The sequence below is a fragment of the Ranitomeya imitator genome, chromosome 5, assembly GCF_032444005.1.
Source record: "Ranitomeya imitator isolate aRanImi1 chromosome 5, aRanImi1.pri, whole genome shotgun sequence".
In the NCBI taxonomy this organism is placed as follows: Eukaryota; Metazoa; Chordata; class Amphibia; order Anura; family Dendrobatidae; genus Ranitomeya; species Ranitomeya imitator.
In genome coordinates, this window is record NC_091286.1 from 364,148,793 (window position 1) to 364,220,881 (window position 72,089).

A 72,089-nucleotide genomic window follows, 5' to 3' on the forward strand; every position below is an offset into this window, starting at 1 on the left:
GGCCAAACCGAACGAACTAATCAGACTTTGGAGACATATCTGAGATGCTTTGTGTCTGCTGATCAGGATAATTGGGTGTCCTTCTTGCCTTTGGCTGAGTTCGCCCTTAACCCCTTCATGACCCAGCCTATTTTGACCTTAATGACCTGGCCGTTTTTTGCAATTCTGACCAGTGTCCCTTTATGAGGTAATAACTCAGGAACGCTTCAACGGATCCTAGCGGTTCTGAGATTGTTTTTTCGTGACATATTGGGCTTCATGTTAGTGGTAAATTTAGGTCAATAAATTCTGCGTTTATTTGTGATAAAAACGGAAATTTGGCGAAAATTTTGAAAATTTCGCAATTTTCACATTTTGAATTTTTATTCTGTTAAACCAGAGAGTTATGTGACACAAAATAGTTAATAAATAACATTTCCCACATGTATACTTTACACCAGCACAATTTTGGAAACAACATTTTTTTTTGCTAGGAAGTTATAAGAGTTAAAATTTGACCAGCGATTTCTCATTTTTACAACGAAATTTACAAAACCATTTTTTTTAGGGACCACCTCACATTTGAAGTCAGTTTGAGGGGTCTATATGGATGAAAATACCCAAAAGTGACACCATTCTAAAAAATGCACCCCTCAAGGTACTCAAACCCACATTCCAGAAGTTTTTTAACCCTTCAGGTGCTTCACAGCAGCAGAAGCAACATGGAAGGAAAAAATGAACATTTAACTTTTTAGTCACAAAAATTATCTTTTAGCAACATTTTTTTTATTTTCCCAATGGTACAAGGAGAAACTGAACCACGAAAGTTGTTGTCCAATTTGTCCTGAGTACGCTGATACCTCATATGTGGGGGTAAACCAATGTTTGGGCGCACGGCAGGGCTTGGAAGGGAAGGAGCGCCATTTGACTTTTTGAATGAAAAATTGGCTCCACTCTTTAGCGGACACCATGTCACGTTTGGAGAGCCCCCGTGTGCCTAAAAATTGGAGCTCCCCCACACGTGACCCCATTTTGGAAACTAGACGCCCCAAGGAACTTATCTAGATGCATAGTGAGAACTTTGAACCCCCGGGGGCTTCACAAATTGATCCGTAAAAATGAAAAAGTACTTTTTTTTCACAAAAAAATTCTTTTAGCCTCAATTTTTTTCATTTTCACATGGGCAACAGGATAAAATGGATCCTAAAATTTGTTGGGCAATTTCTCATGAGTACACCGATACCTCACATGTGGAGGTAAACCACTGTTTGGGCACATGGTAAGGTTCGGAAGGGAAGGAGCGCCATTTGACTCTTTGAATGAAAAATTATCTCCATCGTTAGCGGACACCATGTCGTGTTTGGAGAGCCCCCGTGTGCCTAAACATTGGAGCTCCCCCACAAATGACCCCATTTTGGAAACTAGACCCCCCAAGGAACTTATCTAGATGCATATTGAGCACTTTAAACCCTCAGGTGCTTCACAAATTGATCTGTAAAAATGAAAAAGTACTTTTTTTTTTCACAAAAAAATTCTTTTCGCCTCAGTTTTTCATTTTCACATGGGCAATAGGATAAAATGAATCCTAAAATTTGTTGGGCAATTTCTCCAGAGTACGCCGATACCTCATATGTGGGGGTAAACCACTGTTTGGGCACACGGCAGGGCTCGGAAGGGAAGGCGCGCCATTTGACTTTTTGAATGGAAAATTAGCTCCAATTGTTAGCGGACACCATGTCGCGTTTAGAGAGCCCCTGTGTGCCTATGCATTGGAGCTCCCCCACAAGTGACCCCATTTTGGAAACTAGACCCCCCAAGGAACTTATCTAGATGCATATTGAGCACTTTAAACCCCCAGGTGCTTCACAGAAGTTTATAATGCAGAGCCATGAAAATAAAAAATAATTTTTCTTTCCTCAAAAATGATTTTTAGCCTGGAATTTCCTATTTTGCCAAGGGTAATAGGAGAAATTGGACCGCAAATGTTGTTGTCCAGTTTGTCCTGAGTACGCTGATACCCCATATGTGGGGGTAAACCACTGTTTGGGCGCACGGCAGGGCTCGGAAGGGAAGGCACGCCAATTGGCTTTTTAAATGGAAAATTAGCTCCAATCATTAGCGGACACCATGTCACGTTTGGAGAGCCCCTGTGTGCCTAAACATTGGAGATCCCCCACATATGACCCCATTTTGGAAACTAGACCCCCAAAGGAACTAATCTAGATGTGTGGTGAGGACTTTGAACTTCCAAGTGCTTCACAGAAGTTTATAACGCAGAGCCATGAAAATAAAATAAAAATTTTATTTTCTCTAAAATGATCTTTTAGCCTGCAATTTATTATTTTCCCAAGGGTAACAGGAGAAATTTGACCCCAAAAGTTGTTGTACAGTTTCTCCTGAGTACGCTGATACCCCATATGTGGGGGTAAACCACAGTTTGGGCACATGTCGGGGCTCGAAAGTCAAGTAGTGACATTTTGAAATGCAGACTTTGATGGAATGCTCTGCGGGCGTTACGTTGCGTTTGCAGAGCCCCTGATGTGGCTAAACAGTAGAAACCCCCCACAAGTGACCCCATTTTAGAAACTAGACCCCGAAAGGAACTTATCTAGATGTGAGGTGAGCACTTTGAACCCCCAAGTGCTTCACAGAAGTTTATAACACAGAGCAGTGAAAATAATAAATACGTTTTCTTTCCTCAAAAATAATTTTTTAGCCCAGAATTTTTTATTTTCCCAAGGGTTACAGGAGAAATTGGACCCCAAAAGTTGTTGTCCAGTTTCTCCTGAGTACGCTGATACCCCATATGTGGGGGTAAACCACTGTTTGGGCACACGTCGGGGCTCAGAAGGGAAGTAGTGACTTTTGAAATGCAGACTTTGATGGAATGGTCTGCGGGCGTCACGTTGCGTTTGCAGAGCCCCTGGTGTGCCTAAACAGTAGAAACCCCCCACAAGTGACCCCATTTTGGAAACTAGACCCCCCAAGGAACTTATCTAGATATGTGGTGAGCACTTTGAACCCCCAAGTGCTTCACAGACGTTTACAACGCAGAGCCGTGAAAATAAAAAATCATTTTACTTTCCTCAAAAATGATGTTTTAGCAAGCAATTTTTTATTTTCTCAAGGGTAACAGGAGAAATTGGACCCCAGTAATTGTTGCCCAGTTTGTCCTGAGTACACTGATACCCCATATGTGGGGGTAAACCACTGTTTGGGCACACGTCGGGGCTCGGAAGGGAAGGAGCACCATTTGACTTTTTGAATAAAAGATTGGCTGGAATCAATGGTGGCGCCATGTTGCGTTTGGAGACCCCCTGATGTGCCTAAACAGTGGAAACCCCTCAATTCTTACGCCAACACACCCCTAACCCTTATCCCAACTGTAGCCGTAACCCTAACCACAACCCTAACCGCAACACACCCCTAACCACAACCCTAACCCCAACACACCCCTAACCCTAACCACAACCCTAATTCCAACCCAACCCTAACCCTAAGGCTATGTACCCACGTTGCGGATTCGTGTGAGATTTTTCCGCACCATTTTTGAAAAATCCGCGGGTAAAAGGCACTGCGTTTTACCTGCGGATTTCACCTGCGGATTCCTATTGAGGAATAGGTGTAAAACGCTGCGGAATCCGCACAAAGAATTGACATGCTGCGGAAAATACAACGCAGCGTTTTCGTGCGGTATTTTCCGCACCATGGGCACAGCGGATTTGGTTTTCCATAGGTTTACATGGTACTGTAAACCTGATGGAACACTGCTGCGGATCCGCAGCGGCCAATCCGCTGCGGATCCGCAGCCAAATCCGCACCGTGTGCACATAGCCTAATTCTAAAGGTATGTGCACACGCTTTGGAAAACGCTGCGGATCCGCAGCAGTTTCCCATGAGTTTACATTTCAATGTAAACCTATGGGAAACAAAAATCGCTGTACACATGCTGCGGAAAAACTGCACGGAAACGCAGCGGTTTACATTCCGCAGCATGTCACTTCTTTCTGCGGATTCCACAGCGGTTTTACAACTGCTCCAATAGAAAATCGCAGTTGTAAAACCGCAGTGAAATGCGCAGAAAAACCGCGGTAAATCTGCCATAAATCCGCAGCGGTTTAGCACTGCGGATTTATCAAATCCGCTGCAGAAAAATCCGCAGAGGACCAGAATACGTGTGCACATACCGAAACCCTAACCCTAACCCTACCCCTAACCCTACCCCTACCCCTAACCCTACCCCTACCCCTAACCCTACCCCTACCCCTACCCCTAACCCTACCCCTACCCCTAACCCTAACCCTACCCCTAACCCTACCCCTACCCCTACCCCTAACCCTACCCCTAACCCTAACCCTAACCCTACCCCTAACCCTACCCCTAACCCTAACCCTAGTTCTAACTCCAACCTTAGTGAAAAAAAAAAAAATTCTTTATTTTATTATTGTCCCTATCTATGGGGGACAAATGGGGGGGTCATTTACTGTTTTTTTATTTTGACCACTGTGATAGATTATATCACAGTGATCAAAATTCACATTGGAACGAATCTGCCGGCCGGCAGATTCGGCGGGCGCACTGCGCATGCGCCCGCCATTTTGGAACATGGCGGCGCTCGGGGAAGAAGACTGACGGACCCCGCCAGGATCGGTAAGTATAAGGGGGGGAGATCAGGGCACAGGGGGGGGAGATCAGGGCACGGGGGGGCGTCGGAGCACGGGGGGGGAGGGATCGGAGCATGGGGGAGAGTGATCGGTGTGCGGGCGGGTGGATCGGTGTGCAGGGGGGGGGGATCGGTGTGCAGGGGGGGTGGTTCGGAGCACGGGGGGGGATCGGAGTGCGGGGGGGTTTGATTGGAGCACGGGGGGGTGTGATTGGAGCACGGGGGAGCGGACAGGAGGACGGGGGAGCGGAGCACAGGACGGAGGGGAGCGGGCCACAGATCGGGGGGCTGGGGGGGCGATCGGAGGGGTGGGGTGGGGGCACATTAGTATTTCCAGCCATGGCCGATGATATTGCAGCATCGGCCATGGCTGGATTGTAATATTTCACCATTTTTTTAGGTGAAATATTACAAATCGCTCTGATTGGCAGTTTCACTTTCAACAGCCAATCAGAGCGATCGTAGCCACGAGGGGGTGAAGCCACCCCCCCTGGGCTAAACTACCACTCCCCCTGTCCCTGCAGATCGGGTGAAATGGGAGTTAACCCTTTCACCCGATCTGCAGGGACGCGATCTTTCTGTGACACAGCATATGCGTCACAGGTCGGATTGGCACCGACTTTCATGACGCATACGCTGTGTCACAGGTCGGGAAGGGGTTAATAATCGGGCCAGCTCGGCTACTTTAGTTTCTCCTTTTTTCTGTAATTCTGGTTTCCATCCTCGTTTTTCTTCAGGGCAGGTTGAGCCTTCGGACTGTCCTGGTGTGGATGCGGTGGTGGACAGGTTGCAGCAGATTTGGACTCATGTGGTGAACAACGTTTCGCTAACCGCCGGCATTGTGTTGTTCCCCGACTTCGTGTTGGGGATTTGGTTTGGTTGTCATCTCGTCACGTTCCTATGAAGGTTTCCTCTCCTAAGTTTAAGCCTCGTTTCATTGGGCCATATAAGATTTCTGAAGTTCTTAATCCTGTGTCATTTCGTTTGGACCTTCCAGCTTCTTTTGCCATCCATAATGTGTTCCATAGGTCGTTGTTGGGGAGATACGTGGCGCCTATGGTTCCCTCAGTTGATCCTCCTGCCCCGGTGTTGGTCGAGGGGGAGTTGGAGTATGTGGTGAAGATTTTGGATTCTCGTGTTTCGAGACGGAAACTCCAGTACCTGGTCAAGTGGAAGGGTTATGGTCAGGAAGATAATTCCTGGGTTTTTGCCTCTGATGTTCATGCTGCCGATCTTGTTCGTGCCTTTCATTTGGCTCATCCTGATTGGCCTGGGGGCTCTGGTGAGGGTTCGGTGACCCCTCCTCAAGGGGGGGTACTGTTGTGAATTCTGTTGTCGAACTCCCTCCTGTGGTTGTGAATGGTACTTCGGCGAGTTCTGTCTATGGGCTCCCTCTGGTGGCTATGAGTGAAGCTGCTGCTTCTGAGGTTCCTTACACAGGTGACGTGGTTTATCCTTTGGTTGGCTGCTCTATTTAACTCCTCTCAGATCGTTACTCCATGCCAGCTGTCAATGTTTTTGCATTGGTTCAGTTCGCTCCTGGATCTCTCTGGTGACCTGCCTTCTCCTGCAGAAGCTAAGTTCCTGATAGTCATTATTTGTTCACTGTTTTCTTGTCCAGCTGGTTATCATGATTTTGTCTTGCTAGCTGGAAGCTCTGGGATGCAGAGTGGCCCCTCCGCACCGTGAGTTGGTGCGGAGGTCCTTCTTGCACACTCTGCGTGGTCTTTTGTAGGTTTTTGTGCTGATCGCAAAGTTACCTTTCCTATCCTCTGTCTATTTAGTAAGTCTGGCCTCCATTTGCTGAAACCTGTTTCATTTCTGCGTTTGTGACTTTCATCTTTACTCACAGTCAATATATGTGGGGGGCTTCCTTTACCTTTGGGGAATTTCTCTGAGGCAAGGTAGGCTTTATTTTCTATCTCTAGGGCTAGATAGTTCTTAGGCTGTGACGAGGCGCCTAGGTCTGGTCAGGAGCGCTCCAGGGCTATTTCTAGTGTGTGTGATAGGATTAGGGCTTGCGGTCAGCAGAGCTCCCACATCCCAGAGCTCGTCCTGTATGAGGTTTAACTATCAGGTCATTCCGGGTGCTCCTAACCACCAGGTCATAACAGGGGGGACCAATACATCCAACACCGCGGAAACACCATCACGTGTTTCTCAACGCAGTGATTTTAGAACACTGCCCCCATCCCTTATGGGAAATATGCAGATGCATGTAAAGAAGCTGCGGAGACACCATCACGTGTTTCTCGACGCAAGCAGTGAATAGCCAGGCCTTTCCCCGGGAAGGAACAACCACAGGAAGGGCAGCATCCTATAAAGGAAAGCCACCTATGCCAAGCATGGTATCCATCCACAGACAGCTGTTTCTTTTTTTTTCCCTCAGATGGGAAAATCCACGGTCCAGAAATCCAAGACCAAAGAAAAATCCCAAACAGCTGCGTCAAATCCAAAACACAAAAGCTGTTCCCATCATCATCGGAAAATTTCAGTTTAATACAACATCAGAAAAAGCAAGTCAAGACATATTTACAAGGTATCTCCACTTCTTCACCTTCCAAATCCCTTCGGCATCCACCTCCCCCCTTATTCTTTTATCCCATAGAAAACACACATACATCTTCCCCAAAATCACTTTTAGACTATTCTTTACTACAATTTCCTTTCTCTTAAAAACATACACATTCCTCACATCCCATAATACTTCTTTTATACATGCAACTATTAACCACAACACTCTCTCCTTCACTCCATCACACATTCCCAAGCCAAACATGAACAACTCGAATGATAACAAGCTCACACCACACAATTCTTTACACAACGGTCCCATTCTTCCAATCACCTCCCTAGCATAATGACAATTCCAAAACACATGTATTACACTTTCCCTTCCACCACACCCACCTCTCGGACACATATCATTTCTCCCCAACCCACGATTCTTCTGAAATTCTCTAACTGGTAACACTCCATGCAAAGACTGCCACACAATCTCACTCTGCCTATTCGTCATACCGTCTAACCGCACTTTCTTCCATACTTTTTCTATATCATTCCCTCTTACCATGTTTATTCCACACTCTGTCTCTCTACATTCAATCATCCTATATACAGCCTTCTTATTACTCAACAACCTAACATCCACATCACATAACTCATACTTCACCAAAAATTTATAAACCCACACATACCATCTAGGCACGTCAAAAGCAACCGGATACCTCAGATCCCTCTCTCGCCACTTCAAACTAAATAAATACGCCCCAAACAAAAACCTACACAGACAAGAAAACTTGCCATCCATCCTAATCACCCTCAACACAAAAACCACAATATTTACACCAAAAAACACCTCAAGGTTTGGAAAACCCAACCCACCTTTTTCTAAACGTTTCACCAAAACCTCCCTCCTAGCCCTCTCCATTCTAGAATTCCACAAAAACACAAACAGAATCCTATTTAACCCCCTCATACACATATACCCCGGCGGAAAGACCACTGCAATATATAAGAAAATAGGCAAAATCACACTTTTAATAACTAAGATTTTTCCAAACAACGAAAGACTTCTCATCTTCCAAAAACATAACTTCCGCTCAACCTTTCCTTTTGCATCATCCCAACTTTCTTTCCCATCCAAACTCTCTGAAAATTTCACCCCCAAAACCTTAATAGACCCAGTCACCTCATTCACTCCTACATCCTTACTTAAAACCCCTCCCCCAAAAACCTTACACTCACTCTTCTCCCAATTCACCTTAAATGCTGACGCACCACAAAAAATAGACGCTAATAACTTCACCCGCCTTACAGAATACTCTGAATCACACAACACACACACGTCATCCATATAAGCACTAACCTTCCATTCCCTCCCTCCACCTCCTGGCACTTGTACTCCTCTAATCACTTTATCTTTCCTCAACATACAAAGCAACGGTTCAATCGCACAAATAAAAACCACAGGAGACAAAGGACAACCTTGTCGCACACCTGAAAAAACATTCACTCTTCTACCCACAGAACCATTCATCAAAACACAACTATAAATGTCTTTATATAAGCTCCTCACCCTCCAAACAAAATCAGGCAGAAACCCCATTCTCAATAATACCCGGAACAAAAAACTATGTGATAACCGATCATACGCCTTTTCAAAGTCCAAACTCAAAACAAATACACTCTTCTTCCGACTCATACAGTCACACAAACAATCTCTCAACATACACACACACTCATGTATACGTCTCCCAGGCACCGCACAACACTGTTCATCCCCAATCACACTCTCTATCACATCACGCATCCTATTCGCCATTACTTTCGCATAGATCTTATAATCGCAATTCAACAACGTTATCGGTCTCCAATTTTTTAAACTCTTCAAATCTCCTTTTTTAGGTATTAACACAACCATCCCTGCACGCATACTCTCAGCCACCTCCATACTAGACCACATATACTTACACACATCCACAAAATCCTTACCAATCACATGCCACATCACCCTATAAAACTCTATAGGAAGACCATCCTCTCCTGGAGTCTTATTTAACGCCATGCTATTCATTACCTTCCATACCTCATCACCTGTCACCTCACCCATCACTCTCTCTCTCTCCATCTCACTCAATTTATTTTCTAATACACTTAGTACATCCTCCTCCAAAGCCTCATCCCTCCACTTCACTGCATACAGCTCCTCATAAAACTTAGCCACATGTTCACACATATCCTCCCCACTTACCTCTCTTCCATCCTCTGCATTCAAAACACCCATACTCTGCTTTTTCCCAAAAACCTTTTTAAAGAAAAACCTCGAACACCTTTCATCTTGCTCCATTCTATCAATTTTTGCCCTAAAAATAATACTCTTCCCTTTCTCTTCCAAAAACTCTTTAATTTCTTTTTTAACCTTTTTTATCCCCTCCTCCACCTCCATTCCTCCTTCCCTCAATTTATACAATAAACATAAACGGGCATTCAACTTAACAAACTTTTCCCTCTTAATTGCCGCAAATTCATACCCCACACTTTTAAAAAACTTTTTTGTCTGCCTCTTAACCCAATCCCACCACTCACAAACATTCCCAAAACTTTCCTTACTTTTACACCACTGTTCATACTTTCTCACATACTCCTTCCTCACAGCTTCATTTTCCAACAATTTCACATTTAATTTCCACAAACCCTTTCCAAACACACCACTAACATTAATATCTAACTCGCACAACACACAAACATGGTCCGAAAAAACGACCCTATCCTGCTTATATCCAACAGGAATAATATTTTTAGAAATAAAACAATAATCCAACCTGGACTGTGCTCTTCCACTATCAGAAAAAAAGGTATCTCACAAAGGGTTAAGCTTACACACACGCTGCATATCACTCAAATCAAAGTCAGTAACTAACTCCAGCAAAACTTTTCCAGACACATCCACATTCACTCCCCCCACATCACAATTCATATCACCCACAATCACCACAGGCACTCTTCCTGGAACAAAAAGCTTCACTTTTTCAAATAATAACTTACGCTCATTTTTTTCTACTGGCGCATAAATATTGATAACACAAAACTTAGCATTTTTATATTCAAAATTTGCTAAGATACACCTCCCCACCTCCACCACCAAATAATTATTCAAAACCACCTCCTGCCCCTTAACTAAAATACCCACACCATCATTTCTATTATTTGCACTACCAGACCACACAGACGCACCATAAGACCACTCATCCCCTTTCACACCATCCACAATCCCACATTCTTGCAAACAAAAAATAGATGCACTCTGCATAGCTAAAAAATCCAAAATTGCTGCTCTCCTCCTCGCTTTCTTAAAAACTCTCACATTTTGAGAAACTATAGAAAAACCCATACTATAAAAACAAAAAACAATGCAAAAATTACCACAAAACTACACACATTACACAAAAAGCCCTTGACAAAGGTCAAGACTCACAGAAAGGAGAGAAAAAAAAAAAACAACAGATCCACTGAGCTTTCATTTTACCCAGTATCACCATTGTCCTCCTCTGCCATTCGGACTGAACAGCAAGTCTCTGAACCACTAGCCCCTTCGTGCTCACTCCATTTTTTTTTAGCTGGCCCAATTTTCCTCTTAGGCATACTACTGCATGCCTCATCACTTTCCCCATCCTCCTCCCTCTGACACTTATTCGCACCCCTGTCCTGATCTGAAGAAAGCCCTCTAATATTTTGAGGATCTGAGGGGTGCACAGGGCTCTCAGCTTCAGAAATACGCACGTCTTCCTCCGTTGCATCCATTGCTTCCTCAAGAGAAAACATTTCAGGCACAGTAGAGTCATCATCTTCTTCCTCATCTTCTTCCTGATCTTCTTCCTTCTTCTTAAACCCCTTCTCTACTTTTTTTACCGCCAACCAAAACTCCTTATCTTCCTTCTGTGCATCACTCATAGTTCCACGGGGTGCTAGCACAATGTCATCTGGAGTCACAGAGCGTCTTTCCCTCTCCCTCTCCCTCCTTTCCTCTCTCTCCATTCTTTCAGTTTCCTTACTGATAGTCGCCAACCTCCTCCTTCTCTCCTCCTCCTCTCTCCATTCACTCTCTGAGCGTCTAGGCGCCCTCCACGGACAATCCTTATACATGTGGTCACTACTACCACACACGTCACAGGTCTTAGCCATCGGGCAATCACCAGCCATATGCCCCTCCTTCTTGCAGTTTCGGCAACACTGCCCCTTCTGGCAGTCTGCCTGGACATGTCCAAAAGAGAAACATCTCCTGCAAAACAGAGGCTGCCCAGGGTACGTGAGGAAACCCCTATGCCCTGCCACAGAGAAGTTCGCCGGAGGGTGTCTGAACCCACCCACACTGCCAGGATCTCTTCTGAACTTTACACGATATTTGTATCGACAATTGAAGATTCCTAAACAGTTCACTTGCTTCTCTCCCTTTGAAACAAAGTCACAATACTGTGAGATGAAGCTCTCCAACAATGCAGGTTCAGTAAAGGGGTTATAGACAGTGATAGTCACCTGCCTTTCCTGAAGACCAAACAGTGGTTCACATTTGACTCCCTTCAAACAGGGATCTCCGGCATGATTCCGAAACCACTCATAGACATTCAGGCAATAATGCTCCGACATAAAAGTAACATCGTAGTTACCTTGATTAGGGAACTCATTGATGCTATAGATGTTCTCCCGCTTTCCTCCAGCCTTTTCCTCAATAAGGTCACGTACAATAAAGACCACGCTGTTCCTTGCCCGGATAGATGGCTCCAACGTCACTCGGATGGTGTTCTTCACATAACTCATCTTCAAAGCTGTCGGTACAAACGACCACAGAAAAAAACAGAATTCTCTGCAAAAGGGTCTGGATTGCTCCAGAAAACCTCACTCCAGACAGCTGTTTTGGGGTGTTTGCCCCTCATCAGTGTGGAGTAGGAATCTGGCTATTAGGAGCAGTGCCTAGTAAAAAGGCTATAAAGGCACAGATGATTGGCCTCGGGGAGACCAAAACATCCAACACCGCGGAGACACCATCACATGTTTCTCAACGCAGTGATTCCAGAACACTGCCCCCATGCGGGGGCGGAAGTAGTGGGGGGCCAATTTGCGGCCGGACTGTGCCTGTATATGAGCACAAATAGTGTAAAATAAGAACACACATAATATATACATGCACACAAGTGTATGTAGATGGACATATGTACCCACACATGTACTGTGTAATTTACATATCTAAGACATATACGCAGTGAGATCTCTTTACAGTATATCATATATGTATACTAAACTATACTATGAAATAGATGAGAAAGGAAAAAAAGCTCAAAGCTTGATCACCATGGTTGTGCAGTTCTTGGTGCTGCTTTCAGCTTGTGACCAAGATGTGACCTCTCCTCATCAGCCTGAACAGAGAGGAGGGAGGGGTTTGGGTGTGTTTTGGAGTGGGTGTGCCAGGTGCAGAGTTACAGATGAGTGCAATGCATCATGGAACTTGTAGTATTAGACCACAATAACTCAGGAGAAAGGAAGTTGTAGACTAACCCCATGAGAGCTGGATCCAGCACTAAAGATGTGCTGCTACAGCATGATAACAGGTAATATTGCTAAAATAAACACAGTAGATGTTTTCAGTGGCACATAGCAAGATTTATGAAAAAAATAAAAAAAACTTTATAGTAGTGGACAACTTCTTTAAGGTCAGTTGATACACTACCTGCATCTTGGGATTGAGTCTGTAGTCCTCTCTGTTTAGTGTGCTCCACCTACTGTGTGTAAGCAGGTTGCAGGTAACAGTGACGCAAGAACGGCAGAGCAAGGGTTAACAATTTAATTGAACAGTAAAGATACTCCTCGCTGGGAGATGAACAGTTACATTTAGAATGATAGGGCAATAAACAACAACAATGTAATAACAGTCCACTCAATAAACTTATCGTGTTCATGGCTTTCTCGGCGGCAGATGATCCAATGAGGGTTGTAGTCCTAATGACGGCGGATGCAATATCCTCAGAGGAGATCCCCCAGCTCATGGTATGTCTTCTGGCAGCAACGGGCGTTTTCCAGTTTTACCCGTTGAGCCAATAGTCCATAAACTTGTGCAGCCAAAGTCCAGGGAGCTGTGTACAGTCTATTATTGAGGGCAGTCTGCGGTGTGCTGTCCGGCAAAGAGGGCCATAACAAACAGTCCTGAACATGCTCGGGTGTAGCTGACCGCAGTACATTGAGGAGCTGCTACACACCATGCGGAGCACGTGGCGCACACACCTGCCAGCGGGAAACTGCCCATCACTGCGCGCTTTTCTGTTTTTCAAATCCCTGCTCCCGGGTGAAGAGGTCTATCCCCTATTCTTTTCCCCAGGCAACGTGGGATGCAGCCTCGACAGTCCCGGACCCGGCACAGTACAGATGCCCGCAGCCCGGTCTTCCTCCTTACATGTGCATACTATGCTTTTCTTGCTTCCATCCCTGCTGGGTTCCACTTCATCAATTATGCGGTTCTTGAGATTTCTGAGTGTGCCAAGTTGACACTGCGCACATGCCTTCCAGCTTGCTGCATCTATGCTCGGGTTCCATGTGCCCACCTGGATTTGGGGTTTAGAGGATCCATCTCACAAGGTGAGCCTAGCACAAGTGATGACTAGTGTTGAGCATTCCGATATTGCAAGTATCGGAATTCCGATATCGAGTTCCGCTATTTTTGTGATAGCGGAAATCGGTATCGAAGTGTGCAGTGCGTATGGTTCCAAGGGTCTGGAGGAGAGGAAACCAATACAAGTCAATGGGACACAAATATCGGAATGTATCCTCGATGGTTCCCAGGGTCTGAAGGAGGGCAAACTCTCCTTCAGGCCCTGGGATCCATATTAATGTAAAAAATAAAGAATAAAAATAAAAAATATGGCTATACTCCGCCTCCGTTCCTGAGACTGTAGTGAGTGAAGGACCTTCGATGACGTTACGGTCAGGTGAGCGGTCACATGAGCGGTCAGGTGTCATCGAATGTCCTTCACTCTCTGCAATTCTCAGGAACGGAGGCGGACGCTTGCAGCCGTGACAGCCAGGGTCCTTCGGAGGGGTGAGTATAGCCATATTTTTTATTTTTGTTCTTTATTTTTTACATTAATATGGATCCCAGGGCCTGAAGGAGAGTTTCCTCCCCTTCAGACCCTGGGAACCATCGAGGATACATTCCGATATTTGTGTCCCATTGACTTGTATTGGTTTTGGGTATCGGTATCGGCGAGACCCGATATTTTGCCGGTATCGGCCGATACCATCCGATACCAATACTTTCAAATATCGGAAAGTATCGCTCAACACTAGTGATGACTTCTTATAGTTTCGATCACTGCTGACTCGAGCAGGAAATCTACCCATGCCAATCTGCCTTTTTAGTGCATCTTTATATTGGGAAACCTAGCTTTATGCCTTGAGCTATATTATTTCTATGGCTAGCTTTAAAAGAACAGATGAATGACGGGATTTCGTGTAGAGATTTCCCACTGTCTCTAACATGGTCCCACATATTTTGGAGAGATGATTTGGGAATATTTGGATTTTTTTGAATTTCTGTTATTTTTTCAATTTGTAGTGAGTCATTTATGTTTACTGATCTTAATCTATGCAGCAAATAACTGTATGCTCATGGTGTGTATCACTTACAGGGCTTGAATGGCGCTCAGCTTTTATTTACTCAGCCCAAGCAAATTGAGGATGGATATTACTTTAATTAAAGTTGAATTACCAGTTATTAGGAAAATGAAAATTAATGTTTGCAGGGAGAATACTAAATCCCTATAATGATTTCTAAACACAGTATCAACATTTTGTGAAGCTTTCAATTTAAGAACAGTAAATTATTTGGTGATATACTATATTTGTTTCTTAATTAAATTGGAAATGTTTTGTTTTTCCTTTTAGAGGTATTGTCTTTCTTATTTTATTACATTAACAATTTGATACAAAAATGATAACAAATTTCAGAAAATGTATTAGAACCTGACCTGGGTCCAAGGCATGTGTGTGACGCCGATCCAGCGATGTGTTCACTTGTAACCAGGGTAAATATCAGGTTACTAAGCGCAGGGCCGCGCTTAGTAACCCGATATTTACCCTGGTTACCATTGTAAAAGTTAAAAAAAAATCAGTCCACAGGGTTAAAACTGCTTTCGGCAGGAGCGTCACCGCTGTTACTGCCGGCGCTGACACAGTCAGTGCAGGGAAGCTCTCGGCAGCAGCGCGTGCATTAGCAGCGCTCTTGCCGAAAGCAGTTTTAACTCTGTGGATGCCGGCGGGGGACGTGACAGACATCAGAATGTGAGTATGTAGCGTTTTTTTTTTTACTTTTACAATGGTAACCAGGGTAAATATCGGGTTACCAAGCGCAGCCCTGCACTTAGTAACCCAATGTTTACCCTGGTTACCCGGGTGCTGCACGGGGACTTCGGCATCGATGAAGACAGTTTCAACGATGCCGAAGTCTTTCCCCTGATCGTTGGTCGCTGGAGAGAGCTGTCTGTGTGACAGCTCCCCAGCAACCACACAACGACTTACCAACGATCACGGTTAGGTCGTATCGCTGGTCGTGATCGTTGGTAAGTCATTTAGTGCAGAGGTGTCAAACTGGATTCCTCGAGGGCTGCAAACATGTCATGTTTTCAGGATTTCCTTAGTATTGCACAAGTGATGGAATCATTCTGTGCAGGTGATTAAATTATCACATGTGCAACACAAGGAAATCCTGAAAACATGACCTGTTTGCAGCCCTCGAGGAATGCAGTTTGACACCTCTGATTTAGTGTGACTAAAGCTTTAGTAATGAAAAGGTGTCAGCCCGACATCCTCATTACTAAGCCAATAAGTAAACACAAACATGCAAACATTAAAGGTACCTTCACACTGAACGATATCGCTAGCGATCCGTGAAGTTGCAGCATCCTGGATAGCGATATCATTCAGTTTGACAGGCAGCAGTGATCAGGATCCTGCTGTGCCATCGTTGGTCGGCGCAGAAAGTCCAGAACTTTATTTCGTCGCTGGACTCCCGCAGACATCGCTGAATCGGCGTGTGTGACGCCGATTCAGCGATGTCTTCACTGGTAACCAGGGTAAACATCGGGTTACTAAGCGCAGGGCCACGCTTAGTAACCCGATGTTTACCCTGGTTACCAGCGTAAACGTAAAAAAAACCAAAAAGTACATACTTACATTCCGGTGTCTGTCCTCTCCGGACGTCACCGCTGTGCTCTGCTTTCCGGCCGGCGCTTAGTGCAGAGAAGCAGAGCGCCGGAGAGGACAGACACCGGAATGTAAGTATGTACTGTTTGGTTTTTTTTACGTTTATGCTGGTAACCAGGGTAAACATCGGGTTACTAAGCGCAGCCCTGCGCTTAGTAACCCGATGTTTACCCTGGTCACCAGGGGACTTCGCATAGTTGGTCGCTGGAGAGCTGTCTGTGTGACAGCTCTCCAGCGATCACACAGCAACGCTGCAGCGATCGGGATCGTTGTCTAGATCGCTGCAGCGTCGCTTAATGTGACGGTACCTTAACACACACATTGTCACCATCCTATGTAGGAGCCTTAACAGAACGAACATACATAGGCTGTAAACAGACAGCAACTGTTAATTTTAAAGAAAAAAAATGAAAACAAAAATTGTGTGGGCTCCTGCGTAATTTTAATAACCAACAGAGGGAAAGCTGACAGCTGAGCTGAGGGCTGTTGTTAATATTCTGGGATGGAGCCAATAGCCATAAAGTCTCCCAGGCTATTAATACCAGCTCACAGTTCTTTGCTTAGACTTTACTGGCTGGTTTACAGGGGGACCTGTTGTGAATTCCGCTCTTGGGCTCCCTCCGGTGGTTGTAAGTGGCACTTTTGTGAGTTCTGCTCTTGGGCTCCCTCTTGTGGTTTCTAGTGGTGTGGCTGCTCCTTGGAGTTAGCTGTCATCAGCTGCCTCCACTTATCGTCTCTTCTGCTCGGCTATTTAGGCCTGGCTCTTTCTTCAGCCAGTCCCACTTGTAAATGGTTCCTGGCTGGATTCACATCTCTTTGGAGTTCCCTGTTATCCTGACCAGTTCAGCTAAGCTAAGTTTTTGATTGCTCTTTTCTGTCCATAGATTGTGGGCTTATCCATTCTGTGCTTTCTATGTTCATCCAGCTTATCAGTGTGAATTAATTCTGTCTTGCTGGAAGCTCTGGGAGGCAGATTTGCCCTCCACACCTTTAGTCAGGTGTGGAGATTTTTTGTAAACTCTGCGTGGATTTTTGTAGTGTTTTATACTGACCGCACAGTATTCCATCCTGTCCTATCTATTTAGCTAGACTGGCCTCCTGTGCTCATCCTGGTTTCATTCTGTGTATGTCTTTTCCCTCTCCACTCACAGTCATTATTTGTGGGGGGCTAATCTATCCTTTGGGGATTTTCTCTGAGGCAAGATAGCTTTCCTGCTTCTTTCTTTAGGGGTAGTTAGCTCTAAGGCTGTGACGAGATGCCTAGGGAGAGTTAGGAGCACCCCACGGCTACTTCTAGTGTTGTGTTGAGCTTAGGGACTGCGGTCAGTACAGTAACCACTTCCTTCAGAGCTCGTTCCATGTTGCTCCTAGACCACCGTATCATAACAGTACAAGTGGCCAAAAATGAATTAAATGCATCTCAAAAGAAGGAAAAGAAAGTTCTGAACCATTTTTTTTTCTGTTCTCTGGTTTGTCTTTTTTTTCCTCTTGATATCTGGGTGGTTCAGGATATATGCTTTGGCATGGATGTTCAGGGTTTGTTTTCTAGTGTGGATCAACTTGCTGCAAGAGTACAGAGTATCCAGGACTATGTTGTCCAGACTCCGGCTTTGAAGCCTAGAATTCCTACTCCTGATTGTTTTTTGGGGACAGATCCAAGTTTTTGAACTTTAAAAATAACTGCAAATTGTTTTTTGCTTTGAAATTCCCTTCTGGTGATCCCATTCAGCAAGTAAAAATCATCATATCCTTGCTGCGTGGTGACCCTCAAGACTGGGCTTTTTCTCTTGAAACAGGGGATCCGGCATTATTGAATGTAGATGCATTTTTTTCAAGCGCTCGGATTATTGTATGACGAACCTAATTCTGTGGATCATGCAGAAAAAGCCCTGTTGGCCTTGTGTCAAGGTCAGGAAGCGGCAAAGTTATACTGCCAGAAATTTAGAAAATGGTCTGTGCTCACTAAATGGAATGAAGAGGCTCTGGCTGCTATTTTCAGAAAAGGTCTTTCTGAAACCCTTAAGGATGTTATGGTGAGCTTTCCTACGCCTGCCGGTTTGAGCGAATCTATGTCTCTAGCCATTCAGATTGATCGGCGTCTGCGCAAGCGCAAAGCTGTGCACCATATGGCAGTATCCTCTGAGCAAAGTCCTGAATCTATGCAATGTGATAGGATTTTGACTAGAATAGAACGGCAGGAATTCAGACGTCAGAATAGGCTGTGTTTTTACTGTGGTGATTCGGCTCATGTTATCTCTGATTGCCCTAAGCGTACTAAGAGAGTCGCTAGATCTGTTACCATTAGTACTATACAGCCTAAATTTCTCTTATTTGTGACCCTGATTTGCTCATTGTCGTCCTTTTCTGTCATGGCATTTGTGGATTCAGGCGCTGCCCTGAACTTAATGGACTTAGAATTCGCCAGGCGCTGTGGTTTTTCCTTGCAGCCTTTGCAGAGCCCTATTCTTTTGAGGGGTATTGATGCTACACCCTTGGCCAAGGATAAACCTCAGTACTGGACACAGATGACTATGTACATGGCTCCTGCACATCAGGAAGATTGCCGTTTTCTGGTGTTGCATAACCTGCATGATGTTGTTGTACTGGGATTTCCATGGTTACAGGAACATAATCCGGTGCTGGATTGGAAAACTATGTCGGTGACTAGTTGGCGTTGTCGAGGAGTACATAGTGACGTTCCTTTGATGTCAATTTCCTCTTCCCCCTCTTCTGAGGTCCCTGAGTTTTTGTCGGATTTCCAGGATGTATTTGATGAGCCCAAGTCCAGTTCCCTTCCTCCGCACAGGGACTGTGATTGTGCTATTAACTTGATTCCTGGTTGCAAGTTCCCTAAGGGCCAACTTTTCAATCTGTCTGTGCCAGAGCATGCCGCCATGTGGAGTTATGTTAAGGAGTCTTTGGAGAAGGGGCATATTCGGCCCTCTTCGTCACCATTGGGAGCGGGTTTCTTTTTTGTTGCTAAGAAGGATGGCTCCTTGAGACCCTGTATTGATTATCGTCTTCTTAATAAGATCACGGTCAAATTCCAATACCCCTTGCCTTTGCTTACTGATTTGTTTGCTAGTTGGTTTACTAAGATTGACCTCCGAGGGGCATATAATCTTGTTCGTATTAAACAGGGTGACGAATGGAAAACTGCATTTAATACACCCGAAGGCCATTTTGAATACCTTGTGATGCCATTTGGGCTCTCTAATGCTCCATCTGTGTTCCAGTCTTTCATGCATGATATTTTCCGCAATTGTCTTGATAAATTCATGGTCGTATATTTGGATGATATTTTGATTTTTTCCGATGATTGGGAGTCTCATGTGAAGCAGGTCAGGATGGTGTTCCAGATCCTTCGTGATAATGCTTTATTTGTGAAGGGGTCTAAGTGCCTATTCGGAGTTCAGAAGGTCTCTTTTTTGGGTTTTATTTTTTCTCCCTCATCTATAGAAATGGATCCTGTTAAGGTCCAAGCTATTCATGACTGGATACAACCCACATCTGTGAAGGGTCTTCAAAAATTTTTGGGCTTTGCTAATTTCTATCGCCGTTTCATTGTCAACTTTTCCAGTGTGGTTAAGCCCCTTACTGATTTGACGAAGAAAGGCGCTGATGTGACGAATTGGTCCTCTGAGGCTGTTGAGGCCTTTCAGGAGCTTAAACGCCGATTTACTTCTGCCCCTGTGTTGCATCAGCCGGATGTTTCTCTTCCTTTTCAGGTTGAGGTCGACGCTTCTGAGATTGGGGCAGGGGCCGTTTTGTCTCAGAGGGAGTCTGATGGTTCTTTGATGAAACCGTGTGCTTTTTTTCCAGAAAGTTTTCGCCTGCGGAACGCAATTATGATGTCGGCAATCGGGAGTTGTTGGCTATGAAGTGGGCGTTTGAGGAGTGGCGTCATTGGCTTGAGGGAGCTAAACATCGTGTTGTGGTCCTGACCGATCATAAGAATCTGATTTACCTCGAGTCGGCCAAGCGGCTGAATCCTAGACAGGCTCGATGGTCCCTGTTTTTCTCCCGTTTTGATTTTGTGTTCTCGTATCTTCCGGGATCTAAGAATGTTAAGGCTGATGCCCTCTCTAGGAGTTTTTCGCCTGATTCTCATGGAGTCCTTGAGCCGGTTGGCATTCTTAAGGAGGGGGTGATTCTTTCTGCTATCTCCCCTGATTTGCGGCGGGTGCTTCAGGAATTTCAGGCTGATAGGCCTGACCGCTGTTCAGTGGGGAAGCTGTTTGTTCCTGATAGATGGACAAGTAAGGTAATTTCTGAGGTTCATTGTTCAGTGTTGGCTGGTCATCCTGGGATTTTTGGTACCAGAGATTTGGTTGCTAGGTCCTTTTGGTGGCTGTCCTTGTCGCGCGATGTGCGTGCTTTTGTGCAGTCCTGTGGCACTTGCGCCCGGGCCAAGCCTTGCTGTTCCCGCGCTATTGGGTTGCTTTTGCCTTTGCCGGTCCCTGAGAGGCCCTGGACGCATATTTCCATGGATTTTATTTCGGATCTTCCTGTTTCCCAGAAGATGTCTGTTATCTGGGTTGCTTGTGACCGGTTCTCTAAAATGGTCCATCTGGTACCTTTGCCTAAGTTGCCTTCCTCCTCAGATCTGGTTCCATTATTTTTTCAGTATGTGGTTCGTTTGCATGGCATTCCAGAGAATATTGTGTCTGACAGAGGTTCTCAGTTTGTCTCTAGATTTTGGCGGGCCTTTTGTGCTAGGATGGGCATTGATTTGTCTTTTTCTTCAGCGTTTCATCCTCAGACTAATGGCCAAACTGAGCGAACTAATCAGACCTTGGAGACCTATTTGAGATGCTTTGTGTCTGCTGATCAGGATGATTGGGTGTCTTTCTTGCCGTTGGACGAGTTTGCCCTTAATAATCGGGCTAGTTCGGCTACTTTGGTTTCACCTTTCTTTTGTAATTTTGGTTTTCATCCTCGTTTTTCTTCTGGGCATGTTGAGCCTTCTGATTGTCCTGGTGTTGATTCTGTGGTGGACAGGCTGCAGCAGATTTGGACTCATGTGGTGGACAATTTGACGTTGTCTCAGGAAAGGGCTCAACGTTTTGCTAACCGCCGTCGGTGTGTTGGTCCCCGGCTTCGTGTGGGGTATTTGGTTTGGTTGTCTTCTCGTCATGTTCCTATGAAGGTTTCTTCTCCTAAGTTTAAGCCTCGGTTTATTGGTCCTTATAAAATTTCTGAAATTATTAATCCGGTGTCTTTTCGTTTGGCTCTTCCAGCCTCTTTTGCCATTCATAATGTTTTCCATAGATCTTTGTTGCGGAGATATGTGGTGCCCGTTGTTCCTTCGGTTGACCCTCCTGCCCCGGTGTTGGTTGAGGGAGAATTGGAATATGAGGTTGAGAAGATTTTGGATTCTCGTTTTTCGAGGGGGAGGCTTCAGTATCTTGTCAAGTGGAAGGGTTATGGCCAGGAGGATAATTCTTGGGTTGTTGCCTCCGATGTCCATGCCACCGATTTGGTTTGTGCTTTTCACTTGGCTCGTCCTGATCGGCCTGGGGGCTCTGGCGAGGGTTCGGTGACCCCTCCTCAAAGGGGGGGTACTGTTGTGAATTCCGCTCTTGGGCTCCCTCCGGTGGTTGTAAGTGGCACTTTTGTGAGTTCTGCTCTTGGGCTCCCTCTTGTGGTTTCTAGTGGTGTGGCTGCTCCTTGGAGTTAGCTGTCATCAGCTGCCTCCACTTATCGTCTCTTCTGCTCGGCTATTTAGGCCTGGCTCTTTCTTCAGCCAGTGCCACTTGTAAATGGTTCCTGGTTTGATTCACATCTCTTTGGAGTTCCCTGTTATCCTGACCAGTTCAGCTAAGCTAAGTTTTTGCTTGCTCTTTTCTGTCCATAGATTGTGGACTTATCCGTTCTGTGCTTTCTATGTTCATCCAGCTTATCAGTGTGAATTAATTCTGTCTTGCTGGAAGCTCTGGGAGGCAGATTTGCCCTCCACACCATTAGTCAGGTGTGGAGATTTTTTGTAAACTCTGCGTGGATTTTTGTAGTGTTTTATACTGACCGCACAGTATTCCATCCTGTCCTATCTATTTAGCTAGACTGACCTCCTGTGCTCATCCTGGTTTCATTCTGTGTATGTCTTTTCCCTCTCCACTCACAGTCATTATTTGTGGGGGGTTAATCTATCCTTTGGGGATTTTCTCTGAAGCAAGATAGCTTTCCTGCTTCTTTCTTTAGGGGTAGTTAGCTCTTAGGCTGTGACGAGATGCCTAGGGAGTAGTGTTGAGCGATACCGTCCGATACTTGAAAGTATCGGTATCGGATAGTATCGGCCGATACCCGAAAAATATCGGATATCGCCGATACCGATATCCGATACCAATACAAGTCAATGGGACATCAAGTATCGGAATGTATCCTGATGGTTCCCAGGGTCTGAAGGAGAGGAAACTCTCCTTCAGGCCCTGGGATCCATAGTGAGGTGTAAAATAAAGAATTAAAATAAAAAATATTGATATGCTCACCTCTCCGGCGGCCCCTGGACATCACGCTGGTAACCGGCTTCTTTGTTTAAAATGAGCGCATTTAGGACCTGCGAATGACGTCGCGGCTTCTGATTGGTCGCGTGCCGCTCATGTGACCGCCACGCGACCAATCAGAAGCCGCGACGTCATTCTCATTCACTAAATTCCTAATTCTAGGAATTTAGGACCTGCGAATGACGTCGCGGCTTCTGATTGGTCGCGTGGCGGTCACATGAGCGGCACGCGACCAATCAGAAGCCGCGACGTCATTCGCAGGCCCTAAACGCGCTCATTTTAAACAAAGAAGCCGGCCGGTTACCAGCGTGATGTCCAGGGGCCGCCGGAGAGGTGAGCATATCAATATTTTTTATTTTAATTCTTTATTTTACACATCCCTATTGATCCGATACCGATACCCGATACCACAAAAGTATCGGATCTCGGTATCGGAATTCCGATACCGCAAGTATCGGCCGATACCCGATACTTGCGGTATCGGAATGCTCAACACTACTAGGGAGAGTTAGGAGCACCCCACGGCTACTTCTAGTGTTGTGTTGAGCTTAGGGACTGCGGTCAGTACAGTTACCACTTTCTTCAGAGCTCGTTCCATGTTGCTCCTAGACCACCGTATAAATAACAGGGACCCCAGAAATAAATTGACATAGGGTCCCCCTATAAAATCTAAACAGCAGAGGCTAGTCAGACAGCTGTGGGCTGATATTAATAGCCTAGGAAAGGGCCATGGTTATTGGCCCCTCCCAGACTAAAAACATCAGCTTCCAGCCACCCCAGAAAAGGCGCATCTATAAGATGCTCCAAATCTGGCACTTAACCTCGCTCTTCCCACTTGCCCTGTAGTGGTGGCAAGTGGGGTTCATATTTGTGGGGTTGATGTCACCTTTGTATTGTCAGGTAACATAAAGCCCGCAGTTTAGTAATGGAGAGGCGTCTATAAGACACCTATCCATTAGTAACCCCATAGTAATATTGTATAAAAACACAGACACCCAGAATAAAGTCTTTTATTTGAAATAATGACACAGACTCCTTTAATAATCTTAATTAAATCATGTTACCGAACGCCTAATCCACTGAAGCCAACATCTGCTGCAACAAGAATAAAAGAATAAACCACAATATTCCTCACCTGTCCGCTGATGTGACTGCTCTCAAAGACAGCCAGCGATACACTGACAGGAGATAATCACTTCTGCAGTGTATCACTGAACTATGGTGAAAAAGTTCACCAGAGTTTATCAGCTGATCAGCTCCGGTGATCCCCCTTACTGCACTACTGCTGCGTGGGAAAGTTCTCAATGGTGCCATAAGTGAGAGCACCGGAGCTGATCAGCTGATGAACTCCGATGAACTCTTACAGCAGCTCAGTGATACACTGTGGGAGTGATTTCCGCCTGTCATTGTATCACCGGCAGTCGGGTAGAGCGACCACATCTCCCGATTTGACTGTTCTAAACGTGAGATCGCCGTGGGACGCTCTGGATTACCTGGATTATGACGGACAGGTGAGTATATGTTGGTTTATTATTTTACATTATTTCTAGGAGACAAGGGCATCGAGGATTTGGTGTTAGGTGAGTATATATTTTTATTTTTATTTGAATATGTATGTAATTTTACTTTTTTTAAAATTGTGAGCACATGCCCCAGCAGATGAGACTACGATATATAGAAAAACTTGAAGACACAAAAGAGCATAGTAGAACCAAAAACACTCAGTTTCAAAAAAATCACAGTAATCCGCAAGTGCTAGTAAAAAGATGTAAAAAATAGGGTATTTGGTTGATACGTTTTTTGCAAAAAATGTATACTAAGCTGCTCCACCAAATGTCAAGGTGTACCCATATCAGAGCAGTCCTAACTGATGTATGCAATCCCTATCTGATGTATTTAAAAACCTGATCATCTGTATATTACTTGTGTGAACAGGGTTCAGAGAGGAAAAGTCCATGTGGACATGCCGAGTGGAACAGCTTTTGTGCAGATAGCCCAAAAGGAGTGGTGGGTAACTCCCTAGTCTTGTAGACACAAGAGAACAATTACGGAAACAGGAACACATGGGCTACTTGCACAGTGAACAAGTCTGTAAGAACACGTTCACACACCACCAAGAAACTTGAAGACACAAAAGAGCATAGTAGAACCAAAAACACTCAGTTTCCAGAAAATCACAGTAATCCGCAAGTGCTAGTAAAAAGATGTAAAACACAGGGTATTTGGTTGGTATGGTTTTTGCAAAAAATGTATACTAAGCTGCTCCACCAAACGTCAAGGTATTACCATATCAGAGCAGTCCTAACTGATGTATGCAATCCCTATCTTTTTTTTAAACTGAGTGTTTTTGGTTCTGCTATGCTCTTTTGTGTCTTCAAGTTTCTTGGTAGTGTGTGAACGTGTTCTTACAGACTTGTTCACTGTGCAAGTAGCCCATGTGTTCCTGTTTCCATAATTGTTCTCTTGTGTCTACAATACTAGGGAGTTATTTTTATTATTATTATTATTTATTGTTATAGCGCCATTTATTCCATGGCGCTTTACATGTGAGGAGGGGTATACATAATAAAAACAAGTACAATAATCTTAAACAATACAAGTCATAACTGGTACAGGAGGAGTGAGGACCTTGCCCGCGAAGGCTCACAATCTACAAGGAATAGGTGAGAATACAGTAGGTGAGGATAGAGCTGGTCATGCAGCGGTTTGGTCGATCGGTGGTTACTGCAGGTTGTAGGCTTGTCGGAAGAGGTGGGTCTTCAGGTTCTTTTTGAAGGTTTCGATGGTAGGCGAGAGTCTGATGTGTTGTGGTAGAGGGTTCCAGAGTAGGGGTGATACATGAGAGAAATGTTGTATATGATTGTGGGAAGAGGAGATAAGAGGGGAGTAGGAGATCTTGTGAGGATCGGAGGTTGCGTGTAGGTAAGTACCGGGAGACGAGGTCACAGATGTATGGAGGAGACAGGTTGTGGATGGCTTTATACGTCATGGTTAGGGTTTTGTACTGGAGTCTCTGGGCAATGGGGAGACAGTGAAGGGATTGACAGAGGGGAGAGGCCAGGGAATAGCAGGGGGACAGGTGGATTAGTTGGGCAGCAGAGTTTAGAATAGATTGGAGGGGTGCGAGAGTGTTAGAGGGGTGGCCACAGAGCAGGAGGTTGCAGTAGTCAAGGCAAGAGATGACGAGGGCATGGACTAGGGTTTTTGCAGATTCTTGGTTGAGGAATGAACGGATTCGTGAAATATTTTTGAGTTGAAGTTGGCAGGAAGTGGAAAGGGCTTGGATATGTGGTTTGAAGGAGAGATCAGCGTCAAGGATTACCCCGAGACAGCGAGCTTGTGGGACTGGGGAGAGTGGGCAGCCATTTACTGTAATGGATAGGTTCGTTGGGGGGGGTCGAATGAGATGGGGGAAAGATGATGAATTCTGTTTTGTCCATGTTAAGTTTGAGAAATCTAGCGGAGAAGAAGGGTGAAATAGTGGACAGACATTGAGGGATTCTGGTTAGTAGGGAGGTGATATCTGGTCCAGAGATGTAGATCTGTGTGTCATCAGAATAGAGGTGATACTGAAAGCCATGAGATTCTATGAGCTGTCCCAGGCCAAAGGTGTAAATGGAGAAGAGCAGGGGCCCAAGGACTGAACCTTGTGGGACTCGGACAGATAGGGGGCGAGGTGAGGAGGTGGTATGTGAGTGGGAGACGCTGAATGTCCGGTCTGTTAGGTATGATGAGATCCAGGATAGGGCCAAGTCTGTGATGCCAAGGGATGAGAGGGTCTGTAATAATAGGGAATGGTCCACTGTGTCAAAGGCAGCTGACAGGTCGAGGAGGAGGACAAAGTAGTGTCGCTTGCTCTTGGCGGTTAAGAGGTCATTGGTGACCTTAGTTAGGGCAGTTTCAGTGGAATGGTGTGACCGGAAGCCAGATTGTAAGCGGTCAAAGAGGGAGCAAGAAGAGAGATGGGAGGACAGTTCAAGGTAAACGTGTTGTTCCAGTAGTTTGGAGGCATAATGGAGAAGTGATATAGGGCGATAGCTAGATGCAGAGGATGGGTCAAGAGAGGGCTTTTTGAGGATAGGTGTGATGGAGGCATGTTTAAAGCTTGAGGGGAAAACACCCGTTGTTAGTGATAGGTTGAAGAGATGGGTTAGGGTTGGGATGAAGACTGTGGTGAGGTTTGGGATGAGGTGGGATGGGAGCGGGTCAAGTGCAAAGGTGGTGAGATGCGATCTTGAGAGTAGAGTGGAGAGTTGATCTTCTGTAATAGTGGAGAAGTTGGTTTTGGAGGTGGAGGGCTGGGAAGTCGGGAGGAAGGGCTCTGGGGGTTGTTGACCAAAACTGTCTCTGATGCTATCAATCTTCTGCTTGAAAAATGAGGCAAAGTCTTCAGCGGAGATAAGTGGGGAGGGAGGAGGTGCTGGGGGATGGAGGAGAGAATTGAAGGTGTTGAATAACTGTTTAGGGTTGTGAGAGAGAGAGGATATGAGAGATGAGAAGTAGGTTTGTTTAGCTGTGGCGAGTGTGGTCTTGAAAGTAGTGAGGGACTGTTTGAATGCGATGAAGTGCTCGTTGGAGTGGGATCTTTTCCATCTGCGCTCAGCAGCCCTGGAAGCACACCTCAGTTGTTTGGTCAGGCTGGTGTGCCAGGGCTGTCTGTTGATTTTGCGAGCTTTGTTATTTGTAAGTGGGGCAGCAGATTCCAAAGCTACAGCTATTGTGGTGTTATATAGAGCGGCAGCGTCATCCGCATTGTATATGGAACTTATGTCTGTGAGAGGGAGGAGGGATTCAGAGAATGAATGTAAGTCAAGATGTTTAAGATTTCTGCGAGGGTGTGAAAGTTTGTGGGGTGGGGATTGTAGACATGGAGGGGAGAGAGATGAGAATGTGAGTAGGTTATGGTCAGAGAGTGGAAGAGGTGAGTTAGAGAGGTTAGATAGGGAGCAGAGGTGGGTGAAGATGAGGTCCAGTGTGTGACCATCTTTGTGAGTGGCTGCAGAAGACCATTGAGTGAGGCCGAAGGAGGAAGTGAGAGATAGAAGTTTAGTGGCAGCTGAGAGGGAAGTGTCAATGGGGACGTTGAAGTCGTCCATGATGATAGTGGGGATGTCCGCAGAAAGGAAATGAAGTAGCCAGGTGGTGAAGTGGTCAAAGAAGGTGGTGGCTGGCCCTCAGGGGTGGTAAATGACAGCCAGTTGGAGGTTGGAGAGGGAGTAGATGCGCACAGAGTGCACCTCAAAGGAAGGGAGGGTAACAGAGGGTGGCAGTGGGATTGGGGTGAAGGAGCAGTTATCCGACAGGAGAAAACCAACTCCTCCACCATGCTTGCTGCTGGGACGGGGTGTGTGAGAAAGGTGGAAGCCACCGTAAGAGAGTGCAGCAGGGGAGGCTGTATCAGAAGGGGTGGGCCAGGTTTCGGTGATGGCGAGGAAGGAAAGTTTGGTAGTAACAAAAAGATCATGGATGTAGGAAAGCTTGTTGCAGACAGAGCGAGCGTTCCACAGAGCTCCTGTTATTGGGACTGGGGAAGCGGGGGCTGGGCAAATGGGTATAAGATTAGAGAGGTTACGGAAGTTTGTGATAGCATGTGGATGGGAGGTAGAAATGACTGTGGGATAATGGTGAGGAGGACCAGGATTTGGAGAGATATCACCAGCAGTGAGAAGGAGCAGAGAAAGTGTTAGCAGGTTGGAGCAGGAGAGGGCATGAGGGGGCTGCCTGTGCTTTGAGACAGAGGATTGTATGTTAAGGAACAGTTCTGAGGAGGAGGTGAGATGGATGGGGAGGATTGAATAGGAGATGAACAGTTCTTTGCTAGGAGTATGGATTAGGGGAGTTTGCAGAAGGTGAAGAATTATAGGGGTAAAAGTGAAAACAAACAGAAACATTGTTTACAGTGACTGGCCAGTTACCTTCAGTTCCCTTCAGGTTCAATTCAGGTTTTAATTCTACTGTAATCCACACTTTTAGGACACACTTCTAGGAATCACACAGCAGACTAAAGTCATTGCAGACTTTTGCTATGCAATATATGGAAAACTAAGTGCGTTCAGGTGTGAAGCAGAGAGGAGTGGTCTCTGCTCATCTTGGTCAGAGAATTAAGAGTGGACCAGATGCATACAATCAAGCCTGAGTAAACAAGGTTATAAATATCACAGGGAGTTACCCACCACTCCTCTTGGGCTATCTGCACAAAAGCTGCTCCACTCAGCATGTCCACATGGACTTTTCCTCTCTGAACCCTGTTCACACAAGTAATATACAGATGTTCAGGTATTTAAATACATCAGATAGGGATTGCATACATCAGTTAGGACTGCTCTGATATGGGTATACCTTGACGTTTGGTGGAGCAGCTTAGTATACATTTTTTGCAAAAAACGTATCAACCAAATACCCTGTTTTTTACATCTTTTTACTAGCACTTGCGGATTACTGTGATTTTTTTGAAACTGAGTGTTTTTGGTTCTACTATGCTCTTTTGTGTCTTCAAGTTTCTTGGTGGTGTGTGAACGTGTTCCTACAGACTTGTTCACTGTGCAAGTAGCTCATGTGTTCCTGTTTCCGATATATAGAAAAACCTAGCACTCAACTTAATTGCACTTAAAGGAGAACAAAGCAAAACGTTTCAGTCAGGTATGACCTTCACTAGTTACTACAAAGAATATATACAGAAAATAAAATGCCAATTAAAAAAGGAAAAAGACGCCATATAGATGACATTTTCTGCATATGGGTGGGCTCGTTGGAGTACTTGCAGGAGTTCTTCACCTTACTCAATTCCGCATGGCCCGGTATCAACTTCACCATGTCCTATGATCATCATAGAATTAATTTCTTGGATACTATGATCATCAAGGACACAGAGGGATCCCTATCGATAGATCTGTACACAAAAACCACAGACCGGAATAATAATAATGTAAGAGACTTACATTATCAAAGCTTTCATCCGCCTTCAATAAAACGTTCCATCCCAAAGTCACAGTTTCATAGGGTTACACGTATAGTATATACATATATATATAAATTCATAGCCATGAGTCTGACCAGACGTGTCTGACCATCTTAGAAATTGCATTTTTAAATTGCAGTTTTTTAATTGCTATGAATTAGACTAGAATTCCATGGGGCATTTGAGCATTCATCACTGCTGTACTTTCATCATCCTCATCACCACCTGTATCCTCTAATCAAGCTGTTTTGTCTACCCACAGGTATGCTGCTGTCCATCTACTCTGCCTTTCCTGCAATGTGTGTTTATGTGAACTGCATATAATTCCCACCTGGTATGCTGCTGTCCATCTACTCTGCCTTTCCTGCAATGTGTGTTTATGTGAACTGCATATAATTCCCACCTGGTATGCTGCTGTCCATCTACTCTGCCTTTCCTGCAATGTGTGTTTATGTGAACTGCATATAATTCCCACCTGGTATGCTGCTGTCCATCTACTCTGCCTTTCCTGCAATGTGTGTTTATGTGAACTGCATATAATTCCCACCTGGTATGCTGCTGTCCATCTACTCTGCCTTTCCTGCAATGTGTGTTTATGTGAACTGCATATAATTCCCACCTGGTATGCTGCTGTCCATCTACTCTGCCTTTCCTGCAATGTGTGTTTATGTGAACTGCATATAATTCCCACCTGGTATGCTGCTGTCCATCTACTCTGCCTTTCCTGCAATGTGTGTTTATGTGAACTGCATATAATTCCCACCTGGTATGCTGCTGTCCATCTACTCTGCCTTTCCTGCAATGTGTGTTTATGTGAACTGCATATAATTCCCACCTGGTATGCTGCTGTCCATCTACTCTGCCTTTCCTGCAATGTGTGTTTATGTGAACTGCATATAATTCCCACCTGGTATGCTGCTGTCCATCTACTCTGCCTTTCCTGCAATGTGTGTTTATGTGAACTGCATATAATTCCCACCTGGTATGCTGCTGTCCATCTACTCTGCCTTTCCTGCAATGTGTGTTTATGTGAACTGCATATAATTCCCACCTGGTATGCTGCTGTCCATCTACTCTGCCTTTCCTGCAATGTGTGTTTATGTGAACTGCATATAATTCCCACCTGGTATGCTGCTGTCCATCTACTCTGCCTTTCCTGCAATGTGTGTTTATGTGAACTGCATATAATTCCCACCTGGTATGCTGCTGTCCATCTACTCTGCCTTTCCTGCAATGTGTGTTTATGTGAACTGCATATAATTCCCACCTGGTATGCTTTGCTTACCCATTGTTTTCTATCCATTCGTATTTCACTTCCCTTGCTTCTTGCTTGCATACCTGAGTGGCCATCTACCCCACCCCCTCTTTATGACCTGGCTTAACTGTGAACATGTGCTCTAGACACACACGCCCACATCCTCCCTCTCAGCTGTGAGCCCTTAGGTGCCCATAAATTCATAGCCATGAGTCTGACCAGACGTGTCTGACCATCTTAGAAATTGCATTTTTAAATTGCAGTTTTTTAATTGCTATGAATTAGACTAGAATTGGACTGGAATTGACTGGAAGGTAAAGGAATAGAAAACCACTATAATGTTTCGGTTTCTTTTCACATTCACCCCCATACTACTCTATTTCTTCCTATCTCCTGTAGTCCCTCCACCCAGTAAAGAACTAGTCATTTCTCCCTCCATCCTCCCCAGTCATCTCACCTCCTCCACAGAACTATTCCTCCACATACAATCCTTTCTTGCCAGGCACACACGGCCACATCATGACCTATCCAGCTCACACCTTCTAACGCTCTGTCTGCTGCTCCTCATTGCTGGCGACATATCCCCAAATCCTGGCCCTCCTCATCACATCCCCACACTCATTTCTAATCCCCTGCCACGATCCTCTACACGTCCTCGCAACCACAGTAACCTCATACCCATTCATCCTGCCCCCACTCCCCCAATTTCCCTATCTGGAGCACTATGGAACGCACGCTCTGTCTGCAATAAACTTCCATTTATCCATGACCTCTTTATCAATAACAAACTCTCCTTCCTCGGCATCACTGAAACCTGGCTCACCCCTTCTGACACAGCCTCCCCTGCGGCACTCTCTTACGGTGGCTTCCACCTTTCTCACACACCCCGCCCCAGCAGCAAGCATGGCGGAGGAGTTGGTTTTCTCCTGTCAGATAACTGCTCCTTCACCCCAATCCCACTGCCACCCTCTGTTATCCTCCCTTCCTTTGAGGTGCACTCTGTGCGCATCTACTCCCCCTCCAACCTCCAACTGGCTGTCATCTACCGTCCCCCAGGGCCAGCCACCACCTTCTTCGACCACTTCACCACCTGGCTACTCCACTTCCTCGCCGCTGACATCCCCACTATCATCATGGGCGACTTCAACATCCCCATTGACACTTCCCTCTCAGCTGCCACTAAACTTCTATCTCTCACTTCCTCCTTTGGCCTCACTCAATGGTCTTCTACAGCCACCCACAAAGATGGTCACACACTGGACCTCATTCTCACCCGCCTCTGCTCCCTATCTAACCTCTCAAACTCACCTCTTCCTCTTTCTGACCACAACCTACTTACATTCTCTTCCCTTTCCACTCCTTGTCTACAACCCCCACCCCACAAACTCTCACACCCTCGCAGAAATCTTAAACACCTTGATCTTCACTCACTCTCTGAATCCCTCCTCCCTCTCACAGACATAAGCTCCCTACACAATGCGGATGATGCTGCCACTCTATATAACACCACAATAGCTGCAGCTTTGGAATCTCTTGCCCCTCTCACACATACCAAAGCTCGCAAAATCAACAGACAACCCTGGCACACCAGCATGACAAAAGAACTGAGGCGAGCTTCCAGAGCTGCTGAGCGCAGATGGAAAAGATCCCACTCCATCGAGCACTTCATCGCATTCAAACAGTCCCTCACTGCTTTCAAAACCACGCTCGCCACAGCAAAACAAACCTACTTCTCATCTCTCATATCCTCCCTGTCTCACAACCCCAAACAGTTATTCAACACCTTCAACTCTCTCCTCCGTCCCCCAGCACCTCCTCCCTCCCCACTCATCTCAGCTGAAGACTTCGCCTCATTTTTCAAGCAGAAAATTGAGAACATCAGAGACAATTTTAGTAAACAACCCCCAGAACCCTTCCTCCCAACTACCCAGCCCTCCACCTCCAAAACCAACTTCTCCACCATTACAGAAGACGGACTCTCCACTCTACTCTCAAGATCGCATCTCACCACCTGTGCACTTGACCCACTCCCATCCCACTTCATCCCAAACCTCACCACAGTCTTCATCCCAACCCTAACCCATCTCTTTAACCTATCACTAACAACTGGCATTTTCCCCTCAAGCTTTAAACATGCCACAATCACACCTATCCTCAAAAAGCCCTCTCTTGACCCATCCTCTGTATCTAGCTATCGCCCTATATCACTTCTCCCCTTTGCCTCAAAACTACTGGAACAACATGTCCATATTGAACTGTCCTCCCATCTATCTTCCTGCTCCTTCTTCGACCGCTTTCAATCAGGCTTCCGGTCACACCACTCCACTGAAACTGCCCTAACTAAGGTCACCAATGACCTATTAACCGCCAAGAGCAAGCGACACTACTCTGTCCTCCTCCTCCTGGACCTGTCCTCTGCCTTTGACACAGTGGACCATTCCCTGCTGCTGCAGACCCTCTCATCCCTTGGCATCACAGAATTGGCCCTATCCTGGATCTCATCATACCTAACTGACCGTACATTCAGCGTCTCCCACTCACACACCACCTCCTCACCTCGCCCCCTATCTGTCGGAGTCCCGCAAGGTTCAGTTCTAGGACCCCTGCTCTTCTCCATCTACACCTTTGGCCTGGGACAGCTCATAGAATCTCACGGCTTTCAGTATCATCTCTATGCTGACGACACACAGATCTACATCTCTGGACCAGATATCACCTCCCTACTAACCAGAATCCCTCAATGTCTGTCTGCTATTTCATCCTTCTTCTCCACTAGATTTCTAAAACTTAACATGGACAAAACAGAATTCATCATCTTTCCCCCATCTCACGCGATCTCCCCAACGAACCTATCCATTACAGTAAACGGCTGCCCACTCTCCCCAGTCCCACAAGCCCGCTGTCTTGGGGTAATCCTTGACACTGATCTCTCCTTTAAACCACATATCCAAACCCTTTCCACTTCCTGCCGCCTCCAACTCAAAAATATTTCACGGATCCGCACATTCCTAAACCAAGAATCTGCAAAAACCCTAGTCCATGCCCTCATCATCTCCCGCCTTGACTACTGTAACCTCCTGCTCTGTGGCCTCCCCTCTAACACTCTTGCACCCCTCCAATCTATTCTAAACTCTGCTGCCCGACTAATCCACCTGTCCCCCCGCTATTCCCCGGCCTCTCCCCTCTGTCAATCCCTGCACTGGCTCCCCATCACCCAGAGACTCCAGTACAAAAGCCTAACCATGACATATAAAGCCATCCACAACCTGTCTCCTCCATACATCTGTGACCTCGTCTCCCGGTACTTTCCTGCACGCAACCTCCGATCCTCACAAGATCTCCTTCTCTACTCCCCTATTATCTCCTCTTCCCACAATCGCATACAAGATTTCTCTCGTGCATCCCCCCTACTCTGGAATGCTCTACCACAACATATCAGACTCTCGCCTACCATCGAAACCTTCAAAAAGAACCTGAAGACCCACCTCTTCCGACAAGCCTACAACCTGCAGTAACCACCGATTGACCAAACCGCTGCACGGCCAGCTCTACCCTCACCTACTGTATCCTCACCCATCCCTTGTAGATTGTGAGCCCTCGCGGGCAGGGTCCTCTCTCCTCCTGTACCAGTTGTGACTTGTATTTTTCAAGATTATTGTACTTGTTTTATTATGTATACCCCTCCTCACATGTAAAGCGCCATGGAATAAATGGCGCTATAATAATAAATAATAATAATAATAATAATAATAGTCACAGATAATGACTTGCGTAAAACAACGCCTTGATGAAATGGCTTCTAAATTCACTGAGAGAGGTTACCCAAAGTCCATACTAAACGAATCAAGAGCATCACCGGTACTCACCTCCAGTAATCCATTCAAACGAATTCCTTTTGTCCATTCCTTCCACCCTTTCTCCTATATTCTACACAAATCTATCTGCAAGAACTGGCCTCTTCTGTCGTCAGCATACTCTAATGTCCTAGAGTTCCGTGAACCCTTCATGCCATGCTTTAAAAGGGCTCCCAACTTGAGGGATTGCCTAGTGAGAGCAGATATAGGAGCAGGCACAAAAACACAAAAATAACGGTTCCTACAGAATCCTAAAACTGGTACCATTCCATGTCTACACTGTACACAATGTAGCAATGTACTTAAGGGTAACAGATTCTACCACCCCCACTCAGGCAAAAGCTTCAAGATTAATGACTAGTACACATGTGATACTTCTTTTGTAGTGTATCTCATAAAATGCCAGTGCGGCTTTCTATATATAGAAAAGACAACCCAACCAATTCGTGACAGAATCTCTAAGCACAAATCGACCATCCGGTGTAAGAACCTCCTATTACCTATCATTTTCACACGGACACAGGGTCTCACAACTTAAATTTCAAGTATTGGAACATATACCATCCCAAAGAAGGGGTGGTGACAGAGCCTCTCAGCTAAAGAGACGTGAGGCTTTTTGGATCCATACCCTTGAGACCCTTTCTCCAAAGGGTCTCAATAGGGATTATGACCTAATAGCATTTACAAGAGGCTACACTAGCCTAGCATTTTCTCTTGTGAACATGTAATATGCTGTATGTTTTCATGATTTGAAGGAGTATTGATAATTACTCAATATTGTACATTTTTTGGTACATTCTCTATATGAATACCTATGTACAATGCATGAACATTTACTATAACTACGCCTACATTGTATTATTATTACGGTCTGATTCTGGGACTTATACTTCTCTCTTTCTTCAAGAGCTATCTATAATAACTATATCTGAAATGTGACACTCACTAGGAACTTGTGACACCCACTATGGACTTCTATTGTCACAAACTTATCATGACTCCTACTGTTTTCTGTCACCAACCACACTGAATCTCTTCAGCTGATATCCGGACTCCCGGGATAGGACCACCGGTCATCTTTATTTCGGTCCTCTTTTGCATGTGATATCACTGTAGTCCCACTAAGTTACAGGTAGCCATACACCTAATAAACACATATCTGTATCCATTAGCCCACCTCTGCCCCTCCCTCACATCACACGCATTCATTTACATGGTGGAATGCAATCTCCCTGCTAGCTGGAATGCACGCCCATCTTCTTCCGGCCGCGTCACTTCCGGTTTCCATATTCAGACGCCGATTGGCTACACACGGTTATCGATATCCCACCCCTTATCCTTATAGACACATACTTAGCAAGTACCCATTAGACAAGCGGTGGACACCGCGTCAAGGAACACACAGGTGTACTCTATCCAATATACAAGGTAATTACCATCTAGCACTTTCCAGTATTTTTTCTGGGGTTACATCTATTTACTGCTATTTGCTCCACCTTCCGTTACAGGCCTTTTGATATGACTGACACACGCATCAATACAGCGTCCCAACTATCCAACATACATAGTCCTTACAGGTATGTTTCTACCTTCCACCAAACTTGCATCCCACTTCGCTGTATCACTATCTACTATATAATTGTCTAAGGGGTACTTCCATCTGTCCTTCTGTCTGTCTGTCATGGATATTCATTGGTCGTGGCCTCTGTCTATTATGGAAATCCAAGTCGCTGATTGGTCGCCGCAAAACAGCCACGACCAATCAGCGACGGGCACAATCCGGAAGAAAATGGCCGCTCCATACACCCCGCAGTCAGTGGCCGGCGCCCGCTCCATACTCCCCGCTCCCTGCAGTCAGTGTCCCCGGCGCTCCGCTCCCTGCAGTCAGTGTCCCCGGTGCTCCGCTCCCCGCAGTCAGTGTCCCCGGCGCTCCGCTCCCCGCAGTCAGTGTCCCCGGCGCTCTGCTCCCCGCAGTCAGTGTCCCCGGCACCCACTCCATACTCCCCTCCGGTCACCGCTAACACAGGGTTAATGCCGGCGGTAACAGACCGCGTTATGCCACGGGTCACGCATTCCGTTACTGCCGCTATTAACCCTGTGTGTCCCCAACCTTTTACAATTGATGCTTCCTCTGCGGCATCAATAGTAAAAAAAGTAATGTTAAAAATAGTAAAAAAAAACAAAAAACCTGGTATACTCACCCTCCGTTGTCCGGTGAGCTGCTCGCGCCTGCCGCCATCTTCGTTTCCCAGCGATGCTTTGCGAAATTACCCAGAAGACCTAGCGGTCTGGCAGGACCGCTATGTCATATTGGTAATTTCGCAACATCCTGGGAACGCAAGATGGCGGCAGCCACGCGCCCATCTGCACAGCGCCGTTGGATCCCAGGAGGCGGAGAGACGGGACGCTGAGGAGCAGCGACCAGAATGGTGAGTATGTTAACCTACAAAGGGGCCCTCGGATCAATAGAGGAGTATGTTTATTTTTTATTTTTTTAACCTGTGACATACATGGCTCGGTAATATACTACATCACTGGGCAATATACTACTTGGCTCTGTGCTGTATACTACGTCACTGGGCAATATACTACATGGCTCTGTGCTGTATACTACAAGGCTGGGCAATATACTACGTCGCTGTGCAATATACTACGTGGCTCTGTGTTGTATACTACTTGGCTGGACAATATACTACCTCACTGTGAAATATACTACGTGGCTCTATGCTGTATACTACGTCACTGTGCAATATACTACGTGGCTCTGTGCTGTATACTACGTGGCTGGGCAATATACTACCTCACTGTGCAATATACTATGTGGCTCTGTGCAATATACTACGTGGCTGGGCAATATACTACATGGCTCTGTGCTGTATACTACGTGGCTGGGCAATATACTACGTCGCTGTGCAATATACTACGTGGCTCTGTGCTGTATACTACGTGGCTGGACAATATACTACGTGGCTCTGTACTGTATACTACATGGCTGGGCAATATACTACGTCGCTGTGCAATATACTATGTGGCTCTGTGCAATATACTACGTGGCTGGGCAATATACTACGTGGCTCTGTGCTGTATACTACGTGGCTGGGCAATATACTACATGGCTCTGTGATGTACTACGTGGCTGGGCAATATACTACGTGGCTGGGCAATATACTACATGGCTGGCCAATATACTACGTCGCTGTGCAATATACTACGTAGCTCTGTGCTGTATACTACGTGGCTGGGCAATATACTACGTAAATGGGCAATATACTACGTAACTGGGCAATATACTACGTCGCTGGGCAATATACGTCGATGGGCAATATACAACGTAGCTGGGCAATATACTACGTGAACATGCATATTCTAGAATACCCGATGCATTAGAATCGGGCCACCATCTAGTAGTATATGAGCATCCTACTATTCCCCCATTACAGTGAAAGATATCCATTGGACCATTCTGGGATATCCTCCGGTCTTTCCTATTTACTATATACAGTATAGTAACATAGTAACATAGTTAGTAAGGCCGAAAAAAGACATTTGTCCATCTAGTTCAGCCTATATTCCATCATAATAAATCCCCAGATCTACGTCCTTCTACAGAACCTAATAATTGTATGATACAATATTGTTCTGAAGTATGTTACTTCATTCTAATCATCCTACCACTCTCTTTAGAAACTGCACTCTGTTTATACATGATTGGATTGTCTAATAGCATGAGATTCACGCATTTTATTCATATGATCCAGATTGACCAGTTGTCTGGTGTTATGCACGATCTTTTATCCTTCCTCTTCCCTTTTTTTCTTGTTTTTCCTTTTTTCAGTCCTCCTTCTTTATAACCTGTTTTTTTCTGTTTAACCATCTTTAATTGGCATTTTACTTTCTGTATATATTCTTTGTAGTAACTGATGAAGGTCATACTTGAACAAAACGTTTTGTTGCTGTACTACGTTTCATGGACTGAATTAAAGTTCTCCTTTAAGTGAAATTAAGTTGAATGCTAGGTTTTTCTATATATCAAATCATGGTTTGGGAACCTACCTACCGCACCTTCTTCAGTGGTGCTTACGTTATTTATACTTACAGCAGATGAGACTACGTCTCCCATCAGCGGTACCTGCTGTCACTGTTATCAATGACAGCAAACGTAGCCTGATGAGAGCAGTAGTCTTATCAGCCCACGCCTGCAGGTCACAGTCACAGCTGCGGGGTCACGCTAACATCTGACAGCGTAACCCTGCAGCGCTCTGACCTACAATACCGGTGGTAGCGTTACCGCAGGTGACAGTAACAGCTTCAGGGTCACGCTGACATCTACACGCAAAGCAAGATCATACAGTGCTCTGACCGACAGTCTGCGGTATCGTTACCGCGGGTGACAGTCACAGCTGCGGGGTCACGCTGCAATAGCAATTGCAAAAATGCACCATAACGCAAAAACATGAGTTTTTTTCCACATCATTTATCCTGCCAAGAGATGCAGAAACCTTGGAAAAATTTCTGCAAACAAATACTCAACGTGTGCACATAGTCTTACAGAATGTCCACTAACACTTAGCCTTTCTAATAAGACACGTGAATGATACCTGGATATCATACATACCATCAAGTATGTGTAGATGAAAGTCCAAAAAATGAAAGTAAGCGCTAGGCACCAAACACTAACATCAGTGTGAAAATAAGATCTGCCAGGGCTAGGATTAAAAAACAGCGGTGGTGTTCAGTAAACAGATAAGTGAAAAGAAATTACGCCACTCACCAACCTGCATAAAAAACTTCCGTTATTTCCAACATGTTGCACAACTGGATATATTTGGTTTGCTTTCTTTTTGCAGCTTGGTAAGTGGTGTAATTCTTTCGCTCTTATTATTGTGTTATTATTATTATAACGTCATCAGCTCATTTCACCACCCGACGCAACAATTGACAAGCACTTTACGCTTAAGTCAAGTGTTTCACTTAAAGGGGTTATCCAGTGAAAACAAATTATCATCTATCCACAGGATAGGTGCAAACTTATTGATCGGTGTGGGTCCGACCACTGGTCCCTGCACTTTCAGCAACGGGCAAAGTGTACAATATAATTACCGTAGTTTCTTGAATTGCAACAGCAAAGAAGTCATTTACCTCATTAAATGTACAGTTTTTAACATTCAATACGTAGGGTCAGGGGTGGATTAAGGGTAGCCAGGGCCCGGGCTGTTCACACACTGTGGGCCCCCCCGGTCATGTGACGGGGGTCATGATATACCCGAACCAGATTATTCCAGGAAAAGGGCCGGGCCCTACTCTACTGTAACCTAGGAAATATTTGTTAAAATCTGCAATACAATTTAGGTATATCTTGACCAATAATATCACATACAAGGGACAAATACCACCGCACCATTTCCAGACCACATATTACCATACCTCCCAACTTTTGAAGTTGGGAAAGAGGGACAAAGTTTGCGGCGCGCGGTGCGCGCCGCAGCAAATTTTCGGACACACCTCTGACCACACCCATTCACTAGTCACACCCATATCCATGTCTCAACCACACCCATTTAGCACTGCTGATCACACTGTTCATAAAGAATAATTATAAAAAAAAAATATGGCCACACAGTGCTCCATACTGTATAATGGCCACACAGTGCTCCATACTGTATAACGACCCCACATGACCACATGATGCTCAATACTGTATAATGGCCACACATGATGTTCAATACTGTATAATGACCCCACATGATGCTCAATACTGTATAATGGCCACACATGATGCTCCATACTGTATAATGGCCACACATGATGCTCCATACTGTATAATGGCCCCACATGATGCTCAATACTGTATAATGACCCCACGTCATGCTCAATACTGTATAATGGCCCCACATGATGCTCAATACTGTATAATGACCCCACATGATGCTCAATACTGTATAATGGCCACACATGATGCTCAATACTGTATAATGACCCCACATGATGCTCAATACTGTATAATGGCCCCACATGATGCTCAATACTGTATAATGACCCCACATGATGCTCAATACTGTATAATGGCCCCACATGATGCTCAATACTGTATAATGGCCCCACATGATGCTCAATACTGTATAATGACCCCACATGATGCTCAATACTGTATAATGGCCACACATGATGCTCCATACTGTATAATGACTGCACATGATGCTCCATACTGTATAATGACCGCACATGATGCTCCATACTGTATAATGACAGCACATGATGCTCCATACTGTATAATGGCCACACATGATGCTCCATACTGTATAATGACCGCACATGATGCTCTATACTGTATAATGGCCACACATGATGCTCCATACTTTATAATGACCGCACATGAGGCTCCATACTGTATAATGGCCACACATGATGCTCCATACTGTATAATAGCCGCACATGATGCTCCATACTGTATAAGGACCGCACATGATGCTCCATACTGTATAATGGCCACACATGATGCTCCATACTGTATAATGACCGCACATGATGTTCCATACTGTATAATAGCCGCACATGATGCTCCATACTGTATAATGACTGCACATCATGCTCCATACTGTATAATGACCGCACATGATGCTCCATACTGTATAATGACCGCACATGATGCTCCATACTGTATAATGACCACACATGATGCTCCATAGTGTATAATGACCGCACATGATGCTCCATACTGTATAATGACCGCACATGATGCTCCATACTGTATAATGGCCACACATGATTCTCCATACTGTATAATGACCGCACATGATGCTCAATAATACTGTATAATGACCGCACATGATGCTCCATACTGTATAATGACCGCACATGATGCTCCATACTGTATAATGGCCACACATGATTCTCCATACTGTATAATGACCGCACATGATGCTCAATAATACTGTATAATGATCGCACATGATGCTCCTTACTGTATATTGGCCGCACATGATAATGGCCACACATAGCTACTCCTACACACGCAGCTGCGCTCCGTAAACTTTGCATACACGGCTCCGCTCCGTACACACGGCTCCACTCCATACATCTCATACACACACGGCTCCGCTCCGTACACATTCAGCTCTGCTCCATACACCTCATACACGGCTCTGCTCCATACACCTCATACACGGCTCCGCTCCATACACCTCATACACACACGGCTCCGCTCCATACATCTCGTACACACGGCACTACTCCGTACACCTCATACACACACCGCTCCGCTCCATACACATTGCACACACTGCTCCGCATACCTTGCACACACACAGCTCCGCTGCGTACACCTCATACACATACGGCTCCTCTCCATACATCTCGTACACACACGGCACTACTCCGTACACCTCATACACACGTGGCTGTGCTCCGTACACCTCATACACACGCGGCTGTGCTCCGTACACCTCGTACACATGCGGCAGTGCTCCGTACACCTCGTACACACGCGGCAGTGCTCCGTACACCTCGTACACACGGCTCCGCTCCGTACACCTCGTACACGCGGCTGTGCTCCGTACACCTCGTACACATGGCTCCGTACACCTCTTACACACGACTCCGCTCCGTACACCTTGTACACATGCGGCTGTGCTCCGTACACCTTGTACACATGGCTCCGTACACCTCTTACACACAACTCCGCTCCGTACACCTCGTACACATGCGGCTGCGCTCCGTACACCTCGTACACACGCGGCTGTGCTCCGTACACCTCGTACACACGACTCCGCTCCGTACACCTCATACACACGCGGCTGCGCTCCGTACACCTCGTACACACGCGGCTGTGCTCCGTACACACAACTCCGCTCCGTACACCTCGTACACACGCGGCTGCGCTCCGTACACCTCGTACACACGCGGCTGTGCTCCGTACACCTCGTACACACGACTCCTCTCCGTACACCTCGTACACACGCGGCTGCGCTCCGTACACCTCGTACACACGCGGCTGTGCTCCGTACACCTCGTACACACGGCTCCGCTCCGTACACCTCGTACACACGCGGCTGTGCTCCGTACACCTCGTACACATGGCTCCGTACACCTCTTATACACGACTCCGCTCCGTACACCTTGTACACATGCGGCTGTGCTCCGTACACCTTGTACACATGGCTCCGTACACCTCTTACACACGACTCCGCTCCGTACACCTCGTACGCACGCGGCTGCGCTCCGTACACCTCGTACACACGCGGCTGTGCTCCGTACACCTTGTACACACGACTCCGCTCCGTACACCTCATACACACGCTGCTCTGCTCCGTACACACGCGGCTGTGCTCCGTACACCTCGTACACACGACTCCACTCCGTACACCTCGTACACACGCGGCTGCGCTCCGTACACCTCGTACACACGCGGCTCCGCTCCGTACACCTCGTACACACGGCTCCGCTCCGTACACCTCGTACACACGCGGCTGTGCTCCGTACACCTCGTACACATGGCTCCGTACACCTCGTACACACGACTCCGCTCCGTACACCTTGTACACATGCGGCTGTGCTCCGTACACCTTGTACACATGGCTCCGTACACCTCTTACACACGACTCCGCTCCGTACACCTCGTACACACGCGGCTGTGCTCCGTACACCTTGTACACATGGCTCCGTACACCTTGTACACACGACTCCGCTCCGTACACCTCGTACGCACGCGGCTGCGCTCCGTACACCTCGTACACACGCGGCTGTGCTCCGTACACCTTGTACACACGACTCCGCTCCGTACACCTCATACACACGCTGCTCTGCTCCGTACACCTCGTACACACGCGGCTGTGCTCCGTACACCTCGTACACACGACTCCACTCCGTACACCTCGTACACACGCGGCTGCGCTCCGTACACCTCGTACACACGCGGCTCCGCTCCGTACACCTCGTACACACGGCTCCGCTCCGTACACCTCGTACACACGCGGCTGTGCTCCGTACACCTCGTACACATGGCTCCGTACACCTCTTACACACGACTCCGCTCCGTACACCTTGTACACATGCGGCTGTGCTCCGTACACCTTGTACACATGGCTCCGTACACCTCTTACACACGACTCCGCTCCGTACACCTCGTAAACACGGCTCCGCTCCGTACACCTCGTACACACGCGGCTGTGCTCCGTACACCTCGTACACATGGCTCCGTACACCTCTTACACACGACTCCGCTCCGTACACCTTGTACACATACGGCTGTGCTCCGTACACCTTGTACACATGGCTCCGTACACCTTGTACACACGACTCCGCTCCGTACACCTCGTACGCACGCGGCTGCGCTCCGTACACCTCGTACACACGCGGCTGTGCTCCGTACACCTTGTACACACGACTCCGCTCCGTACACCTCATACACACGCTGCTCTGCTCCGTACACCTCGTACACACGCGGCTGTGCTCCGTACACCTCGTACACACGACTCCACTCCGTACACCTCGTACACACGCGGCTGCGCTCCGTACACCTCGTACACACGCGGCTCCGCTCCGTACACCTCGTACACACGGCTCCGCTCCGTACACCTCGTACACACGCGGCTGTGCTCCGTACACCTCGTACACATGGCTCCGTACACCTCTTACACACGACTCCGCTCCGTACACCTTGTACACATGCGGCTGTGCTCCGTACACCTTGTACACATGGCTCCGTACACCTCTTACACACGACTCCGCTCCGTACACCTCGTAAACACGGCTCCGCTCCGTACACCTCGTACACACGCGGCTGTGCTCCGTACACCTCGTACACATGGCTCCGTACACCTCTTACACACGACTCCGCTCCGTACACCTTGTACACATACGGCTGTGCTCCGTACACCTTGTACACACGGCTCCGTACACCTCTTACACACGACTCCGCTCCGTACACCTCGTACACACGCGGCTGCGCTCCGTACACCTCGTACACACGCGGCTGTGCTCCGTACACCTTGTACACACGACTCCGCTCCGTACACCTCATACACACGCTGCTCCGCTCCGTACACCTCGTACACATGCGGCCTCATGCACACGGCTCCGTACACATCGTACACACACGACTCCGCTCCATAGACCTTTCACACGCTGCTCTGATCCATACACCTCGTACACACACGGCTCCGCTACATCCACCCTGTAAACACCTCCTGACCTCACACATACGCTGCCTTACCCTCCTCCGGCGCCATGGCAACCAGCAAAGTCCTGTACACGGAGGTCCTCCTCCCGATCATGTGACCCCCTGACTCCTCCCATCCTGTGACCTCATCATAGGTCCTGTGCACAGAGTAGCCATTATGTGGTGTGCTGCTGTGCAGGCTGGGTGCAGGGACTCGGAGCTCTCAGCTGATCGGCTGATACACGCACCTCCCAACCAATGCGGGCCCCCTCTCTCTGCCCACCGGGTCCGGGGGCACACAAATGCCGGCGGGCATTCAGACAATTAGTGGAGGGTCAATCTGTGCGGTAGCCCAGGGCCCCCCCAGACCACTGGGCCCTGGGCTACCGCCCATATTGACCCTCTGATAATCCGCCCCTGCGTAGGGTACACAAACGGTGTCCTAAAAAAGCGCATTGGCAGACATCTTTCGAGAAATAACAAGCACAACTGCGCACATAAATATTTCTGCAGCATCTAAGCATTTTTTACTTGCACATGGAGGGGATTTCAACCTCTTTTAGATTCAAGGCTATTGAACAGGTACATAATGCAGTGGGAGGATGCTATTTTAGGAGAAAAATTTGGAACAGAGAGTCCTTTTGGATATTTATATTAAACAAGACATCCATCGGTACTTAATATACGACATGACCTCATCCTGCAATATAAATGATAATGGTTTTGTATATGCATTAAGGCACTACATCTATTGATTTTTTTTTGTTTTTTTGTATTTATTTTACTTTTCTTTTTTTTTCTTATGCTTCTGGATACCCTTTTGTTTTAGCTACAGAAGATACAATTAACTTCTACTTTTCCTCTTTCTTTTTTTCATTTAAATGTGCATTTGGTCTTTTTTTAAGTCCATGTTCACACAACTGTATGATGCTTTCCAAATTGCATGCTGTTACTTGATGTGGGCAAGAGGTTATTCTCTCTTCAAGTGTTTGCACTCTTAATTTAACATCAACATACAAATTGGAATGATACAGCCGTGTGGATTTAAAAACTTTTATTCTCAGAGATGTGCTTGTTCACACTTTCTAAACAACCATGAATAAGGCTCATCGGAGCTGAAACGTGTTGGTTGTATCCACTGTGACCAGAACTACACTTACCATGTATTTATGGATGTGATTTGTTTCTTCAATAAAGTTGGACATTTTACTTACCTGCTTCTATGCTGGATTTTTCCTTATCAGCACAATGGTGCACTTTTATCCTTGTTAGAATGAAACGACAGTGTGCATATATGACCTGGGTTCCATTCATCTCCTACAGTGCTGACGGCCTCTGTGCTTGGCTTTTTCTGGCATCCTCGCAGAGAGTCAATGGATCAGAAGTCAGTCTTCCCCATTCTGACGATTGGTGGGGGTTCCATAAGTAACCACCTATCAATAAGTTATCATCTATCCTGAGCAGGTATTCTTGATTTTATTATTTTTTTCACTTTACCTTTGTGTTTTTATATATACAGGTGCCTTTCACAAAATTAGAATATCATCAAAAAGTTAATTTATTTCAGTTCTTCAATACAAAAAGTGAAACTTGTTTTTTATATATTATAGTCATTACAAACAGAGTGATCTATTTCAAGTGTTTATTTCTGTTAATGTTGATGATTATGACTTACAGCCAATGAAAACCCAAAAGTCATTATCTCAGTGAATTAGAATACTTTATAACACCAGCTTGAAAATGATTTTAAAATCCGAAATGTTGGCCTACTGAAATGTATGTTCAGTAAATGCACTCAATACTTGTTCAGGGCTCCTTTTGCATCAATTACTACATCAATGTGGCGTGACATGGAGGCGATCAGCCTGTGGCACTGCTGGGGTGTTATGGAAGCCCAGGTTGCTTTGATAGCAGCCTTCAGCTCATATGCATTGTTGGGTCTGTGTCCCTCAGCTTCCTCTTGACAATACCCCATAGATTCTCTATGGGGTTGAGGTCAGACAAGTTTGCTGACCAATCAAGCACAGTGATACTGTTATTTTTAAACCAGGTATTGGTAATTTTGGCAGTGTGGACAGGTGCCAAGTCCTGCCGGAGAATGAAAATTCCATCTCCAAAAAGCTTGTTGGCAGAGAGAAGCACTCTAGTGAACTGAAGTGCTCTAAAAACATTTTTGATACATGGCTGTGCTGACTTTGGTCTTCATAAAACACACTGGACCTACACCAGCAGATGACATGGCTCCCCAAACCATCATTGATTGTGGAAACTTCACACTAGACCTCAAGTGGCTTGGATTGTGTGCCTCTCCACTCTTCCTCCAGACTCTGGGACCTTGATTTCCAAATGAAATGCTAAATTTACTTTCATCTGAAAATAACACTTTGGATGTTGTGAATTCTGCTTTTGGGCTCCCTCCGGTGGTTGTAGGTGGTAATGCAGTTGTCCCTGGATTGCAGTCCTGGTCAGGTGTATCTGCTGATTGCAGTTCTGACTGGGGTATTTAGGTGTGCAGGATTCATTAGTCCTTGCCAGTTGTCCATGGTTGCTGGGAGGTGTTGGACCTCTGTCTGGTTCCTCCTGCCTTGCTGCCAAATCAGCAAAGATAAGTGTCTGGTTTTGTTTCTGTGGCACACATGCTGTGTGCTTGATAATTCAGTGCTATTCATTTGTTTTTTCTTGTCCAGCTTAGATTGTGTCAGTATTTTCTCAGTCTTGTTGGATTCTCAGGAGTTGCAGATATACGTTCCACGTCTTTAGTTAGATGGTGGAATTTTTTGTATTATCTGCTGTGGATATTTTTGGAAGGGTTTTAATACTGACCGCTTAGTTGTCTGTCCTATCCTTTCCTATTTAGCTAGAGTGGCCTCTTTTGCCAAATCCTGTTTTCTGCCTGCGTGTGTCTTTCCTCTCCTACTCACAGTCAATATTTGTGGGGGGTATTTAGTCCTCCGGCTGTGTCGAGGTGTCTAGGGTTTGTTAGGCACACCCCACGGCTACTTCTAGTTGCGGTGTTAGTTCAGGATTTGTGGTCAGTACAGTTTCCACCTACTCCAGAGAAAGTTTCATGCGGCTCCAAGGTCACCGGATCATAACAGTACAACTGGCCAATAATGAGTTAAATGCATCTCAGAAGAAGGGAAGAAGGGTATTGAGCCATTTTTTTTCTGCAGTCTGCTTTGTCTTCTCTTCCCTCATTTTCTCTGGGTGGCTGAGGAGTCTTGTGCTAGCATGGATGTTCAGGAATTAGCTTCTCGTGTAGACCAGCTTGCTGCTAGGGTACAGGGTATTTCTGATTATATTGTTCAGACTCCTGTTTTAGAGCCGAAGATTCCTACTCCTGATTTGTTTTTTGGTGACAGGTCCAAATTTTTGAGTTTTAAAAACAACTGTAAACTGTTTTTTGCTCTGAGACCTCGATCCTCCGGTGATTCCATTCAGCAGGTTAAAATCGTCATCTCCCTGCTGCGTGGCGATCCACAGGATTGGGCATTTTCCCTCGAATCTGGGAATCCGGCTTTGCTTAATGTAGACTCCTTTTTTCAGGCTTTAGGATTATTATATGATGAACCGAATTCTGTGGATCAAGCAGAGAAGACCTTGTTGGCCCTGTCTCAGGGTCAAGAGGCGGCAGAATTGTATTGTCTGAAATTTAGAAAATGGTCTGTGTTGACTAAATGGAATAATGATGCTTTGGCGGCAATTTTCAGAAAGGGTCTTTCTGAATCCATTAAAGATGTTATGGTGGGGTTTCCCACGCCTTTCGGTCTGAGTGATTCTATATCTCTGGCCATTCAGATTGACCGGCGCTTGTGGGAGAGCAGAAATGTGCGCGCTGTGGCGTTGTCCTCAGAGCAGATTCCTGAGCCAATGCAGTGTGATAGGATTCTGTCTAGAACGGAACGACAAGGATTCAGACGTCAGAATAGGTTGTGTTATTATTGTGGCGACGCTTCTCATGTCATTTCAGTCTGCCCTAAGCGGACAAAGAGGATCGCTAGTTCATTTACCATCAGTACTGTACAACCTAAATTTCTGTTATCTGTGTCCTTGATCTGCTCATTGTCATCATTTTCTGTCATGGCGTTTGTGGATTCAGGCGCCGCCTTGAACTTAATGGACTTTGAGTTTGCCAGGCGTTGTGGTTTTCCCTTGCAGCCTATTCCTTTTGGAGCATTGATGCTACACCTTTGGCTAAAAATAAGCCCCAGTTTTGGACACAGGTGACCATGCGCATGGCACCAGCCCATCAGGAAGATTGTCGATTTCTGGTGTTGCATAATTTGCATGATGCTATCGTGCTGGGTTTTCCGTGGTTGCAGGTACATAATCCAGTACAGTTTCCACCTACTCCAGAGAAAGTTTCATGCGGCTCCAAGGTCACCGGATCATAACATTTAGACCACTGAACAACAGTACAGTTCTTTTTCTCCTTGTCCCAGGTAAGACGATTCTGGCATTGTCTATTGGTCATGAGTGGCTTGACACAAGGAATGTGACACTTGTAGCCCATGTCCTGGATACATCTGTGTGTGGTGGCTCTTGAAGCAATGACTCCAGCAGCAGTCCACTTCCTGTGAATCTCCCACAAATTTTTGAATTGCCTTTTCTTAACAATCGTTTCAAGGCTGCGGTTAACCTGGTTGCTTGTGCACCTTTTTCTCCCACACTTTTTCCTTCCAATCAACTTTCCATTAATATGCTTGGATACAGAACTCTGTGAACAGCCAGCTTCTTTAGCAATGACCTTTTGTGGCTTACCCTCCTTCTGGAGTGTGTCAATGACTGCTTTCTGGACATCTGTCAAGTCAGCAGTCTTCCCCATGATTGTGGAGCCTACTGAAACAGACTAAGTGACCTTTTTAAATGCTTAGAAAGCCTTTGCAGGTGTTTTTTGTTAATTATTCTAATTTACTGAGATAATGACTTTTGTGTTTTCATTGGCTGTAAGCCATAATCATCAACATTAACAGAAATAAACACTTGAAATAGATCATTCTGTTTGTAATGACTCTATATAATATTAGTCTCACTTTTTGCATTGAAGAACTAAAATCAATTAACTTTTTGATGATATTCTAATTTTGTCAGAAGCACCTGTTTGTGCGTGACACAGTATAAGTCACTATGGATCCATGGATCCCAGACAGCAGAAAGGCAGTGCTGCTCTCCTGACCTCTGCCAATGCAATTAAGCTACAAATAACTGGATGTGCTTTGCTTAGTTATCTCCTTGCCACTTGTCCTGCTGAGTGGCGCTGTGCGGTGTTATCTGTTGCTTCATCGCAGAAGTCAGGAAACATGTCAGGGAGATAAGCAGATCACTGCCCCTTCTCTCCTTTGTGCTGCCTTATCCAGTGTTCTATGCAGTTCCATTGCAGTGACAGAGTTAGGGAGCACAATGAGGACTTACGCTTAACATCATCTGTCTACTCACTCTGCCGGCAGTAACAGTGGATGCATCACAACACAAGCGGGGTCCCAGCAGGGTGCCCTATGTGGATAAGTAGGTGACCAAATCTGCCTGCCCGGCCCTGCAGTGTTTGGCTTTCAGTCATAGAGGCGGAATTAATAAGACTAGAAACTTGTAGATTAACCCCTTAACGACTGCCAATACACCTTTTAACGGTGGCAGTTAAGGGTACTTATTCCTCAGCGCCGTTAACAGCGCTGACAAATAAGGCTATAGCGCCCCCAATTCGGAAAATCTACGGCCATGCGCCCAAACAGTGGCTTTCCACCACATACAGGGTATCTACGTACTTAGGAGAATTTGCACAACAAATTTTATGGGCCATTTTCTCCTAATACCCTTGTGAAAATAAAAAAGTTTGGTTCCAAAGTACATTTTTTGTGAAAAAAGTAAAATGTTAATTTTTTCCTTCCATATTGCTAAATTTCTCGTGAAGCACCTGAAGAGTTAATAAACTTCTTGAATGTGGTTTTGCGCACCTTGATGTGTGCAGTTTTTAGAATAGTGTCACTTTTGGGCATTTTCTGCTACTGTATATTGACCTTCCAAACTCACTTCAAATGTGATGTGGTCCCTAAAAAAAGGTTTTGTACATTTTGCTGGAAAAATGAGAATTCGCTGGTCAATTTTAACCCTTATAACATCCTAACAATAGAAATTATGTTTCTATAATTGTGCTGATGTAAAGTAGACATCTGGGAAATGTTATTTATTAACTATGTTGTGCGATATGACTATCTGGTTTAAGGGCACAAAAATTAAAAGTTTGAAAATTGATACATTTTCAAAATTTTTGCCAAATTTCTATTTTTTCATAAATAATAATAAGTCATATCGAAGAAATTTTACCACTTAGGGCTCGTTTTCACTTGCGAGAAACACGTCCGAGTCTCGCATGTGGAAACGAAGCTGTGGCGCCATCACTCCAGAGCGAAGCGTGCGGCTGCATGTGTTGCTATGCGGCCACACGCTCCACTCTGGAGTGCCGGCGCCAGAGCTTCGTTTCCACATGCGAGAGTCGGACGTGTTTCTCGCAAGTGAAAACAAGCCCTAACATGAAGTACAATATGTCACAAAAAAAAACAATCTCAGAATCAGTGGGATCCGTTGAAGCTTTCCAAAGCTAAAACCTCGTAAATTGATAATGGTCAGAATTGTAAAAATTGGCTTGGTCATTGAGTACAAATTTGTCTCTGTCACTAAGGGGTTAACCCCATATCTGCAGGCAAAAGGTGTTTTTTTTACATGACATGTTCCTTTTAAAACCAAAAGGAGGACCCAGGCCTAGTTAAATGACACTTCTATAAATAAATACTCTCCTACAAACAGAGGGAAGACGATGCCAGGTAATAAAAAAATATTCATTTATTGAACATACACAATAATTTTTTTTTAAGTTATTAACGGAGGTACATGCGCAAAACATGCTGCACACAACAGGTGTATTATAAACATTCTAAAAAAATAGAGTAATGCATCCAAATTGAATTTATCACAAATATTTTTATTATAATACACCAAATACAAAAAATGCGCAATACATATTACTGGCAAATTTGCCCAGTGACAGAATTTGAAAAAAGGGAAAAACAGGTGCAGCAAAAGTGCAACACCACTAGGCAAGAGTAAGAGGAAAAAGTATACATTTTTCTATGTCCATACAAGTCAGGCTAAAGTGACAGTACGATGATAGATCCAATACATATATCAATAAAGTGACAGTACAAAAATGGATCAAAAACATCCAGTGTGGTCATGTCAGCATAAATGCTGTATAGTCTCCAGTGAGTATTTTTTTTAATATAAACCATAGCTGAACATCAGACCACAGTCAATAATTATAACAAGTGAATCCTCTTACGCATGACTATAGAGGGTGCCGCACACTCTACCCCGACGCGCATTTCGTGTGGGCTTCTTCTGCTACATGATCTAATTTCAAAGTGCCCTTATAAATTGAACTGCCAGGTGTTCCTCACCCTTGCTGATTGCGGTGCCCGAGAATGGGATCTGGAAATTGAGTTGCCTCCCAGGCACCAAGATGACGGTGCGGGTCACTTGGATAATCCCGGAAACGTCACTGACCCGCACTCATCATCAAGCGGGTCAGTATATATGGGAGTATATCCATAGCTATTGCAATGACTGGCTGTGGCAATTAGCCGTATACCACTTTCTTTACTATGTGGTCTGTGCCTAAGATTTTGTATTCTACACAACAGATGTATAAATCCTATTACAGAGGATTTGTTATATCAATCCCTTTTAATCTATTATGGGTCAAGGTTTAGTAGATTTTATCCTTACCGGGTGTATACCACACAGGCCTAGTCATGACAAATACGGAGTACATAAATACTAATAATAGAGCACATAAAAGGTATAGCTCTCCAGATGGTCAGTTGCCTATTAATGTGGTTTTTAACTGGTATACAATGAAAAAAGTGCTTAGTGCATAATTCAGCCTCAAAGGGACTTTAGTTGACATTGATTAACAAAGTGCTTAGTGCATGGTTTATGCACTAAGTGGGTCATATGTATGGCATAGTGCATGATTAAGTACATGGCCCACTAATGTGTGTCAGATAAGCTGTAAGAACAGACTACCAATAAAGTGCATGAGTATTAGTAGCAGCAGAATATGAAAAGCTCTGAAAATCCAATGTTGTATGGTATACCCATGAAGAGATGCATGAAGAATAGTGATGAACGAATATACTCGTTGGTCTCCGAGTATTTGTTAGTGTTTGGAGATTTCGTTTTCCTTGCCGCAGCTAGATGATTTGCGACTACTAGACAGCTTGATTACATGTGGGGATTCCATAGCAACCCGGCAACCCCCACATGTACTTAGGCTGGCTAGTAGCTGTAAATCAAGCAGCTGAATGTACAAAAACTAAATCTCCGAACACTAACAAATACTCGGAGATTATCCGAGCATGCTCTGGAAAACCCGAGCAACGAGTATATTCGCTCTTCACTAATGAAGAGATATGTCACAAAATATAAGTAATGGTAGATAGATACATAACCTGAGGTGCAGTCCAGAGCCCCAATGCGCGTTTCAAGTTTGCTTCTTCCTGGGCGGTTTCTCTGTATAAAACCTAACAAACCTTGACCCATAATAGATAAACGGGATCGATCTAAGAAATCCTCTGCAATAGGATTTATACATACCTGTTATGTGCAGCAAGGTTTGCATATTTGCTTCCGTTAACTTACACAATCATTTTTATATTTTTTTATGTTCAATAAAGGCATATTTTTTCTTTAAGTGGCATCGACTTCCCTCTGTTTGTAGGATAGCGTGTTCTTTTTAAGTTGCATCTCTGTGTTTATTATCCATGTAATTCACATTACTGTGTTTTTTATCCTTGTGATGGTAAATCATTTATCAGATCATTTAGATCCTGCAACATAAGTGCAATAAATATATTACTGTTCAGAAAAATCACTGATTATTTTGGGGTTGTAGGGATCCACTCTCTATGGTAGTGTGGCGCCCCTGGGGTCCGGTCGCAATACAGAGGTACTGCACCTCATCCATCGGTGTGGTATCCCACTCTCAGGTAAAGAGGGGGCACTACCTAGGACTCCAACACTCACATCCAACACACACCAGCTAAGTTGGGGCGACTTGGGCGTACCCTTAGGGAGGAAGGCCTCATCTCAGGCTGGATAGGAATGGGTGTTGGGAGTGGGTGGGGTAGGTAGAATAGTGGAGGAGCTAATTAGGAGGGAAAGTGTAGAGAAGGAGAGAGGAAGTGGAGCTGAGCAGACGTGAAGGTCTGCAGCTCCAGACAGACAGAAGTGTGAAATAGAGACAGAAGGAAGCTCCAGAGGCAAGAAGGGGTCCTAGGGGCACGGGAAGTGCAGAAGCCACCCATGGGTCCGCATCCAGATGTGGAGCGACCAAGTCGCAGTCAGGGGACTGGCCTCAACTTAGTGAGAAACTACAGGTATAGCTAAGAAATTGGAGGCTGTGGCTTTTGCAAGAAGCACAGCCACATCCACCCATACTATGCTAAAAAAGCAGCTGGATACAATCCAGGAGACTCAGAGGACGTCGTCCGACCAGTTTTGTGGCTGCTGGCTTGGGACAGTGTGGGTAAGGCGCTGGGCAGGAAAAGAAGAAAGCCAGCGTAGACAGACAGCTAGAGAAAGGCATATGAAAGGAGTCCCGGAAACCTGGGAGTTTGCTGGACCACAGACCCGGAGGACACAGCACACGTGGCTGGGTGCCATAAAGAACTGTAAGTAAAAATCTGGAAACTGCACCTTGCTGTGTCCTTTGTGTTATTCCAATTGCACGTGCCTGGCATAGCCACCACCACCATCTTATATCTCTACACTACATCTGCCCTGGGGTTAGCTCTACCCATGGAGAGCTGCACCAACTCTGCTACATCACCATCTGCTCCAGAGGATCTGAACCGCAGCATTGGCCACCACCTCATTGCCGAACACCACGGGTGGCGTCATGAACATTTCCCCTTTTCCCCATAAACTTTAGTCCCATTTCCCATTTACTACAAAAACACTTTATTATTGAATGCCCGGGGCCACGGACCGGGTCACTGCTGCCGTGACCTTCCCCTTTAAGAACTGCCGTGTCGGAACCAGTACCGAGTACCCCACGGCTCCATGGGGTGCTCCAGTAGGCCTTAAGTAGCATTCACACAGGCAATGTAAATTTGGTCCAAACACGTGCAGATTTTATTACTTTTCACAGGTTGCACAGCACCAAAATAAAATCATAAACATAAATCAACAGCTTTGTCCAGGCACTAACTAAACAGAACAGAAACTGGCTACTCACAAACAGTGGAGCTAGCCCCAGTTCAGTCAAACAAAACAGCTTTTCTCCATAGCATCCAATGATATCTGCAGTTCTCTGCACATGGCTTGGGCGGACACTGCTCAGTGAGGAATTCTTGACTCTGCTACATCCAGCAGACTGACTGACTCCCCAGTCACTCCATTAACGGAGAGACCCTGGCAAGTCTCTCTTTTCAGCTGCATCTTAACACTGCTTCATCCAGACGCCTGACACCCCCGTAGGAGACTGGCTCATAATCAATCTACTGCCTGCTTCTTAGAAAAACCACTCAGGTGCTTCTAATCAAACACTGCAGTGATGGGATTTAACCCTGTCCTTACCAGCTATGTTACATGGTACATTTTCAGTAAGATGTGCAGGAGCAACTGTCTTAGGTGGCAAAAGCATTTATCTGTCACACAATATTTGGGAGGCGACTTAGCTTCTTTGAAATTAACCAACTTTCATTTTACGTATGCTCAACTTATGAAAATTTGCTAACAAGCCAATAAATATAATAAATGTATAAGAGAAACAGGAGTCTGTACTCTCAATAGTGTAGTTGGCTTCCTCGAAACGCGCGTCGGGGTCTTCTTGTCTTCAGCCAGTCACAGTCTCTCTCCCATATGGGTAAGCACTTGCCATGTTTTAGCTAGCCGGCGGGCTCATATACTCTTTATATTTATTGGAACCAGCAGTTTGCTGGTATGCGCTCCCTAGTGCTAGATGGTACGACCAGTTATGGGGAAGTTTTTCTACTCATTATATTACATCTGCTCCAGGCTCCTTTAAGCATGGAGACACCCTGAGTGGCTGATTACGTTTTTATTGTGTTCCTGTCTTTTTCATCTCTGTCATGTTGCTATATTTGGCTATTTGCCATTATTGATTGTTAGTGAGCTTTTGTACAAATAAAAACATTTTTTTGATATGATGTTACTGGCACTTGAGCTCGACTTTTTTACTTGGTTTACACTATTGAGAGTATAGACTCCTGTTTCTCTTGTAGGTTTATTTCATGTTTTGGAGTAGCGGTTCGCACTCTCATTTAGATCCTGGTCTCAGGATCATTATCCTCTAAAGTGTTTCCAATATGTCAGTGGTTGTTAATCCAAGCCAATAAATATCCATACTCTGTTGCCTCATTTGATAAAATTGGCCACTACATCAAACTAGAAAATGCTCTCTTTGTTTTTAGATATTTTTTTTAGCTATTTGCATCAGCTTTACAATCTCATTGAGCTGGATGATTAAAAAAGGGGTTCATAATGGATCCTGTTAGTGATCATAATGGAAGTGTTGAGTCCATCTATGGTCATGCCTTTGAAAGCTGACATTCTGCTGGTCGGGATCCAGAACATATTCTAGTCTTTAGTTCCAAATACGGACATGTTCAGAGAGTTTTTTTTTTTAATAAACTTTAAACCCTAGAGCATTTAGGGATGCCGTCATTTCAAAAAAAGTAAACAAAGACCAGAAGGGAGAGTCGAAATGGCGGTGCTGGAACACTGCAGAATTGATCTGATGAATTATGGGTGTTTTAATACGTTATGACTTTTCATTCCCATTGGCCTAATTTGTTTTCAGATCAGAAAACCCTTTAAGGGCTCATGCTCACTGACATGGAGCTGATATAGCAGTGCAAGGAGCGGCTGATTTAGCAACGAGAAATACGCCCACCATCTACTGCCCTAAAGGTCTGAGTTCTTATGTGCAGATATTTTCTCTCATTATTTTTTTTACAAATGATAAACAGTAAACAAGGCTTGAATTTTTTTTTACAGTTTCATGCAGAATTCAACATAACGACATTTGTATGCTTCTGTATACCACTAGATACTTACAAATGTCCTCTTTTACAACTTTTTTTAAGAGATCCGTAATATACTGTACTTTTGAGCAAGAGCCTTTATCTTTTTCTATGTATAGAGAATACTGACAATAATCAGAGATATGATTAAAGAAATAATGCTCTGTTCTATCCTCTTTATGAAATGCATCATACACTATTAGATTTACTAACTCCATTACCTTATGGAAATACTGCAATTTCCTTCTCTTTTGCTTTGAGGCTTAAGTCCATCAAATAGTTTTATCTTGAGAAAAGACAAGAGCAGATAAACGAGAACAATGTGGTGATGATGAGATATGATTCTCTTCCAGAAATGTCACAGTGACAATACCATTGTAAACGAGTGGCAGGTCTCAATGGATCACATAAAATTATAAGCCAGCTATACGCTCAAGGATGCTAATTTAATAGCTTTCAAGGCATTTATAAAAGTTATTATTTTGTTTATGGACTAATCTCCCTTCGAGAAGATTCCCAGACATCAACCTTTTGAACGTTTTGAACAACATCTATAGTTAGTACACTGCCTTGAAAAAGTGTTAATTTCCGGTGAACTTTTCCACATTTTTTCACGTTGCACCCACAAATTTAAATATATTTTGTTTGGATTATATGTGATATGCCAACACTAAGTAGCAAGTATTTGCAAACTATAAAGAAAATTATACATAGTTTTCTAAATATATTAAAAATATAAATCTGAAAATTGTGATGTGCATTTGTATTCAGCTCCCTGAGTCAATATTCAGAGGGGCTGAAGAACCACCTTTCACTGCAATTACTGCTGCAAGTCCTTTGGGGAATGTCTCTACCAGCTTTAGGCTGCCGTCACACTAGCAGTATTTGGTCAGTATTTTATATCAGTATTTATAAGCCAAAACCAGGAGTGGGTGATAAATGCAGAAGTGGTGCATATGTTTCTATTATACTTTTCCTCTAATTGTTCCACTCCTGGTTTTGGCTTACAAATACTGATGTAAAATACTGACCAAATACTGCTAGTGTGACGGCAGCCTTACTCATCTAAAGGTTGAAATATTCGCTCATTCTTCTTTGCAAACTAGCTCTAGCTCAGTGAGATTGGATGGAGAATGTCCGTGAACAGCAATTTTCAAGTCTGGACTGTGACTGCTATTCAAAAACATGAATATGCTTTACTTTAAATCATTCCATGGCAGTATGTTTAGGGTCGTTGCCCTGTCCTGCAGGAAGGTGAACCTACGCCCAGTCTCAAGTCTTTTGCAGCCGCTAACAGGTGTTCCTCCAGGATTGCCCTTAATTTAACTCCATCCAACTTCCTATCACACTCTGACCAGCTTTTCTTTTCCTGAAGAAAATCATCCACACATCATGACTCTGCCACCACCATGTTGGGGGGGGGGGGGGAGACTGTTTCCAGGGTGTTGTGCAATGTTAGTGTTTTGCATTTTGCCCCAAAGGTTCTACTTTGGTCTCATATGACCAGAGCACATTCTTCCATATGCTAGCTGTGTCCCTTGCATGGCTTGTTAAAAACTGCTAGTTGGACCTCTTATGGCTTACTTTAAAAAATGACTTCTTGCTAATCTTCCATAAAGGCCGGATTTGTGATGTGTGCAACTTAGAGTTGCCAAGTGGACAGATTCTCCCACCTAAGCTGTGAATCTCTGCAGCTCCTCCAGAATGACCATTGACCTCTTGGCTGCTTCTCTAATTAGTGCTCTCCTTGCTTGAGCAAGTCAGTCAGTTTAGGCATGTCTTTGTAGATTTGCAGTTGTGCCATACTCCTTCCATTTCTAGATGATGGATTGAATAGTGCTCTGTACGATGTTCAGAGCTTGGGCATTTCTTTTTTTTTGCCCTTTACTCTTCTTCTTATCCCTGACCTTGCTCGGGTGTCTCTTGATTTTCATGATGCTGTTTGATTCCTAATGTTCTCAAGCAAACCTCTGAGGAATTCACAAAATGGGTGTAGCTGTACTGAATATAAACTACACACAGGTGGACTTAATTCACTCTCATGTGGCTTCTGGGAGCAATTGGTCACTCAAGAATTTATTTAGGGGTATCAGACTACAGGGAGCTGAACACAATGCACATCACAATTTTCAGATTTATATTTTAAAAATATTTAAAAAAAATGTATCATTTCATTTACATTTCACAAATACTTGCTACTTTATGTTGGTATATCACATAAAATCCCAATAAAATACATCTATGTAGAAAAATTCATAGGGTATGAACACTTTCTTAAATCACTGTACATATTTCATTTGCAGCATATTATACGTGCCTACATTCTCCCAAAGGAAAATAAATCATTCAACAAATATATATATATATATATATATATATATATATATATATATATATATATATACACAAAAGAAAACTGGAACAGCACAATGCTCACCGGTGGGTGCCTGGCCTCCTGGATAGAATGGTCCACTCATCTACCCAAAATGTATACCAAATAGAAAAAAAGAAGGCAGCACTCCAAGTCTTTTTCAAGGTGAAAAAAAGTGTGGTTTATGAAAACCCACATCTCTGTGCGACGTTTCGGCTCACACTGACTGTCAGTGTAAGCCGAAACGTCGCACAGAGATGTGGGTTTGAATAAACTTCACACTTTTTTTCACCTTGAAAAGGACTTGGAGTGCTGCCTTTTTTTTTCTATTTGGTATATACAGTATATATATATATATATATATATATATATATATATATATATATATATATATATATATATATATATATATATATATATACATATACATATACATACATATATACACACACACACACACACACACCACTGGCAGAAATTAAGAGACCACCACATCAAAACCCTGTCATGGGCAGCCCAATCTCCAGACCTGAACCCCATTGAAAACCTCTGGAGTGGAATCAAGAGGATGATGGATAGTCACAAGCCATCAAACAAAGAGGAACTGCTTATATTTTTGTGCCAGAATCAGTGTGAAAGACTGGTGGAAAGCATGCCAAGACGCATGAAAGCTGTGACTAAAATCATGGTTATTCCATAAAATATTGATTTCTGAACTCTTCCTGAGTTAAAACATTTGTATTGTTGTTTCTAAAGGATTCTGAACTTGTTATCTTTTCATTATTTGAAGTCTGAAAGCACTGGTTTTTTGTTGTTGTTTTTTTTAACTTTGACCATTTCTCCTTTTCAGAAAAAAAATACAAGATTTATTGCCTGGAAATTCGGAGACATGTTGTCAGAAGTTTATAGACTAAAAGAACAATTTACTCTAAAATATACCTATAAATAGAAAAATCTGAGAAATTGAACATTTTGCAGTGGTCTCTTAATTTTTGCCAGAGCTATATATATATATATAAATATATATATATATAGTACAGACCAGAAGTTTGCACACACCTCCTCATTGAAAGATTTTTCAGTTTTTTCAGGACATTGAAAATGGTAAATTCACACTGAAGGCATTAAAACTAGGAATTAACACTTGTGGAATTATATACTTAACAAAAAAGTGTGAAACAACTGAAATTATGTCTTATATTCAAGGTTCTTCAAAGTAGCAACCTTTTGCTTTGATGACCGCTTTGCACACTTTTGGCATTCTCTTGATGAGCTTCAAGAGGTAGTCACCGGAAATGGTCTTCCAACAATCTTGAAGGAGTTCCCAGAGATGCTTAGCACTTGTTGGCCCTTTTGCCTTCACTCTGCGGTCCAGCTCACCCTAAACCATCTAGATTGGGTTCAGGTTTGGTGACTGTGGAGGCCAGGTCATCTGGCGTAGCACCCAGTCACTCTCCTTCTTGTTCAAAGAGCCCTCACACAGCCTGGAGGTGTGTTTGGGGTCATTATCCTGTTGAAAAATAAATGATGGTCCAACTAAACGCAAACCGGATGGAATAGCATGCCGCTGCAAGATGCTGTGGTAGCCATGCTGGTTCAGTATGCCTTCAATTTTGAATAAATCCCCAACAGTGTCAACAGCAAAGCACCCCCACACCATCACACCTCCTCCTCCATGCTTCACGGTGGGAACCAGACATGTAGAGTCCATCCGTTCACCTTTTCAGCGTCGCACAAAGACACAGTGGTTGGAACCAAAGATCTCAAACTTGGACTCATTAGACCAAAGCACAGATTTCCACTGGTCTAATGTCCATTCCATGTGTTCTTTAGCCCAAACAAGTCTCTTTTGCTTGTTGCCTGTCCATAGCAGTGGTTTCCTAACAGCTATTTTACCATGAATGCCTGCTGCACAAAGTCTCCTCTTAACAGTTGTTGTAGAGATGTGTCTGCTGCTAGAACTCTGTGTGGCATTGACCTGGTCTCTAATCTGAGCTGCTGTTAACCTGCAATTTCTGAACCTGGTGACTCGGATAAACTTATCCTCAGAAGCAGAGGTGACTCTTGGTCTTCTTTTCCTGGGGCGGTCCTCATGTGAGCCAGTTTCTTTGTAGCGCTTGATGGTTTTTGCAACTGCACTTGGGGACACTTTCAAAGTTTTCCCAAATTTTCAGACTGACTGACCTTCATTTCTTAAAGTAATGATGGCCACTCGTTTTTCTTTACTTAGCTGCTTTTTTCTTGCCATAATACAAATTCTAACAGTCTATTCAGTAGGACCAGGGCTGCCATCAGGGCATTACAGGCATCACTGCAGTATGGGGCCTGGTGATGAGGAGCAAAAAGGGGGGCCCTAGCGAGCACGCTGGCAGCCAGTCCGGTCCGCGCTCTGCTTGGGCCCCCCCTGACATTTTTATTCAGGCTGCGGCTGCGCGGCTGCCACTGTGCCTAAATGAGCCCTGTAGCTTTAAGGCGGCCGAGCCTGCGGTGCATCATGGGCCGCAAGTTCGTGACGTCACACGCTGCCCTGTTCCACTTCCTCATTCCGGAGCAGAGCAGCGTGCGATGTGCCACCACATGGCTGCGCCTGTGGATGGCAGAGGAGCAGACGGCAGAGGGAGCAGAAGAGGCAGGCGGCAGCGGGGGACCACCGACGAGGAACCCGGCAGAGGACCAGACAGCGGAGGAGAAGAGGCAGGTGGCAGCGGGGGATCGGCGGAGGACCAGACGGCGGAGAAGAGGCAGGCGGCAGCGGGGGACCACCGAAGACACTGGGGGCAGAATGCTGGAGACACTGGGGCAGAATGCTGGAGACACTGGGGCAGAATACTGGAGACACTGGGGCAGAATGCTGGAGACACTTGGGCAGAATGCTGGAGACACTGGGGCAGAATGCTGGAGACACTGGGGCAGAATGCTGGACACAGTGACAGGGGCAGAATGCTGGACACAGTGACAGGGGCAGAATGTTGGACACAGTGACAGGGGCAGTATGCTGGACACAGGGGTAGACTGTGAGACCCGGGGGCAGAATGCTGGACATTGGGGCAGAATGCTGGACATTGGGGCAGAATGCAAGACACGTGGCAGAATGGAGATACGGGGCATGATTGGAGACACGGGGCAGGATGAAAGACATGGGGGCATGACTGGAGACAGAAGGGGGAGGATTGGAGACAGATGGGGCAGAATGGAGACACAGGGGGCATGATTGGAGACAAGTGGCAGGATTGCAGACATGGGCAGAGTGGAGACATGGGGCATGATTGGAGACACTGGGGGCAGAATTGGAGACAGATCGTGCAGGATCGTGGGGCAGGATGGATATGATGGAGACAGATGGGGCAGGATGGAGTGATCACATGGGGCGATCATATGGGGCAGGATGGGGAGATCATATGGGGCAAAATGGATACTCATGAGGGCAGGATGGGAGAACATATGGCTGATGCCAGGAATGAGACACACGGTGGCCAGGATGGGGAATATTATTACCATAGGGGCTAATTTAGGGATATTATTACTGCAGTGATGTATTTATTTTATTTTTTGAGGACACGGTTTTAAATGGGGGGGCGGTCCTGTTACTGTGTAGAGTGACACTATGTCGCCTCTTTTTCTTCATGTGGTGTAATGTAGAAGTTGGGAAAAATTAAGTAATGTATTCTACAAGCGGAGCTCGAGATAACTGTGTTATTTCCTGCAGAGAGAAGTCCTGGCTGGATGAAATGATAGCGGTCTGTGCTGGATGAAAGATGAAGGACTTCACCTAGAGACGTCACTGGTGAGTCAGTGTGTTACCTATACACTGACACTATACAATGTATACTGTATACAGAGCTCCTGTGTATAATTTCACTAGTGATCACTGTATTATCTGTACACAGACACTGCATACTAAGTACAGATCTCCTGTGTATAATGGCACTTATGGTGATAGTATGGTGTTTTTTTTTTAATTACTGATCAGAATTGTAATATTCAGTCACTATGTGGTGGTAATATGTGGTCTGGTCATGGTGTAGCGGTATTTGTTCTTTGTATGTGATATTATTCGATCACTGTGGTGGTAATATGTCATCTGGTCATGGTGTTTTTGTTCTTTTTAAGTGATATTATTGGTCATTTTAAAAATTGAAAAATAAATAAAAATATACCTAAATTGTATTGCATATTTTAACAAATATTTAATAGGTTACAGTAGAGTAGGGCCTGGCCAAAAGTGTCTACCGTGTTAGGGTGGCGGCTTAAAAAATCTTTTGGCCAAAACAAAAGCTGCTGGCTATGTATGTGATCTGGTGATAGGAACTGTTAATGTGTGATAGGTGAGAAGTGGAGTTTTTCCAAGAGAGAGCGGTGGGACTGTGGACAGTTCGAGGGGTGGAGCGTGGAGGCGGGGCTGGGGTGGAGCCTGGGCGGAGTCTCAAGGGGGCCCCGAAAATTTTGCCAGTATGGGGCCCCGAAATTTCTAGTGGCAGCCCTGGTCACTGTATCCGATCCCATGGATGGGGAGGTAAGAAGGACTCCCAAACTACAAGTGAGTGAAGAAAGCACCCCACCCCACAGGACATCACACTAAACTCAGATTCCTGTTTAGAAGAGGGGTATCAGGGCAAAGAGAACTCAGTTCTGGCCCACATCCACCATCCCTGTGCCCCCTTCAGATACCCGCACTTTGAGCCCCGATGTTGGGAGGAAATTAACTTTATAGCTCCCAGCATCATTAAGCATTCAGTTGTAATGGTGACACAGGCACGATTTCAATCACAGCTCTCTTTATAAGGGCGGCTGTAACCACACCCCTGGCATTGACTAAGAGTGGCTAATCATTAGGGCCGGCTGTCAGTCAGTCGTAGGGCATAGTTGTAAGGTGGTCAGGGTGGTAGTCATCGCAACAGGCTGTATGGTTCCCATACCCTGGCACCCCACAGATGAAATGTAATGTCTCTCTTGCTGTGTGTGCAGTGTGCGCTGCAAAACACGATCACTGCCAGGTTCTTCTCAGGTGCTGTCACTCCGGCTTCACAAAACCGTTCAGAGTCACAAGTCTTTTCAAATAACACAACTTTACTGGACAGCAGTATTCTCATCACATTGGCAGCACAAGACAAAAACATCATCATCTTCACATGTTTCCCTGCCATCCTGACAGGCTCTATCTTCTCTATTTGCTTTTATTATAATTATTATTATTATTTATTATTATAGCGCCATTTATTCCATGGCGCTTTACATGTGAGGAGGGGTATACATAATAAAACAAGTATTAGTATAACTAATTCCAGACTCATATTGTGACCTTGACCAGTTGCTTGGTCACTCTATAAACCTCCATATATATCAATACGTAAAAAAGGAGAAAGACATGGAGTTTGTTTAAAAATTATACAAAAAATCTTTAATTACATATGCCAAAACACTAATACAAAAAATATATATATACTAACGAACAAACATGAAAGAAGATGATGTGTAGATGCCTAAAAACATGTACAGCGAGCCACATATCCATGAAATAGTATAACACATAATATATAGCAACAGGTGCAGGAGCAGCAACCCGCCTAACGACTCCCAGAGTAAATCAAAATACCAGAATCACCCCCTCTGATAAATTAGTCCATGCTCCATTGCCAAGAACCTAGTCCCCTCAATCAGGGATCTGTCTCCATAGACCGTATTGTGACAGCCAGAGCGGGGGAATGAGTGTAAGTAGGAGAAGGAGGAAGGTATGGATGTCACCTCACCAGTGGCCACGCTGCCCGAACGTCCCCGACGCGCGTTTCGCCGGTCTATGGAGACAGATCCCTGATTGAGGGGACTAGGTTCTTGGCAATGGAGCATGGACTAATTTATCAGAGGGGGTGATTCTGGTATTTTGATTTACTCTGGGAGTCGTTAGGCGGGTTGCTGCTCCTGCACCTGTTGCTATATATTATGTGTTATACTATTTCATGGATATGTGGCTCGCTGTACATGTTTTTAGGCATCTACACATCATCTTCTTTCATGTTTGTTCGTTAGTATATATATATTTTTTGTATTAGTGTTTTGGTATATGTAATTAAAGATTTTTTGTATAATTTTTAAACAAACTCCATGTCTTTCTCCTTTTTTTACATAATAAAACAAGTACAATAATCTTGAACAATACAAGTCACAACTGGTACAGGAGGAGAGAGGACCCTGCCCGCGAGGGCTCACAATCTACAAGGGATGGGTGAGGATACAATAGGTGAGGGTAGAGCTGGTCGTGCAGCGGTTTGGTCAATCGGTGGTTATTGCAGGTTGTAGGCTTGTTGGAAGAGGTAGGTCTTCAGGTCCTTTTCCCGGCAAGCTAAGCTACATCCTCGGACATTCCGTGTCCCATCTGTATCCTTGGACAGTCCCTGTCCCACTTGTGCCTTTCCTGTCACCAGCTCCTTTCAGCCCCTTGTCTGGCTCCAATGGGGAGAGGTGTCGGGAACACTGTCTTAGCTGCTCCTGCCCCAGTCTTAGACCCTGGATCCTGCTTGGGGATGATCCTGTTGAGCTGGTGCCCATCCGCACTGTTCCCCACCAGGGGCCCCTTACCACAGCAACGGCTTTATCCCCATGGCCTGTAACACTCTGCTTCACTACTGCTCACATGACCTACCCAGGTTCTGCCTCAAATCAGGAAGTATCCTGATTTGATTACACTTCCCTGCTCTATGCTGCCCCTCCCATTTACTTAACCCCTGTGCTGCCTATTTCCTACTCTATTCTATGCTGTCCTCTAACACTAATGTGACCCCTCTATTCTAACCCACTATAGTTTTATACTACCTAAGATCCTGTTCTAACCCTAATCCTATAAACAGTACACGACATCACAGTATAAACACATTACATATCACATCAATAATAATAAGGTGCCGCATGTAACTATGCGAACAGCGTCCAGGAGAGAGAAGGCACATGAGGGTCCCAGCCACCATTTTCTATACACAGAGCTTTGATTGCCAGGATGTGTAAAGATCATTTCCTCCCTCCAACTGGTCTCTATGAGGGAGCAACAGTTAGCTTCAGAAGGCTATTGACATGCAGATTAACCCCATATCTGCAGGTTAAAAGCTTTTTTTCTCCTGACAGGTTCTCTTTAAGTAAAACATGGCCCTAGCACTCTATTGACATGTATCAGAATATATGCTTTGGGGACATCTGCATGTGTGGGTTTTAGGTGCATGAATAAAAAAACATTCTAAAAAGACTACCTGAGTAACTGATGGACAGATTATAGACCATTCGGATTTGTTACATCAGACATTTATGCACAGACCACATACTGTAGAAATAGTAAATTAAATAGTGAATTAAATCTGCTTCAGTTCTACTTGAACTAGTCATTTTAAAAATATCCCAAAATAAAGTCATATTTTCTATTTTTGTGCTTGTTGAGATGTCCTGGATGAGTTCTCTGTATTGTATTATTATCAGCGGAACAGGGGGAGAGGATACTGAAACACAAATAGAGCAATTGGCAGAACAAAAGGTTGGATATGATGAGAAGGCAATCCTAAAGCTCACATTGAAAAATGACTTTAATTTCTGTGGTGTGCTTGTCCTGATTTTACAGAAGTAAACCGTGTTAGGTACCTGCAGAAGTCAAGTGTCAGCAATGCATTTAATAATAACACAATTAATCATTTCCTGTTTGAATACAAGGGATCATGACATCTTCTAACACAAGAGTGGTTGGAATATTGCGATTATAAATTATATTTCACAAGTAAGAGATTTTATTTTGTCCAGTAAGTTACTATACTGTTGTACAAATATGTGTTCACTGCTGTCATATCCCAGAAACCCCCACCATGGCTTCCGGTTGTATAATACATACTAGGTTGTTGTCCCAGAAATAAAATAAAAAAAATGAATTCCTTTGCCATTGTTTTAGCTGATATCCATGCACTTAATTTACTGAGAAACAACGCCTCACTCAGGTGTATTTTCCGTCAGTGTCCTGTCCATGTGTAATAGCACTCAGGCATACTGACCCAACAATATCCAGTGTTTCTGTGCATATTACTAAGTTTCCACATGGACTCTGTTACATAACAGAAGGCAGCACCTGCTCCCATTTGTGATGAGGTTGAGCACACAGAGCTGGACACCAGTCCGGATTCAGACGGATGATTTTTAAGCCATCTCATTCCAACCTTCCTTTATGGGAAACTGCTACATGAAAGTTGCTCACCAACACTTCTGGCACTGATTCAATGAGTCTGAGAACTGTGGGTTCCGATTTATTAACAGTTTGAACCAGTGGTGTAATCGAATTGCTGGTCTGAACTGTGTGCTTTCCAATGAAATCAAACATGGCAGCTTTGTCTCTGCAGCATTAGCAGTGCCAATGAAGCTGGTTGGATTGAGTGATCGAAGCAGCTTCAAAGAAAGGCGCATAGACACATAGAATAGGAGAGTTGGAAGGGACCTCCTGGGCCATCTGGTCAAAGTCCCTGCTCAACGCAGGTTTCACTAAACCATCCCAGCCAGATATCTGTCCAGCCTCTGAATATTTCCATTGAAGGCGATCTCACCACCTCTTGTGGCAGCCTGTGCCACTAGTTGATCACCCTGTCAAAAAGTTTTATCTAATATCTATTCTGTCTCATTCCATTTGTTTCATCCCATTGCGTCTCGTCTTTCCTTGTGCAAATGAGAATAAAGCTGATCCCTATACAGAGTGACAGCTTCTGAGATATTTGGATATTTGCTGACAGCTATAATGTCCCCTCTCTGTCTTCTCCTTTCCAAGCTAAACATTCCCAAATCCTCTAACCTTTCCCCACAGGACTTTGTTTGCAGACTATTCACCATTTTGAACTTGCTCCAGTTTGTTCGTCTTTTTGAAATGTGGTGCCCAGAACCCAGTATTACAGATGAGGTCTGACCAAAGAGGGGTAGAGGTGAAAAATTACTTCATGTGATCTACACTGTATGCTTCTTTAACCCCTTAGCGACCGCCGATACGCCTTTTAACGGCAGCCGCTAAGGGTACTTAAACCACAGCGCCGTTAATTAACGGCGCTGTGGAAAAAGTGTATAGCGCCCCCCAGAGTCGGATTTTCTTTGGGGTCTCGGCCGGGGGTAGCCGAGACCCCAGAGAACATGATTCGGGGGGTTTTGTACCCACCCCGCATTTGCGATCGCCGGTAATTAACCGTTTACCGGCGATCGCAAAAAAAAAAACGCGATCTCTTTTTAATTTCTCTGTCCTCCAATGTGATCGCACATCGGAAGGCCAGAGAAAAGGGGTCCCAGGTGGCCCCCCAATACTTACCTAGCTCCCCCGGTGCTCCTCGTGTCTCCCGGTGGGCGCCATCTTCAAAATGGCAGGCGCATGCGCAGTGCGCCCGCCGGCCGGCCCCGCAAGAATCTTTGGGGTCTCGGCTGCCAGGGGTAGCCAAGACCCCAAAGAGCATGATCGGGGTCGGTTTTACCGACCCCTGTTTTACCGACCCCTGTTTTGCGATCGCCGGTAATTAACTGTTTACCGGCGACCGCAAAAAAAAAAAAAAGTAAAGTGTACTTCTCTGTCCTCTGATGTGATCGCACATCAGAGGACAGAGAAATAGGGGGATTCGGGGACCCTACTATACTCACCTGTGTCCCTGGATCCTCTTGCTGCTCCTCCTGGCCGCTGGCAGAAGAAAATGGCGGGCGCATGCGCAGTGCGCCCGCCATCTGTCTCCATCTGCCGGCCGGCAGGAGAACAGCAGTTGGGGCTAAAAGTAGGGTTAGGGTTAGGGGTAGGGTAAGGGGTAGGGTTATGGGTAGAGGTAGGGTTAGGGGTAGGGTTAGGGGTAGGGTTAGGGGTAGGGTTAGGGGTAGGGTTAGGGCTAGGGGTAGGGCTAGGGGTAGGGCTAGGGGTAGGGTTAGGGCTAGGGTTAGGGCTAGGGTTAGGGCTAGGGTTGGGGCTAAATTTAGGGTTAGGGTTGGGGCTAAATTTAGGGTTAGGGTTGGGGCTAAATTTAGGGTTAGGCTTCTTTCACACTTACGTCGGTACGGGGCCGTCGCAATGCGTCGGCCCGACATACCGACGTACGTTGTGAAAATTGTGCACAACGTGGGCAGCAGCTGTAGTTTTTCAACGCATCCACTGCCCAATCTATGTCCTGGGGAGGAGGGGGCGGAGTTACGGCCACGCATGCGTGGTCAGAAATGGCGGATGCGACGTACAAAAAAACGTTTCATTGAACATTTTTTTGTGCCGACGGTCCGCCAAAACACAACTGATCCAGTGCACGAAGGACGCGACGTGTGGCCATCCATCACTATCCGTCGGCAATACAAGTCTATGGGCAAAAAACGCATCCTGCGGGCACATTTGCAGGATCCGTTTCTTGTCCAAAACGACGGATTGCGATGGAATGCCAAACGACGCAAGTGTGAAAGTAGCCTTAGGGCTAGGGTTAGGGTTGGGGCTAAAGTTAGGGCTAGGGTTGGGGCTAAAGTTAGGGTTAGAGTTGGGATTAGGGTTAGGGTTTGGATTAGGGTTGGTATTAGGGTTAGGGTTGGCATTAGGGTTACGCTTGGGATTAGGGTTAGGTTTGGGATTAGGGTTAAGGTTAGGGTTGGCATTAGGGTTACGCTTGGGATTAGGGTTAGGTTTGGGATTAGGGTTGAGATTAGGATTAGGGGTGTGTTGGATTTAGAGTTTTGATTAGGGTTATGGTTAGGGTTGACATTAGGGTTGTTTTGGGGTAAGGGTTGTGATTTTGGTTAGGGTTAGTGATTAGGATTATGGATCAGGCTGGGATTAGGGTTAGGGGTGTGTTGGGGTTAGGGTTGGAGCTAGAATTGGGGGGGTTTCCACTGTTTAGGTACATCAGGGGGTCTCCAAACACGACAGCCAATTTTGCGCTCAAAAAGTCAAATGGTGCTCCCTCCCTTCTGAGCTCTGCCGTGCGCCCAAACAGTGGGTTACCCCCACATATGGGGCATCAGCGTACTTGGGATAAATTGGACAACAACTTCTGGGGTCCAATTTCTCTTGTTACCCTTGTGAAAATAAAAACTTGGGGGCTACAAAATCTTTTTTGTGGAAAAATATATATATATATTTTTTTTTATGACTCTGCATTATAAACTTCTGTGAAGCACTTGGGCATTCAAAGTTCTCACCACACATCTATATAAGTTCCTTGGGGGGTCTAGTTTCCAAAACGGGGTCACTTGTGGGGGGTTACTACTGTTTAGGTACATCAGGGGCTCTGCAAACGCAACATAACGCCCACAGACCATTCTATCTAAGTCTGCATTCCAAAATGGCGCTCCTTCCCTTCCGAGCTCTGCCGTGCGCCCAAACAGTGGTTTACCCCCACATATGGGGCATCAGCATACTCAGGATAAATTGGACAACAACTTTAGTGTTCCAATTTCTCCTGTTACCCTTGTGAAAATAAAAACTTGGGGGCTACAATATCTTTTTTGTGAAAAAAAAAATATTTCTTATTTTCACGACTCTGCATTTTAAACTTCTGTGAAGCACTTGGGCATTCAAAGTTCTCACCACACATCTAGATAAGTTCCTTGGGGGGTCTAGTTTCCAAAATGGGGTCACTTGTGGGGGGTTACTACAGTTTAAGTACATCAGGGGCTCTGCAATCGCAACATAATGACCACAGACCATTCTATCAAAGTCTGCATTCCAAAAAGGCGCTCCTTCCATTCCGAGCTCTGCCGTGCGCCCAAACAGTGGTTTACCCCCACATATGGGGTACCAGCATACTCAGGACAAATTGGACAACAACTTTTGGGGTCCAATTTCTCTTGTTACCCTTGTGAAAATAAAAACTTGGGGGCTAAAAAATCTTTTTTGTGGAAAAAAAAAATATTTTTTATTTTCACGACTCTGCATTATAAACTTCTGTGAAGCACTTGGGCATTCAAGGTTCTCACCACACATCTAGATAAGTTCCATGGGGGGTCTAGTTTCCAAAATGGGGTCACTTGTGGGGGATTTCTACTGTTTAGGCACATCAGGGGCTCTCCAAACGCGACATGGCGTCCGATCTCAATTCCAGCCAATTCTACATTGAAAAAGTAAAACGGCACTCTTTCTCTTCCAAGCTCTGCGGTGCGCCAAAACAGTGGTTTACCCCCACATATTGGGTATCGACGTACTCAGGAGAAATTGCACAACAACTTTAGTGGTCTAATTTCTCCTGTTACCCTTGTGAAAATAAAAATTTGTGGGCAAAAAGATCATTTTTGTAGAAAAAAATGCAATTTTTTTTTCACGGCTCTACGTTATAAACTTCTGTGAAGCACATGGGGGTTCAAAGTGCTCGCCACACATCTAGATAAGTTCCTTAAGGGGTCTAGTTTCCAAAATGGGGCCAGTTGTGGGGGGGTTCCACTGTTTAGGCACATCAGGGGCTCTCCAAACGTGACATGGCGTCCAATCTCAATTCCAGCCAATTCTACATTGAAAAAGTAAAACGGCGCTCCTTCTCTTCCAAGCTCTACGGTGCG